Source organism: Ceratosolen solmsi, unplaced genomic scaffold (assembly GCF_000503995.2).
Source record: "Ceratosolen solmsi marchali unplaced genomic scaffold, CerSol_1.0 scaffold39, whole genome shotgun sequence".
Taxonomy (NCBI): domain Eukaryota; kingdom Metazoa; phylum Arthropoda; class Insecta; order Hymenoptera; family Agaonidae; genus Ceratosolen; species Ceratosolen solmsi.
In genome coordinates, this window is record NW_011948433.1 from 3025845 (window position 1) to 3097287 (window position 71443).

Consider the following 71443-nt stretch of genomic DNA (forward strand, 5'->3'; position numbering starts at 1 on the left):
TGATATTTTTAGTTCCAAAAATTATTATTTAATGTTTCTTAATTATATTTGTTGGATAATTTTATAAACGATTTTATTTATTTTAAGAATAAATTTTATTAAAAATGTCGAATTTCTTCTTCTATATTATTTATCATAATATAATAAAACAATCCTAAATTAAGTTTTTATACGTAAATTAAATTTTAATACGATGAATTGTTCCCACATAATGGCAAAATGCATAATATTTTACTTCAATCGTTATTTATAAGGGAGGGGAGCTTGAAGATGCTCGAGACTATATGAAGAACATTCGCAGAACTTTACCTTCACTATTTTCTACTTCCAACAAGTTCGTAGTTGTATTTGCCGCTCCAATAAAACACTCAAAATTCAAATGGTCTTATTTGGTAAAGTATTTTTTTTTTTTTTTATAAATTTTTATATATTTATTGGAACATATTTATAGATTTGAAACGTATGAAATATCTTGTTTTATATATAGTTTTTAATAATAAATATTTCGACTACAATAAATTTAAATAGCTGCATTAGTTATAAAATTAAATATTAATTATTTTAATTTGTATATTATAATTAAATTTTTACGTAAAATTGTGCATATTTTAAATTATTGATAATCAACTGATCGGCTATACTTTCTTAAGTACCTTAAAAAAATAAGAACTTTTATACATCAATAGTATTGTGATTTGTTCGAAATAACTTCATGAAATAATACATGATTATAATACACTATACAACTTAATAAATGCGTTAGTGAATGCATTGGTCACAGAAGTTTATGCGCCCATGTGTTTGTATTATGCGCTAATTAGTATTTATGTTCAAAATATTACCGCTTTATACAGCTATTTAAATTAATGCAGTTATACACAACTCTTTCTAATAATCTTTCGGAGGTTGTGGGGCGGGAGGGGGGGTTGGCCTGATATATCTCGCTTAGAAGTAATAGTATTTTAAAAAAAATATCTGAAAATATAATACCTAAGCCATAAATTCAGCAAGACTCTACAATCTGTCTCTTGTGATGAATAAAAACGAAGTAGTACACACTGCTAAAGGCATTAATAGCTAATAATTATAAGCCAATGCTGTTCAAGGCTACAACCAAAGGAACTACAATCATTGCGCTCATCATTTGGTAGTTGTTATTAAGACGTGGCATTGACATTACACTCCAAAATATTACCGCAACAGAAACAAAGGGCAGTGGTGGTGCACTATGTATCATCCCCAACGAATCCCAGCCGCCGCTTGGCTCGGCTATTGGCTAATTGGTACGGCGATCGCGTCAATTCTCGTTAATCCGGATGTCCTAGGCCATAACAGCGCGGCTCGAGCTGTCCTTCCTAATGACTTGGAACTGATGGATCGACGTTCCGGTTTCTCGCACGATCGACGCCGAAGCACCGAGGTTGACTCCACTGCCTACAACATTCGCCGCACAAACGTAAATCTCTTTCGATTGCGGCAGTCATTGCTAAACTCGACGTGAAATTTGAGTTTTAAACTGTAGCTCTTAAGCGAAAAGTGGGTGGCAAGTTTTTATAGTTTGGCTCCATCCATTCATCGATTACGTAAACGGGAAATTAACGATGCATGTACATGCTTCACTCTATTATCAAGTAATTTCGTAATTAATATATTTTATTCCTTTTAATCCATATTGCATTATATTTTTTATAGTCTTGATTTTGAAAATATTTATTAGGCATATTAAATATACAAATATTATTTAGTAAAACTTACGTTCAGAATAAAAATTACAATATTATAATTACAATATATAATGCACAATTATAAAGCATTTTGGAACTTGCTTATTCTCGCTAGTTATTGCCTATTTAGCCCTGTCAAAAATATTTTCAACGTCTTAAAAAAAAAAAAAAAAAAAAAAAAACGAATATTAAAATATTTTCAGGATATTGGATCATACACCTTTGGATACGACAATGCGAAAGATTCATTGGGAAATGAGTACTTCAGATTTGAGCAAAGGTTCACCAATGGTACAGTGATTGGAGAATATGGATTTACTGATTATTTAAACTCGGTAATTGTAATTGTAAATTATACAGCCGATAAAAATGGCTACAGGTAAGGTATATAGGTATTAATAACAAATTTATTTGAAAACAAATATTTTTTGTTGACTATTTATTAATTTTAGGCCAATCGTGAATATTCGTCGATTTCAACATTTTTTATAATCTAGCTATCAACAACCATTGCAGTATTGTTATGGTATTTAAGCCTTGAAGCAGATTTTCATTTTTATATTTTCTTAATTTGTTATAAGCTTAATTATTGACGAGCAACTTTTATTTTTTTATTTTTTAAAAATCTATTAAAAATTAAAAATTCTATTGTAAAAATTTATTATTTATTAATTAATTTTTTGTCCTGATATATTATATTCATCTCACTTAGAATATACAACAACATATATTAAAACGATAAAGAATAAAATTAAGCACAATACCTTTATTAAACTGAAATGGATTTTTTCTAAATATATCCTAGTATTAGTCTCTTTTTCATTTATCTGATAAAACTTTTATTAAGCACGTGAACATATTTTAGAATATAAGATTACTCTTACAAAAAAGAATAATTGTGTCTGTAACGTCATTAACATTCTACGAGAATACCAAGTTCTACGAGATTTTTAACAATACACATTCATGACTATATAATATACAATAATGCACTGTTTAAGCTCACTTCACGTTGCAAACACAACGATAAAAATCAACGGTATTACAACAAGTTTTTCCAGCTGAATAATAAAACTCTTCATTTAAGTGGCCATATGTATATGCATGCTCATTGCTTGATCATTGGTTAAGAAAAATAAATATGTAAATTCACTGGACGGGTGCACCTGTAAAATTCAGAAAAAAAAACTGCCAGATAATACGAGAATGTTGAATGTTACACTGTGCAGGTTTATAGCATTGCGTATTACACTGTTATTTGGTTTATCTACATATTTATCAATCATTAAACAGAAGAAATGTACATTTTCTTTTTTACATTAATAATATATTTGATAAAAAAAAAAAAAAAAAAAAAAAATCGGGTTACATATTTTTGTAAAATATTACGCCAAATAATATTGATAATTTTTTTTACTTATAATTAGTTTAAATGTTTTACTACTTTACATAGTTATAAGAAATTTTTATTATCAATTTTTTCAATTATAATGCAAATATAATTTGGTATTAGACAATTCCGATAAAATAATTGAAAATGTGCATTGCCTTCAAGCTTTAATAACTAATATTTTATATTGAAATAAAAAATTATACTACTCAATTATCGTATAATTATATTATATTATTTCGGCATGATGCACACTTTTAAATTTTGACTAAGGATTGCAAATTTCTGACCATAAAAATTCTTCTAATGCATTCCGATGATTTATAATATATTTAAATTTATACCTACAGTATGGAATTATCGAACTATATTAAAAATATATCGTCTGTCAATGCTATAATATGAAACTACTTATTAGTTATTAAATTTTATCGTGTTCAATCAATTTATTTTTAAGTATGGATTAATACATTTACAATATTGTTTTTTAATTTTCTTATGTATTTATAACTATTTTTAATTTTTACTTAAACTTTTAACAACTACTTGAAAATATAATAATAAAAACGTTTTTAATCAACTATTTGGATCAATATCAACTCTTTGGAATAAAATTTTTAATTTTGAAAAAAAATAATACTATTCATAAAAATTTTGAATTTTTTCAACATTTCATATGTGATATTACTCATACTGAATATATTATATTAAATTTATATTTTATTTGAAAGATTTAAAAAAAAAAAAAAAAAAAAAAAAAATTAATGCAGGGATTATGTAATTTCGTTGATCATTTTAACATACGATATTGTTACCCGATATGCGTAATCATCAAGCAAAAACTTTGCAATACAATATTTAATCGAATCTTAATATTATAAATTTACATTCAAAAAGTGTAAAAGAAAATTAATTTTTATTGTGCCCAAAATCACTTTACACACACAAATGTAATATAGAATAATTTTCTTCAATTTAATATAAACTCCATCCAATACTACAAAAGCATCGCTTTCTTTGTTACTGTATAAAATTATCCAACTTATATTTAATTATGTTTTTTATCAAGTTCAAGTTTTCGCTGATTTGGTTTGGAACATCAAAATAAACATTCAGAACACATTTTCAAAGATGTCAATAGCGAACAACAAACAAATCACTCTACATCGATGGACCATCGCAAATACGATTTATAACTATTCCAACGACATAGTTCGTTCAGAATTTGTGAATTGATAAAAAAATTAATTTCTTAGTGTATAAGGAGACATGAAAAAGAAAGCATTTTTCAAAAAAACTATCTGACATTTTCATATTTATTTTAAAGATTTGTGCAATGAATTTTACAATTTGTTATTATGATAAAATTAATTATTATTTTCTATGTAAAATATAAATATCGTAAAGATCAAAACATTGATTTGGTTTATAAAAATTATTTCAAATATTTTCTTTAATGTATTAATATTCTAATTTATATTACAAACACTTTTAATTATAATTACATAATTAGCTTTTATTACTTACCTTATACTGCTCTATGTTTAATTGACTCTAATTAATTTAGACATGGAAATTATGAATTTTCCTAACAAAAACATTCAACATTACTGAAAAAATTGTATTAAGTATACTTTGCAAAAACAATTCTTAAAATTTAGTCAGTAATTTACGTTTAATTATTAACTTTTTTTCTTATTTACAATGCAATTATAGTTAAAATTTCACTGGAAATCTAATCAATATAAAATGAGAAAATTGTTTTAAATTATTAAATAGTTCGTAATTTTAGGACGCGGAATAGTGGTATCAACAGTATTAGCTGTTGTGAGAGAGAACATTATTACTTAACAAGCAAAATTCCATATCAACAGATCTAAAGATGAATTCAACTGAATCTAAAGATTATGTAGAAGAAAATTACAGACAATTTATATTCAACAAAATGTATTAATTAAATGCGTAGATGGAAAGTTATAGTGTTTGCCAATGCTCTATTAAAAGAGACCAACACAAGTCCATCCAACTTTGAAAAATCTCTTTTATGTATAAATGGACATATTTTGTGTCACATCATGCGTAATACGATTCATCATTCAACCATATTAAGTTACTTTCAAACTATCAATAACTATTTATCTCATTATTGTATAGTAAAATAACCATTATATGAATAACGGCCCGAAATTTACTTCAACTTTGTAATTTCCATTTATAATTTACCGGTTTAGATATACAAATGTCATATTATACATAGAAATACAATCTCAACAATCGACGAATTTTGGCCAAACTGTGATGTTATGAACATGAAACCAATGTGGCAAAACCTAATTCCACACTTTTAATATAAGCAGCAACGGTACAATGTCAAGTATTATGCAAACACGATTGCCGCCTCCTGCATAAATATCATCTCACTTTATGATATTGATATAAGCAATGATACGAATTTCATTAATGTCTGTGACAACTCCAAGCACGAATTCAATCACGACGAGTCTGAATAGGAAACCATTTCCTGGTAAAATTATTCCATAAAATTATTGCTTTTTATGATAAAAATTTTATTTATGTTAAAAATATTAATGTTAAAAAGCATACACTTGTCATAAATTTCAATGGATTGCAAATCATAGATTAGCACTACTACTTATTTCCAACAAACTTTCCTAAGTACATTTATTATTGACGCCTTTAAATCTTTAATCTCTAAGTAACATACGAACAAAATGTGTCCACACAAATTCCACAAAGTATTACTGATATTAATGTTGATAATCTGATAGAAAATTAAAATAAAACGTACTAAATAATTATCATATATACAAGACAGTTTTGTACATATAGGAAACGCTTATGTTAAATAAAAAAAAATTGTAAAAAATGTGTATGAATAGATAGTAAAACGCGTAAAAATAATATACAGTGTACACCAACCAAAGCATAAAAAGCAGATATGACGAAAGCTCTAAGATTTTCTCAATTATGATATAATATATAATATGATATAATAGTTATATATAATTAGTTAATATAATTAGTCCAATTGTAAAAAAAAAAAAAAAAAAAAAAAAAAAAAAAAAATCTTTTTAAAACAATGTCTACCGGTAAGTCCTATGATAGGGCCTAAGGATAATTTATTTTGTATGGTTTATGATAGAATTGACACATTATTTAAAATCTTTATTCGCTATCTTTATTAATATTCGATAATAAAGAGCATTACCGACAACCAATTCAGCGCCTTGTAATCAAGGTCATTAATTACCGATACAACACAGGGACAATGGAATTAGTTTGAAAAATACCATATAACACATTAAAAAACACTTTGGCAAATGTTATTTAAAAAACGTTTTAAAAAATTTCAGCATAATCGATGAAAACAATTGTAAATGATTGTACTCTGACATATTTAATAATTCGATAAAAATGAAAGTTCAAGAGTTTTTAAATTAAAAAAGCAAGATATATATTGAAACTTATGTAATGTAGAGGGTTTAAGGCTAAATAATTCGACAGGAATCACGTACGATCCCAATACAAAACCAGACTTTCACCACCAATATTGCTTTTGTACCCTTGGACTGCGATACATCCAAGGATGTTAACAATATACGCTCAACGGATAATGGTTACATTAATCGAGGAGACGACGTAGTGGTCTGGGTTGCTAGTCTGGACACTGGAGCCTTATGCCATTAGGATTCAGGTCAATTTGGCACTTAACATATTCTTCTAATTTTTTGGAAAATTCGAATTTTGGAAAAAATTGTTAAGAGTAGCATTGCACTTGGTATCTTAAAAGAAATTTACTCCAAATAATGCAAAAGTACAAGTAGCAAAAATTTATTGTTTAAAATAAATTCCAGCAATATTTCTTTATAACTAAATTGATCTATTATTGTTATTACAAGACTTATTATTATCACATAGTTTAACACATTCGACTCTGGATGAAATCACCAATTTAAAGAATGGTTTCACAATTAATTAAAAACTACAAAAGTATTGTACATTTTTTAAATATACTCTGTTTTATAAAAATAGAAAACTGAATAGATTTTTTTAAAATCTTAAGACCAAAAATGTAAAAGCACGCGCATACATATTTTGTAAAAACGAGTACATAAAATTTAAACATATATCTATATATGTATAGGTCATCGACAGCATCGACAACAAGTCTCTCCGCTCATTGACATAACTGGTCCAATAAATTTCTTGCACACTTTTGAGAAACCAAGAGAAATCTTCCTCATTGGCGATTGTGCTATACCCCACGACGAATTTCTTAACCGAATAATGTCTGGATATAAAACTTTAAACATCAATGTTCGATACATTGACTTACGAGGTATGATCCCCTTTCTTTCATAATACTAGGCACATTTATATAAGACACGCAGTTGAAAACTTTTAATTATTAATACATTTAAAATTCCCTGTTGTTAACAAAACAAAAGATTTTAATAGGGCTTGCATTGCAAAATTCTAATCCGTTACATTCTTTCGTGAGAAAAAAATTGATAACCAATTGCTTAGAAAATGTAATTGACATCCATATACAGGAACATTGATAGAAATTTTGTATTATTTAGAGGATAAGTATAAAATATATAAATACAATGAATTACGAACTGCATTATTTATAAACTAGTCATGGCGGGAGGGCGTGCGTACGCCTTGGGAATGAAACCGTATTTTCTCGTTTTCGGTGCATACGCCCAAAGCCATCCGTCGACGGTTTGATTGCCTAGATCCGCGTAAATCCAATCGGCTCGTCTTACGGATAAATCGTCCGGCGCCTGCGCCTTATAGTCATAAAGTACAACTAATTCGGTACCGGTCGTCTCATCCCGGAAGTCCCTCGTATCCTTTTGTTGTAACTGTTCGTTACCCATTGCATTCCCGTTGCCTGCACCTGCAATACAAGGCATTCGTATGCGTCACTGTGAGAAAACGCATGATAATTGATTTAAAAATAATTTTTGTTTGTCATTTTTAATTACATTTTATTTATTAAACTCCTTAAATATGTAGTCCATTTAAATTATTAATTTTATTTGCCAAAAAAATATGTAATTTTAAAAACGGTAAATTGTATTTAAAAAAATACCTTCTAAATTCTGATACGTTTAAATATTATGGGATATTTTATGGTTTTTTCATAATACAAAACCATTAGATAGATATATAAGAAAAACAAAAAAATTAGAATAATTCAAAGATGAACAAAAATTATTTTGTAAAAATTTAAGGAAATTTTAATTTATTTATTTCTGTTATAGACATAATTTCTTTATGTCTTTTTAATTTCAACATATTTGATCAAAGATGATGTAACATTGTTTTAATACATTGAGTTAAACCAAATCATGTACTATACTACACTGGTATGTGTAATAATGAAGACATAACATATACATGATATATTCCTTGTGCATAATACAGAGAAAAAAGTTTCATCGCTAAAGTATTCTAAAAGTTTAATGAAATCTACCTAAATTATGGGTTTCTCCAGAAATTGAGGTGGTTGTCGTTGTCGTTGTTGTTCCAGTAGTTGTGTATGAGTGAAGCACATGGCCTGGATACACAAAACCAGATGGCACAAAGCCTTCGTTACCGTCGCAGTGTCTTAGTACCCAGAACCAATCTGGATCATCTCGATTCAGTACCGTAACAAATTCTCCTCTCTCTACGCTTACATCATTTTCATCTCTAGCCACAAATGTGTACAGAACAATATACCTTCCAGCTGATGGATCCTTAAAAACAAAGAAAATAAAATACAATGTATGCATGTAAAAATTATATTTTGGTTTTTAAAAGTAATCAAGATATATCTAACTTTGAAGAATGGATGAACGTCAGGCTGGGACTGCGTGGTTTGAATTGAATTCTGGGATTGAGAAATTGACTGGTTCACATTTATATCAGCGGTTGTAATATTTCGAGCGTAACTTTCACAATCGGAAGCTGAACCAGTATCTGTTTGCTGATTATCCAGACCTTGAGATCTCCCAGAGCTAAGGAGATCTCCATCATCCATTGAACGAGGTAATTTTTTCTTTACGTTATTTATAAGCGCCAATGTTGTCTCTGCCAATTGAGATGTGTAAGGAGCACAATACGAATGAGGAACAAAACCCTCCATTCTGGTATCAGCAGCAATGACATATACCCAATCATTTTCTCTATATAGCACATTCACCACCTTCGAAATATTTGATTATAATTAAAATGCGTAACTTGTATGTAATAATACTTGAGACTCTTATCGATAAGAATTTCAGTACTATAACAATTAAATGTGCAAAATATTAATGTAATTTACCTGGCCTCTCTTAACTTGAAGTTCATCATCGACACATGGAGTAAAATCGTGTATAATGACCATTTTACTGTCAGGAGAAAGTCCATTTTCTTTTTCAATGCCCACTCTTACAAGTGTTTCAATACTAGCGCTTCCAGTAATACGACCCGGTGGTAATGGCACTCTATTGGATAAGCCCATACCAGGTCCACCCAGGCCATCCTTTTCCAAAGTAAAATTGTGCGCTCCCACTGTACATAATTTCATAAAAATTCTAATTAACACTACAATAAGTATTATTTTACTGAATCAAAATAAATTTTTAGACTGTTTATTATTATTATCATCATCATTATTATTAATAATAATATTTATTTGCTTTCTTTCGATAAGTATTAAAGGTTTTTAGTTGCATTAATTTAGATATAATGCAAACTTGTATTAGAATTTGAATTAAACCATTCCAATTACCTATGTTGCATTAAAAAAAATTAGTAAATAATTGCTTATTTATATATATATATATATATATATATATATATATATATATATATATATTAAAATAATGGCCTGACATTGGATAATTTTGAATACATTATTAGAACATTGCTGGGACACAATTAATCTTTCTCAGATTTGTGAATTTCTCATCTAAATTTCGGCTTTTTCTACTTGGGTTATCGTTAATTCGACGGTCGTTTTATTGAATTGCAAAGAAAATAACGACAAAGCAAAATCCACGAATAGTGACAAGTCGGACAATGCTCAACAGGTGGTAATTTCAGTGCTCAACGTCCTAACGACGAGCGCACACTGGCGAATGGGCCGTGAGGGGGAGAGGGTCGATGCGACGAGGGATTTATGAGGGAAGGGGCGTGTATAAATCACGCATCGATTGCCGTATTATCGAAAAATAAAAAAAGGCACGTAAAGCTGTGTTAAAAATGGAAACGTTCAATAAGACATTCGCCAATCTCAAAAGTATAAAAGAGAACAGGCAGGGCGATTCCCCCCCTCCCCCACTCGCGCCTCACCAACGACACACACACTCCACATCCGCTCAGCACTCACGTTTCTTTTTTTTGCCACGGCGTATGCGCACCGGGCAGAGGAAAGCCATCCTTCCTCCTTGCCTTGGCTCCGCAAAATCTCCCCTATGATTGCTGACCCTTCTCGGCGCTGCACCACAGCGATCCCATGCACGCGCACTACATTTCGCTAACCACTGGACGGACGGTAAGCCGTCCCTTTACTGCTTCAAAATGGACATACTAGCGGCTGTACCGTTGCCCCGCTGCTCCAGCTCCCCAAGCACCACCAAGAGAACGTACTCGATGCACGCGAGGGCCCGATGATACACACACGCGACGCGGCCCCAGACGAAATATCGCCATTCGCCGCCGCCAGTCGATGTCGCGGACCTCTTCTTCCTCCTCTGACACCGCTACCGCCGCAGCCACCGTAGCCACCGCAGCCACCACAGCCACCACTGTCGCCGCCGTCGCCACCACCTCCGCCGCTCGCTCGCTCGTTCGTTCGTTCGCCCCCACCCCCGCCAAGGCAGTCACCCGGCCGCCGCCGTGACGTGGGACCGGCGACGAGCCAAAAAAAACTGAAGTCGCGGAGGTTGCCCGAAGTCGAAGTGCGAGTGTGCGGTTGGTCGGGCGGCACAGAGTGCCGCTTAGGCGCCATCCAATCACCACCGCCGCCGCTGCCGCCACCACCGCGCACAAACTCGTTTCGCTGGATGCCCCCGCGGTGTCTCCTGGCGGCCGCCGGTATCTCACGGAGATGGCCCGGAACCGAGTCCCCGGGGCGCTGTCGATCTCTAAATCGAGAGTGGACCCCCACTAAGCTCCCCGACTCCGATTCGATCTTTTGCCAGATTAGAGGGCACGTTGAATCGGGAAAGATCGCCATCACCGCCCGGATCCCGACCCGTCCGCGGCCGAGATACAATAGAACCTAGGGGCCGTTAAAACTAATTTTTAAACACTATAGAATTAATTGTTCGATCTTTAATCGAACCCCAAACGAACAATTTCCCGAGTATTTTTACCACTTTCTTACGGCAATGTTCATTACTGACTGATTATTGATTATTTAACGACCTCTTGACGATAATAGACTCTTAAGACTTATACTTAGCGTCCCATTATCGCATATTTATTAGCCGAGTTTGGCATTCTGTATTAATAAAATTATTCTTGTGATTATTGTCGTTGTTGTGATCGTTGTTGCGTTTAGTAATAACTGTTTTCGTATTAGACAATATTAGCGCAACGTTATAAATTACTTTTTGTCACGTGAACTTAATATCCCATCCGAAAGAAATTTATTTTTACAATTGAAGAAGAAGAATTGTTACAATTGCTTATGAAATTGCACTCAATTATCATAAACAATAATAACGATGCCATTAAGATAATAAATTTACTATTTAATATTTCGTTATCTAATTTTTTCATTTTTGGGAGGCCAAAAATTAATTATGAAAATTAGTAGAAAGGGGCCAAAATGACAAAGTAACGAATTAAAAAATATATTAGCATAAATTAACTAAAATCGAAATGCTTGCAGCACCTGCATATATTATAGATAAAAATCTTATATGCTTGTTAAGATGATGTGAGTGTGTGTGTACATGTGCACTGCGATCATAAAATGCAAAGGTGCAAATGTGTGTCGTAGCGCAACATAAGCTGAATTATATTGGCGTTGAAGCGCCGAATGAGGTAAATTATTTGCCCATTACTTTTTATCATTTTCATCTTGCTAATTACGGTTCATTCAAATAGTCCGAAATATTCAAAAAGTTGTAATTTTATTGGAAAGACAATGGAGAAAAAAAAACACTTGCTCTTCCTGAAATTGATTTTGAATTGTTATGAAACGCACTAAATATATTATTTTACCAGATATAATCAAATAATATAAACACCATAACATTATATTGACAAAAAGCAGAGTTACTCATTTCATGCTAAAATATATATTAAGATCGTTATAAACTCAACGTTATTGCGATGTGACTCTAATATACCTTAATAGATATAATTTGTCGAAAAAAAAAATTAAATAATTTGCTGTTAATTATAAATGTCGGTAATTGTAATTCATTCAAAACTTTGAACAAAGACTGTTTACAATTTCTTGTATACAAATAAAATTTTTTTATATATTATTGTAATTTCATTAAAACTTTTAACAAACATTTTCTGGAATCTTTTTCTATCGATCAAATTTTTTGTAAATATATCAAATTTTTTTTTATACATTATTATCAGTTGTTATTTATCAATTTCATAAAATTTATTTATGTAAAACTATACATTGAATTTTACATATTTTACATATTTTACATTTCATCGATGGATTCTTTTACGAGTGGAAGTCTTTCAAGATACAAAACTAATTCACAATGTTTTGTATAAGGAAACATATCAACAGGAATGGCCTTAATAGGCACTAGAGGTTCACCGAAATATTGCTTTGAATTCGGTCTTGCTAAATCGACAAGATTCTTTATAGCAGCATTAGGATTACAAGAAATATAAACTAACTTATTCAATTGTTTGATTTTACGTAGTGCAACTAATGCTTTTTGATCTGTAAAATAAATGCAAAGAAATATAATTTGTTAAAATTTGCGTGAAAATTCAGTGCATAATACTAAAATTCGTAATCAATTTATTCTTACGCAATCCAGCTCTTGGTGGATCAACAATTGCAACGACATTTGATTTTTTTGTTCTATTTATTACGGGCAACAAGATATCTTCTGCTTTACCAACAAAAAACTCACAATTGCTTACATTATTCTTTGTAGCATTTACTTTTGCATCTTCGATTGCATTCGGTACCATCTCTATACCAAAGACTTCTTCGCAATGCTATAAATATTCAAATTTAGATGAACGCAATAAATATGATATTTAATACTATCGAATTAATTGACACCGATTAATTTACTTTTGCAAAAATAAGTCCAATTGTTCCTGTGCCGCAGCAAACATCGAGTAAAGCTGTGTCAGTAGTAGGCTTCATTAAATCAATAGCTGTCTTATACAATTCTTCAGCGCATAAGCTATTTATTTGAAAAAATGCTTCTGGAGAAATTCTAAATGTCATACCAAGCAACGCTTCCTCTATATAAGGAAGTCCACTAACGTGTTCAATTATACCACCACCTTCTCCACCAGCGGCTCTATAATAAATTTTATTCGGTATTTATCGTTAATATTATAATCTAAAAATTATAAATATTTTTTAAAATTTTACTTTTTTTCGATCGTTTGAAAATACAAGGATGTAACACGAGCTATTGAATTACTATCTTGTTCAAAAAACTGTTTCAATTCTAACTGCAATTTCTTTTTATCTTCGCCTGTCATATTTTGAGGATGTATACCAATTATTAACATTAAGTGATCTAATCGCGTTGTTCGAGCGCTGACTTGCCTCCAATAGCCACTATGTGTTATTGGATTAAACACATCTAATTCTGAATTATGAATAAATTTTTCCAATATCTATAAAAAATATCGATGATAAAATTTACATAGATGAAATAGTAAAATTTTAAGTTGCATACTTTTATGGCTATTTTCATTCTTTTAGGAATGTGGCACAGATGATCAATGGGTCCTACAGCTATCGATCCAGCAGCATAACTCGAAAGCCTAAATCCAATCATTTTTTGTTTTCCAGTTACATCTATGCCTATCAAAAATTAATTTATAGTTACATAACGTTTTAAATTGTTAATAAAATAGAATTATATGATGTTTTACCAACGGTGAATTCACACTTATTTCTATACCCCTCTATAACATTAGAATGAACAATTTTTCCTAATTTACATGGTAAACCATCATTGTCTTCCTTTTGTTTATTTAGCCAGCCGGCAAGATCTTTATTAACTTTTAAAATTTGTTTGCCCATTTTATCGATAATATTTTTCATTTCATTCTGTTTAAATTCTAACTGAAAAGATTAATAAAGAACTAATATATAAAGATTATAACATACACAGTGATTTACAAATAAGTATTACAAAAGGTAGATATTACTTGTTCATCGTATGGCATATTCCAAAGAGGAATTGTGTTAGATTTTATTTGATCTTCTGGTAAAATAGATTCCAAATTTGCACCAATTTTCATTTTTTTAGAACATTCGTCATTCTTTTCAAGCTTTCTTTTCATGTAGGGATCTGGAGCTGGATTTGCAACCTAATCGATGGATAAAAAATTTTTTATCTTTTGATTTATAACCAAAATTTATATAATATGAAAATTAAAAGTAAATATTTTTACATGAGCTGTTAATTGTGCATGTTTCCATTTTATACCATTAAGTACACTAATGGCTTTGTCTCGACATTCATTGTTTCGAAAACAAACGTACGCCCAACCACTACCTTTTCTTGGTGGTTTAATTTTGTTGGCATTTAAACAAAGCTTTTCATTTAAAAATTTCTTTAATTCACCAATTCCATAATATTTGGGTAAGCCTCTAATTTCTACTTTAAATTTTTCTGTGGTATAACAATCCCTCTCCAAATACGCATAAAGATCCTCCTTAGTTGTTTCATGTCCTTGTTTCGTCTCTTTATTTACTTCATTTACTGAATTTTCTTGAGATTCATCAGCTTCTGCACTCATCCTCAGTTGGTCATTACTTGCTTCACTCAACTTAATATCACTTTAAAAAATAATACAAATACATAAATGTTTAACCTTAAAAGATTACTATAGAAAATATAGAAAATATGTACGAACATAAAAACATACGTATATAGAAAAATATACTATAAAGTTAAAAATGTTTTATAAAAGCTACAATGAATTTGCATTGGATAATTAACATTCAACGGTTTACTAATAATTATATATACATATATATATATATATAAACGCATTAAATCGTAATTGCAATTTAAATATAAACAAATATCTCTAATTACAATTATATTATGCGCGATATTCAAATACTGTAGACTTAGCGGGTATTTGAAATCTTAAAGTTTAGGCTGAAAGAATCTTGTAATTCTTTTAATTTTAAGTATGTAATAAATAATCTTGCGCTTAATGAGATAATGTCAAATAGCCACTGTAATATGCTGAAATATCGCATCCTAATACAAGTAACGGCTATAATTGAAAGTAAATATCAGCTTTTTTCAATTGTTATTTCGTGTAAAGGTTCGATTTCCAGTTACTAACGATAAAATCGTGTTTATTTAATTTTCACCAAAACATTCTTTTATTCTTCCGTACGTAAATGATATTAAATATGTGTGTGCGTGCGTGTGTGCGTGTGTGTGTGTGCGCGCGCGTGTGTGTGTGTGTGAATTGTAATTATAATGAACAACAGATTTGACTATCCATTGATAATTTCATAATCTCTAATATATGGAATTAAATAAGAATTTAGATTGTTTTCAAGTTAGTACTATAACTAGAAGTATAACATAACAAAAAACATTAACTTTCAAATATAAAAATAACAAGACGCGGCAGCCTTATAAGACGAGTAGAAAAAAAATATACGTTATCTATTACATGTAATACATTGTATTGTTAGTTTTTAAATAATTTGATATTGAATCAATGAATTATATAACGTAACGAAAGCGAAAAGGGTGTAAAACAATCATAATATACATATATATATATATATATATATATATATATTCGTAATTGCAATTTAAATATAAACAAATATCTCTAATTACATGGGCAAAGGATGTTGCATATACTGTGATAAAAACAAAAACATAATGCACACAATTTGCAATTATGGGATATAGTCGTAATTTCCGTTTGAGTTTTACATAAAAGAAGGGAAAAAGTACGTATGTAGCATATTGATATATAATAAAATTATAAGCCCATATCGCGCTACTGAAATCGTTATATTTGCTTAATGTCTATATGGATTACCTGATTTTAGGGTTTAATTGATCAACCACCAATTTTAACTCCACCTACAGAGTACAAACCAAACTCAAGTTTCAAAGGTCCTATCCTAAATGAGCAGTCGTGTTGGGTTGTCCAGAGTTTCTTTGATTGCCGCTGCCGCTGCTCGCTTCTCGCCACAATTTATAAATTCAAAGTGCTCTTGTTTTGCGTTTTGAGGCTATTCTACAATAACTTATTTTCTATAATTTTGTGAGTAAATGCCATACTGTTAGCTTACACTATTTGTCATCTCATTATTATTCAAGCCATTTATAATTTGTTGTGTTTATCTTAGGATGGGAGGGAAGAATCATCTACGATGAAATTTGGATAACATGCTACGTTATAATATGTAATGTACTTGTTGGCTTCTCATGAATGGCGCGACGCGATCGGCATCGCGGGGAACTTTATACAGTGAAGTTTGAAAAACTATGTTGATCGCGTTTTCTCATTGTATGCTTCCCATCTCCCGGACGTAAACATTTTCAAATTTAACAGCCGATTGAAGGTAAATTGTACAATCTGTAAAGCAGTGAGTCCGCATATAAACCGCCTCCTTTGGGGCAAGTCCCCGCTTTATTTTGTTGTGGCCCGCGACTGCAGTGTTCGGAGTGTATCAAGGGCCAACGATGGAGTTGAATAAGAAAAAAAGTAAAGATCAGAAGGAGTATCCATCTAAGAAATTAATGGATTTCACGGATGTCACTATTCTCGATACACCGCAACCTCAAGCCTCCTCGACGGTCGACCGGCGATCCTTGTATGTTTTATAAAATATGCTTTTTAAAAAAAGATTGTTTTTAATGTTTATTTTATTTTATAAATTATAAAGATATTTTGCTCTTCTATTTCGTCGATAAAAAAAAAAATAATGAAAAAAAAAAATTTTTTTATTTTTAGATTGCAAGGAAAGCCGCGCAAGTCGTATATTGACGAACAAAACACTAAGCATCGACAATTAAATTTTGATCATAGCAATGTTACACGGTGTACTGATGAGTCTTCATTGGGCATCATTCAAAATATTTCATCGTGTAATTTTTTTAAAAATATACTTTATTATGTTATTTTATATTTTATTGTTTTGTAAGAAAATAATAATTTTGACGATAATTCTTTTATAGTATTAAATGACAACAGTCTTGACGAATTGAAAAGTAAAAGGGATTGTTTAGAACGTGAGCGTGAGCTTGCTCGTAAAGTATTAAAGAAATGTAGTGACTCTACAAATGCAGTTTCATCGAGTACGTATAGTATTTCTTAGCTTCCATTACAAGCTGAGATTATCAATATAATTATATATAAAATTCATTTTTAGAACCTGACAAAGAAAATAATTTTAATTCCTCTAATATGCAAAAGGTAACTAGCCTTTCTAATTATCTTTTTAATATGAAAAATTCACAATCTCAACATCCTAATAAAATACAAAGTCAAAAACAATCGGATGATAATGATAATAAATCAACAGGGACCACTAGTGTAAGTATTTAGAAGTAAATATTTTTTCAAAATCTTTAGATAACATAACATGCATTCTTTTACATATATTATTATATTAAATGTTTAATCTAGCGTCCTCAATTATTTATTGAAATTCGTTTTTTCTTAAAATTTTTTAAAGTAATTATATTTCTCTGGTATTGTTAGATTATCTTTGAGCCAACTGAGATCACTGCTCGTTCTTCAGAATTTAATAAGGCGACTGATAAGAGCGAAACGTTTCAACAGCAAAATTTTAGCGGCATCAGTTATAATAGTAATGTAGCAGAAGTGATGGCACAATTTGGAGATGAGGAATTTATGTCGGGTTCAAAAGTTGGTAATCAAATACTAGCTGATGAAATATCTTGGAGAAAGAATAAGCTTGCTTCCATGCCAATTAATGCAAACGATAAAGAACGCTTGGATCTTTCTTGTTTCTCAGGAATTATAGGTGATATTGATTTGACATTAGATGGCGGTAGAATTTCTGTAGGTGAATTTTTTAAAAGAAAATGTGGTGGTACGGGCCACTTATCGACTCCAAGTGTTTCCGATAGACCAAGTTTTGGATTTGATATAAAAAGTCCACAACGACAAGGGAAGTCACGACCACTAGTCGATGAAACTATAGTAACCGAAGGTTGATATTTTTATCTTTATTTATTTATTGATACGAATCTATAAATATGTGTATAAATTACCTTATTATAAATAATTATGTACGAAATGCAAAGGTTTTTATTAAAAAATTTAGATCGGTAATTTGTAGATTTACAAATTCTTATCGTATATAAATCTTCCAATTCATGGATTAATAAAAACTCTTTAAATGTAGATAACAAATTAAAAACAAAAAAAAAAAACAAAACAACAAAAGTTAATTGAATAAGAATGTGATGTACAAGTACTTTAAACAAGTAATATTTTATATTAAATATACATATAGAGAAAGAAAAGATTAATAGTGAAGTATATATAAATTTTTATGTATAACGTTAATTCTTCTAATGTCAAAAAAAATTGTATATACTATAGAGTATTTTATAATAGCGACATTCGATATTATTCTATGAAAGTTAATAGACATTTAAAAAGACTAATATTTATTTTATATTTACATCGTTCAGGTGATAAGGAAAGTAATAGTGCAGATTGTACTAAAGAACCGAGTACCATAAGTCTGAGTGCTATTGCTCAGATTTTGCAGGATGTAGACTCCGCAACTCCTCGAAAATTAGTCGATCAAATTCTGGATGCTAATAAAAAAAAACGAAAACAAAAAAAAGTAAGTAATAAGTGTGCTAGTGATACGTATACACTTTTATCAACAAATAGGGCGTCGCTACCAGTTTCTACAAAAACAACTCCTATTAAAAACAAATCCGAAAAGAATATAGTACAAAGTAAAATTGGAAACAAATTATCCTTGGACAGTAAAAGTATTGAGATAGATGAAAAAAAATTGAATAAATTATTAAGTCAAGCAAATTTACTTGATCCGAAATTACGAAAGTTATTAGAAATGAGCGTTGAAGATCTTTTAAAAGATGAGACATTGATACCTAAGCACACTGAAAACAAAACTATTGACCAATTATCTAATCACAATAATCAACAATCAGGTATATGCACAATATATTAGATTAATTGCGAGGCACAAAGCCTAATTTAGGAAAGTGAAATGCTATCTTTTAAAAATATTTTGTATTTTATATTTTAAATAGGATTGAATATAAGTGTTCCACGTGCGGAATCTTCTGCGATGCCTCTGTCAAGGCAACTATCGCAGTTGTCAAATAGTCAAAATAATTTTAGTAATTCCACTTCTATCAATAATGAATCGAGTTTAATCCATGATATAGGACCATCAGACATAAGTGATCCGACATTTATCAAAATTAATTCAGAATCAAAAGAGGATATTTTTACAGATTCATTAATTAAGAATCAATCTTTTGACACAAGTAATCTATAAATTTCAACAGAATTATTACATTGTGCATTGATGCATATTATTCTAATAAATATTTTTTTACAGGAAAAGTACAAATAGGTAAAAAAACTCAAGAACTCTGTACTTGTTTAGTTGGTATATATAAAGAAGCAGATTTTGAATTGTATAATGGAACTGATCGGTGGATTTTATCCAGTTTAAAGCTTGACCAAATCCAAGGGGAAAAAGATAATATTAATCTTGACTTACCTGTTAATGATATTTTAATTGAACCAGATGCACAAAAGTCTTTTAAAGTACTTAAGTTCAAAAATTATTTGTATATTACTGTTAATTTTCAATTCTAATAATTTTTTCATTTTATTATTCAGATTGGTGTAACAATGCCTCGTATGGGAAAATTAACCATTGCTTTTTTTCATATACCATGTTGTGATATGGTAACTAGGACAAACTGGTATATGAAACATTTAATGTGCTTTGTACCAGAAGAACCAAATATCAAAATATCTGTACCTTCTGAAGATAATGTTTTAAATTTTCAAATGATTACAGAAGACAAATGTAATAGCTTACCTATTACTATTGAAAATCGAAATACCATAGAAGTACCTGTTTTATTACGTTTAAGTCAAGTAAATTCTTTATCTAATTCAATTTCTAAATAAACCATTTTAGAAGTAATTTTGAATTTATAATGTTATCAGTTATTTTAATTTACGATTTATTAAATTAGAAGAAAAAATATTTGCGTTACAGCAACTAATTAATTTAATTTCTTTGATTTTTATATATACTTGATGTTAAAATTAGTGAATCGAAGTAATTTTTTATGACACACACACACGCGCGCGCACGCAACGCACACACACACATAAAATATTTTTAATTTTGTGAATGTTTTGATTTTCATTTTTTGATTACGTTATTAATTTTATATTATTTCAAGTATGGTTTTTTTATTTCATATTTTATACATGACTAATGAAATATTTGCCTTTGAACAGCATAAACCACAATTATTTACTTTCGGCGATTGTTTTGATGATACCATTTGCTCAGTAGCAAATCAAAGGGAAGCGATACATTTCACACTTAAACCTAGACAACCAGTGAAAGTAAATATTGATTTTAAAGGAATGTCACTTCAGTCTTTTGGAGGTGAGCTATTAAATTATTTATTATCATCCAGAAATAAAAATAAATGTATAAATTAAAAATAATGATATATTAATAAGAATTAATATATATATGTGTTTGTGTGTCTGTGTGTATGTGTATAGAAAAGGCTTTGCAAAAAGGTGTACATAATGCTGAGGCAAAGTTGACACTATCAATTTGTTTTAAAGAAAACGAAGAACATTTTATTAAAGAACTACCTTTAATAGGCTCGATTGGATCTTGTAAACTTGACATACTCGATACTCAATTTCCATTAATTCTTCAACCTAGAATAGGTAAAATAGTAAATCTTAAAAATTCAGGCAGTATTATGGTATCAGCATCTGCAGATATAGTGCAATCAAAAGAAAATCAACTAGAATGTAGAGATTTTTTTATATGTCCTAATAATATTGTACTTAACGGAGGTGAAAAGTTAGCATTACAAATTTCTTATAAACCCGAAAATAATAAGACTGATATTGAAAGGTATGAAAATACTTGTAAAATATGTATTTCTTTCAGATACCATTAAAATCATTCTATACTATTGAAATGTTTTAGGAATGCTATGATCAGAATTACAGTAGGAAATAAGTTGTCTTTTTATCCTATTATCGGAGAAAAAATTATGGAAATCGAGCAATTATCTGCTGATAGTTTCCATCTACAACGTGCAGAAACTCCACAATACTTAAGATCCGTTAGTTCACCAACGTCTCCACACAGTCTAATATTTAACAGGTATTTAATGAGTATTTTAAATAAAAGTAAAGATAAACGCAAATTTTATATCCATTTTAAAATATCAACTTATAAATAATTAAAATGTTTAAAAAATATACATTAAATCCATCCAATTATTTATTAGCCTTTTAATCATAATCCATTATCACTATTTTGAACTGTTTAATATTTTAATGAAGGCGATTAATAAACATTTATTTACTATATTATATTATTAGTCTTAGTAAAGTTTTTCTTCTTAAAAACGATTTCCACATCAGAAATTTACTTAATTTACAATATAAATTGTTTTTATTTACTTTAAAAACATACTTTTATTGACTTTATTATTATGTCGATATACTAATATTGATTACTTTTACTTTTTTTTATTAATTGTACTTTTTGAGAGTATATACTCAAGTCAAATGGGAAATATAAAATTATTAATAATTATTGTAACAATTATACATTGTAGATCCGGTACTTCGGGACGAAATTCACCAGGGAGTACAGTATCTGGTGGAAATGCATCTGAAACTGTTATACCTATACGAGCAACGCATACAGCTGTTGTATGGGGTAGTGTTAAAGCTGGAAAATCGGATACTAAACAACTCACCATTCGCAATACTAGTAATAATAAAATTAAACTTTTTGTTACTATTAAAACAAAGGATCAAAGTTTTAAGGTATGATGATTAATAATTGTACTGTAAATACATGTTTATTATATTAAATTTGTTTCCACGTATATTTAGTTTCTCAAAGACAGACATACAGTATCATCTTCAATGACATTAACTCTTCAAGGTACAGAAAGTAGAACTCTGTCTGTTATTTTTACACCAAACTTACCAAAAGCTGCTGCTGGAAAAATAATTTTTTCACATTATAGTTCTGTACGTGAAAGTCGTCAAGTTTCTGGCCTTGTAAAAGTAGTAAGTTACAGCAATAAATAAAACTATGGAGCAGATAAAGTACGATTAAAAAAAAAAGAAGTTTATGTTTGTTAATGATTTTATTATAAATTTTAGGTTCAATTATTTGGTTATGGTGGGTGTGGAAAAATTCAAATATCTCAAGCTGTAAAAGATACCAGTGGTCAAATGTGGCTGTCTCTTGGAAAATTAAATTCAGAAGGAATTCTTCATGCAAAAATTAAATTACATAATACAGGAGACTTATCGTGTTTTGCGAAAGTGAAACTTATTCCAAAAGGTTAGTATTTTCTGTTAAAAATGAAGTAGAAATAAATAAATGTTAATTATTCTTCAGCTTTGTACCCATCCGTATTATCAAGTTGGCATATAGAGCCAACTGAATTATTACTAAGCCCAAATCAAATTCAATGGGTCACATTGGATTTTCGTCCCAGGAAAGATGATCTTATAATAATTCACCAAACGGGAGTTATTCATGTAGGAACGTTAAAAATAACACATGGTGATGAACCAACTAGATTACGAGTAAGAAGGTAAATAGTTACAATTTTAACATTAATGGATATAATTAAAAGAAATTAATTAACAACTTGTATTTATGCCAGACTGTATAAAAAATTAAAAGATAGCGGACAATTTCATGATAAAATAGACGAGAATACTGATGAATTTAGAGATGTTATTCAGCCAATATGTAAAGCTTTCCCTGGAGAAGTATTTACGCAAGATTTGAAGTTAATAGGCGATTCAGTGGTATACCATCACAAATAAATTAAATATACTTGATGAAATTTATTTTAAATTATTAAGGACACTTATTTTATATTTATAGCAAAATCTGGGTGATTTGTGTAAAGGAATCATTCAAAATGAAATCAAATTAACGATAGAAACGCAAGCTGATGAAACGATATCTATGCTTCAAGATAATATGGATGATTCGCAGGCATTTTATTCATTGTGTAGCGATCACAACAGTGAATCTCATTTTGGAGCAGAAAGTTTTTTACCTACTAATTGAAATAATGAATTAGTGCCTTACAAATAGATTTAAACACTAAAAACATTCTTGCCTTTTACAAGATATACCTGAAGTATAAACATAAAATTGTATAAATAAACTATTGCACGATGTTTATATATAAATAGAAATGTAAATTTTTATTATTTTATACATATTTACACAATTTTAATATTTTTAACAGTTCAGTCGAGTTTTATTACTTAATATAGCAGTATTAATGTAAAATATTGAATAGTTTTTAATAAACAGTATTGAATGAAAATGAGTCTTTAATTTGAATATTTGAAGTAATTGTGAACTCCGAATTGTACATCTTTGCCAATTTTTGTATTACTCTAATTATATTATGAACATCATCTATACCGGAATGGCATTTTCCATGAAATTCCATATTTAAATGTTTCAACATATCTTTTAAACTGCGTGGATAATAGTCTGTTTTTGCGCAAAATGCCGTTTTTATATTAATCCATTGATTAAAATAATAAGGTATTTCAATGTTACTTAGTTTACATTGTTCTGGAAGCATAACTCTCAAATCCCAATCGCCACATGTTACGAAAGCACTGTTTTCTTTTTCATTAAAATAGTTTCCCTTTTCCAACCACTGACAAAACTCTGAAAAAACAACTGGAAAATGTTGCTCGTTCTCTACAGTTTGTTGCATAATTCCTGTTAGATCGGTACAAAAATATGAGATTTTAGGATGTACTTGTGGCTTAACATATTTATGAAAAGCATTTGTTACTTTCCAAGTTTTAGTAGAAAGAACAATACATGGAAATTCAATGATTTCTTGAGGTGATAAAATTTTATCTTCGACACACGTTGCTTCAAAGTCTAAAACTAATAGATTTTCAAACGTTTTTATCTCCTTCTTTATAGGCGATAACTTCTTGTAGAATCCCATTAAAGCTCGATGTGCCATAACTAAATGTTTGTAATAAAAACAACTTTAGACTTTTATTATAATCTATTGAAAATTATAGGCCGATAAAATGATACCGCATAAGGTTATAAATTACATGGTAGTCTTTACTCTACAATATTCAATATTAATTAACATTTGTTTGCATTAATGGTTTGGACCATTATAGTAGCTTTATTTATAATTTAATTTACTTACTATTTAATTGAATAAATAATGATTTACTAAAGTATTTTATGACCGTATATAAAGTTATATAAAGTACAATAATGACTTTTACTCTAATCACTTTTTATAAGTCCAATATGTACAATACGAATTAAAAACTGAAAATCTAAAAATACACTAAATAATAAATTTTTATGCTTAGGCTATTTTACTTGGTTATCATTTCTCCGCATTCAAAACCCGAATCAAGCCAAAACTTCAGAAATTATAGATGCGTAGTCACTTGGTGTACCTTTAAATATATTCAAACAAACGATTTCTAATAACTTATAATAGCGATAATAGCAATACTAATAACAACAACAACAACAACAACAACAATAATAATAATAATAATAATAATAATAATAATAATAATAATAATAATAATAATAAGTAATAATGATAATAAGGTGCTTTAATTATAATTTTATATAACCTATTAAAATTAATATATTTATATTGATAAATATATGTACCATGGCTACCAAAGATCGAGAGTTGCATTCGAAAGCTTTTATCGATTAATTCTTTTAATGTGCAAAGTAACTTTAAAATAATAATTTAACATTTAGAGTTAAAATAAATGCCCAGGATTCAATTAAATTTTTACAATATTTACGTAATTAGTTATATATTAGGTATATATTGTAACATTCAGAGATTGAAAATAAACGATTATTTGGAGCCGCCGTACATGTAAATAATTGTTAAAATTGGAATTTGAAACAGTCATATCGATTATGGATTTGGTAACCGATCGCGGACCTTACTTTGCCATATTTAATATTTCTATAAAAGCAAATGAATTGGTCGGTTTAATCGTAAGTACGTGGACCGGAGTAACCGAATTTTACTTTGGCTATTGTTTATTGCTAGTCGATATTGATAAACTACTGATTAATGAAGGCGTTGTGACCATTGAGTGTGCCGCTTTTTAATTGCAATATAATTATTTCAATTGATAATCTGTATTTACCTTTTGAAATTCAAGCCCTTAAAAATCATATTTCCTATTTTAAAATTGTTTATCACTGCGGATCAGTGTAAGTGAGACAAGTGTGCTCGAATTGATAAAACGATCGACGATTTAAATTATTGGCATATCATATTTACTGGCAAACGAAATATTATCCCTTAGACGCGAATTCATAATAATACGTTTTTTTCGCACTAACCGGCGTGATGTAAATAAAAATATAAAATAGTAAACAATAACCGTGGATCAACTAGCGACACATAACAATGCTATTGCCCCAATTTGCTTGAAATTGCATAATGAAATTCGATTTCGCGCTACGCGTTCTTAGATTCCGACTCACAATATGTTTGTTATTTATGATCGTCGCGCCACGATGTAAGTGACTTATATACATATTACAAATTTTCTTCTACCCAAGGATCTACAACAGACTGCCTAACTTATTTCGCCACAAAAATTAGGAAATCTGTAGTTAATCTGTAAGGTATAAGGTATATATATATATATATATATATATTTTTTATTTAATAATATTCATTTAATAATATAAATGATCAAGGATAGCGTAATACACAAACATTCATTGTTGCCGAAAAATATATATGTTCGCACCAGAAATCGTAAGGCTTTATTATTTAATGTTCGGTGGTTATAATATTGGTACTAATGAAATGTCGTGTTCGTGTCGAGCTTTTAATTCCGAAATTCGTTTCATAATATAACACTTGAAGATGCCTATAAAAAAAAGATTTAAATTTTGACTCTTTTTTGAATTCATTGAGATTCGTGATATGTTTAAAAATGGAATGACACGCAGCAGAAGCATTTTACGTCATTGCGTCATTTTTGTAAAATTAATTTGTCAGTAAAGTGTAATAGCAGACAACTGTATAACCTTCAACGAAACTACAGGTACCCCACAATTTGGAAAAAAGCATTCGTTTACTATAGACCATTATTATTAAGTATTTTCCCTCCGATGTTTTATTTAATTACAATCATCAATGCTATGAAATTTCAAAATACGTTTTTTGTTTATTGTTAAGCATAATATCGAATTTCTTTCATCTTATTGTGCCTCTATGTGATGTGTATGATGTAACGTTTTAACACTTTTTTCTTGTCTAGCTATAATGGTATCTACTCCGACATGGACGGAGGAAGAAATTGGAAAAAAATGGGACCGATGTGTTACGAGCGCATTAGTAAAACTTGGTAACTATAATAACCATTAATGACAGTTCTATTGATATCAATATAAATGACCGATCAATCATTAAATCGACCTTACTATACTGATTTCAGGGGCTGGTACTTTTGTTGGATCTATTATTTCACTGCTTTTTATTAGGAGTAAGTCACGACTGTTTCTTATTCATTTTTATTAATTTTACGGTTATAATTTTCCTTTTAATTGCAATATGAGTCAATTTTATTTTATTTTAATTTGTGGTAATTTATTGTTGGTTTATTATTACTTTTTATTAGGTTATCGATTCAATGTGTTTCCTTGTTTTTTTTTTTAAATCAAATCAACAGAATGAACATTTAAACAAAATGACATTAATTATTATATGCATTAAATTAAACAAGAGGCATTTTGTAAATAAGAAAGACCATTTACATTGATATACTTTTATAATATTGACAATTGATTTTCTAAAAATATTTTAATATCCATTGTAAAATATCATATTGAATATAATTAATTATCTTATTCTGTATTTATTGACTTAATAATGTTATATTAAATTATTAATCATTTTCATTGTTATTGATGCGCATTAATATTGTATTAAGCTGAGTTGTGTGTTACATATTTATATTTGTAATATTGATTAAGGTATTTACTCCAAATATAATAAAAGTAGATGAGAAGCTTGGTAAATAAAATGCTTTTAACAAAGAAACGTATACGAGTTATATCGTAGCCGCTTCGATTTACAAATGTAAATTATAAAGTTTTTGCTTAATTTTACCAAACCTTAGTATGTAAATTGTATTTATCGATTAAAAAGCGATCTTCTAAATTGATCGATGAATTCCAAATGGTAAAATCGATGCATTTTTTCAGGAAAATGGCCCATTGTAACAGGAGCCGGTTTTGGCTTAGGATCAGCATACACGACTTGTCATAAAGAAATTAACGATACAATTACAAAGAAGAATTAGTTTTTACAATCTGTTCATCATAGATAAAGCTACATAATATTAGGTTAAAATCATTAAACTGGGTTGACATAAAAGTAAGAGTTAAATTTATGAATTGCAGTTATTTCTCTTCAAATTCAGTGATTCATCGAGATGTAGCTGTAAACAAAGGAATAAAGATAACTTATGCAATGCTACGCAAAAAGACGTGTTTTTCTATAGACCCATAGCGGAATAAATGAATTAAATACAGTTATTTCATTAGTTTACTTATAAAAAACAAACCAAGTCATAGTTATTAATTATAAAGTACTAGTCAGGCAAATCATTTCTTGACAAGATACAACAATCAAACGTAAAAATTTGCTGGTATCATTTAATTTCTATCACTTAATGTGCTAAAAAAATCAATATTGAATAAATTGTAAATTTTAATGGGTAAAAAAAGATTGAATGTATTTGGTATATCACAATAAAGTTATAAGTTTATTATAATTTTAAAAATATTTATTAATTTATTGAATTTTGCCTAGTTCACATTATCTACAGTTTTGGTTTTATTAGTATTGAAACATTTTTTTACAATGAAAGTATCAATTAGGATATGCAGTCACGTTGGATCAAGAAAGATTCATACAGACAAATAACGAGAGGGAGAGAGCACTGCGCACATTTTTATCCAACACTCTCAATTTAAGCGCCTGCAGCGATGTTTCTCGTAGCCGCCACGAATCGCTTCGATACCGGTTATCTTTCTCTTTGAGCCTTCTATTTTCCCACACTCTTCTCCGAGTCCGTATTCTCTTTCGTCAACATCACAGTTATGGAAAGTCTCGCGAATTCGATGGGACATAGGAATACGTATCGTAGTGAGAATTAACGAATAGTAGACGTTCGATGTGTGAATTCGATGTGTGTAGCACGTGGTGTGGGTCGATGAAGTCGGAAAGGCTTTCGCTATCGTTTTTGCGAAGGAGATTTACTTGCTTCGTTTGATTTTAACAAAATCCGGAGAACTGTTTTATATTAGTTTGTGATCCAGTTTGCCAAATCACCATATCAATTTTAATCGACCAAGTGCCAATTAATAATTCAACTTAATTATTATCAATTATTTAAGGCCCACGGATAGCACATCGCATTATCGATTGTAATTAAATTTTCATTAGATTAATTTACTACGTTTATAAGAATACGCACATTTTCATACATAATAACATTTGTAATTATTATTGTTAGCACTATGAATTGCTAAGAAAAATGTTAAACGTTTAAATTATAGCTTTATTGGTTGAAGAAATTAAATGTAGGTAATAAATGTTTTTCTCTCGATCTTGACTTTCCATTTTCTTTTCTTCTTTTCTTCGTTTATTCTCAATACGTTTATTCATTAGTAATTTTAAAGCTTTATTGATTCCAGTCCGATTGCTATCATATAAGAATGTATTGTAATCAAAATTAATAGAGACTAATCTGAATAAAAGTCTTCAATCTTAATAAGAAATTTGTATTATTTAAGACAAGATCTTTAAACAGACTCATTTAAACAAATAATATTGCTTACTTCTGTAATGAACATCTGTTATATAAATATATAAGGGTTATATTCATATATAATCGGTTATATAAATATCGGTTTTCACCTCCGCACTAATTATCTTAATTGTAATTGAATACATGATAATTTTGTAATTCGTAAAATAGAATGTCAAAATCATAGCCAATGGCCTTTGAATGTTTTTTGTTTTCAAGGTACTTTAACAAATTAAATTATTATAAGTTTTCGTGGATTATGTTTGTTTGACAATTATTCATAGTTTTCTTTAAATCAATCTTGTAATACAGAATATGTTTTCAATTATTAGCTTGTATTTGGTATAATGAAGGGAAATTAGGATAAATATCAATAAGTTTTGTTTTACGATTTATTACTTTACGTCAGTTTAACAGTTTCCGTTCTACACCTGAAAGACTTCCTTCGATCACGACAGAATACAGTAACAGGGATTTTTTTGGTCACGTGGTACGAAAAACGCTGACGTCATAAAGATAATCATAACATCCAGTGTAAATAAAGGGCGCCAAATAAAAATACGAATTTTCTAATTCAACTTTACCTTCATTCTTTATCATTAATTTATTGCAAATTGAAATATACTCGTATTATAAAATTATCTTATAATGCAATATTAATATTTGATGTTTTTTAAGTTTAAAAATAAACACTGACACTGCACGCAATAGGGCACCATTGAAAATATATTTATACTGCTGATAATAATATTTAGAAATTTATTTATTCATTTATTTCGTAATTACAAAACAATATTATAAATAAATTTATTTCCAGTCGTGAAAAGGATATTTATTATTATATGTATAAAAAAGTTTCTTTATAAATTATTAATTGGCATTTATAATAATCAACGTATGTATTATATATATATATATATATATATATATATATATAAACAAAAAATTAATAAATATAAAGTTATAAATATAGTAATAGATCAACTTGGAATTATACTGTTCAATGCCATGTCTCGTAACTGAATACTGTAATAGAATCTAGATAATTGGCTAAAAATCCGATCTAAAAGATACCGTAATATTCAGCATAAAGGTTTAAGTTTGAAAACTAATAATTTAATTTTGTTATATTAATTAATAATGAATAAAACATATAAATACATTATGCAACCTGAATTTCAATTACATATATGCTCATTTGTTTTTAAATTTAGTATTTTCGGTATACGGTATATAAAAATGCTTCGTTCTAAAATTGTCTCTTAAATTTAATAATGTTTTAAATAATATTTCAAAGTTTTTTATTTATATCTTATTTAGAGGAATATTATTATCAAAATTTACAACATAGCCTTACCTTTGACTAAACAGAAAATATGCGGAGTGAAAAAATCGCTTATTCAACTCTAAAATAACCTGTAGGCTTTATCACATTTCTTCGATAATATAATTTCTGTTTACAAAGAATTGTTATAAAATGGAATGCGAAATCTAAAAGCGCAAGCTTTGATAAATATTTTATGAAATCTAAAAATAATTAATACGATTACATTTTTTTTCGATTACTTAATTCATGTCAACACATTGGTTTTTAAACATTTTAGAATAACTAAATGCGTATTAAGTAATTACATTTTCATAGTAATATATCTTCTCAATGCAATTATACTAAAGTAATTTGGCTCTTGAATTTCAAACGATAGACTGATCGTTAAAATGTATTGACAGAATGATAGGATATAGTTATCCCTGTCTCTATCATATTCATTATCATTGTTTAAAAATATCCTAAATATCGCACAAAATTTCGCTGTTTAAACGTAAAATATATGCTTAACCGTTCGGTTATAACGAAAGACCTTGTTGCAGTTATATTAAAATTTTCTGGCCCCTTAAATATTTATTTTACTAATTTTCATTTAGACATTAGACATTTGACAGAGCTATGGGTTTAGAAGAATACAAAGAAGTTGTAGCCACTTGCGCTATGGTTTCGACGATGGGTCACATGCTTTCTGGAACGTGCGTATAGATTAAATTAATTACAAATTACTTAATTCATCTAAATTATAATCATAATTATAATATGATATTTTTAAGTTAATAATATTGCTTGCTTAATTATATTCCAGTAAATTGTATATTTTATAACCAATTTCGCATAGGTTGATCTGCAAGGACATTTATAAAAAAGGAACATCCAAGGGATTTGATGCAATGCCATTCATCGGTGGTATTGGAATGTTAGTTTTGTCAATATGTTTATTAATTTATTATTGTATTTTATCGTGCCAATATAATCTAATCGTCAATTTAATTATAAAAATTCTTCATATTAACAGATGTTAGGAGTTTATTTTTTACACAATTGAAAAACACTTACTCTTTCATTTATAGGTGTATCATGATGCTGCAATATGCGTTAATTGTTAAAGATCCTATTATGATAAATATCAATCTATTCGGTATACTTACAAATGCTGTATATATGGCCATATACTATTTATATTCACCTGAAAAGGTATCACTTGATTTATGTCATTTTATATATCAAACAACTCTATTAAATTCTGCAATCTAATCATATGAATTTTCACTTATACAATGGGCTTATTTTATTATATTTCTAGATGAATACACTATCGGCATTAGCTAAAGCAACTGCTTTCGTTTCTCTCGTTTTAGGATATGCTCAAATAGAGAGTAAAGAGCACATTGAATTTCGATATGGAGTTCTAATCACTGCTTTATTCTTAATTTTAGTTGGATCCCCGCTAATGCATTTAGTAAGGCATTTACGTACATACGAACATGTTCTTTTATTTTGAAAAATTGGCACTTAATAAATATATGTGTTTTTAAAGGGCACAATCATTCAAACGAAAAGTACAGAAATTCTTCCATTCCCACTTATTTTTATGGGGACACTGGTTTCCTTCCAATGGCTTATTTATGGTTTTATATTAAATGACAATTTTGTTATGGTAAGTTATTTATTTATTATTATTATTATTATTATTATTATTATTTGTTATATATGTATACATATAAAAATGATTTAAATTCAATTTTAGAAATTTGTATTTATAGTTTCAGAATGGCGTTAGTTTTACTTTGTCTTTGATACAGTTGTCTTTGTTTGCCATCTACCCTTCGACTCCAATCGATAACAAAGAAAAATCAAAAATTAAGTGAAACGAAAATTCTCATTTTGAATTTATCAGTTACGTTTTTATTAATGGACAATAACAATTTTTATCGTTATATTGATAATAAATTTGAGGAATGTTAAGGAGGCAATGTTATATTATATTAACTAATTATACAAAGCAAATAATACAAGAAAAGTATAATTTATTACAAAAATTTAAATCAAAGTGTATTGCAATTCAAGAGTATCAAATAATATATTTCCATTGAATTACATAATAAATATTTTGTAATTGCAGTTTGTAACTTTTATAATTTTTATTACCTTGACATACATAACATTAAATTAATTGTTAGCGTTTACTTATTTTTAAATTGAAGCACTGAATTCTATTACATATATATAAAAAATAACATTGAAAGTAATTATATTTATTTTTAATCGCCCTTCTGTCTTTGTATTCTTAAATTCAATAATATGCAACATATGAAAATATAGTGTAATAAATACTAATTTTACTTGTAAGAATATATGTATTGTTCCATGACATAGGTTCGATAACTTATAAAATTTCTATTTTTAATATAATTGAAGAATATAATAATGAAATATTTATACAGTTTCAGTTAAATAAATCAAAGAATATTTTTTTTTTTTTATAATTGATTTAACAATGCCAACTGGATTATGAAATTTAGAAACAATATATTTTTTATAAAAATACTTTTATTAAAAATGTAATGAAAATTTGTTCATACATTTCAAAATACTAGAGTTATATATTAATTATTTAAAATATTCAATAAATTATTTATACATAACTACATTCTTTTTACATTATGTAATTTAATATTATATATATATATATATATATATATATATATATATATATATATATATGTATATATATATTTATTTATTTAAATATATAGTCAAGAAAGTATAATAATTTTGTGAATAATTTACTTATAAACAATAAATTTTTTACAACTAAAAAAATTGTGAAAAATCACGTTTTAAACACTTTTCACGAAACATAGTCTCTTTATTAAGTCATTTAAGATTAATTTCATATTTATAGAGCATGATTAAGAAAAATAAATTGCGCATATAAATTACAATGATATTATTGTCATGTACATTGTTATAGTTTGCCTAATAGAACTTTTTTGATCGATGAACTTATCAAACCGTATATCTAATTAAAAAAATGTAATAGATAATTTAGCAAATAAGACAGAAAATGTAATGAATAAAAAAATATTTTCTTATCAAACTTTTGGAAGTCTGTGATTCTCCGCCCCTCCTGTACTGTTTAAATAAATTAAAATGTGATTACTTAAATTGACGATAGATGATTAAACTTAATAATTAATATTATCGAGTTCATGGTAAATGTTAAACGATAAATCGATATCGCAAAATCAGCCTATAGAAGAAACCAAATAACATAAATTAGATCATCTGTAAACTTGAGAAATTGAACGTATAGGTTTGTTCAATTCTTAATAATTTTATGCATCGGTGTAATAATCTTATATTAACTATTGGAATTAAATATAAATTCCATGTTGAAAATAGAATTAGTCGGAAAAATTATCGGACTATATACGATAATTAAAGTAACTATTTAAATGCAACGCTAAAAAATATATAAATATACATCTTATATAATGAAAAATGATAATAAATTATTGACTTCTGAATGTGACATTATTTTTATCAATGATACGCAGCCAAAGAATGTAGAAAATTAAATTGCAGCTACAAAAATCTTCAAAAATAAATTCTACTTATACTTTATATTTTATTATCAAAATAGTTTACAACACTAGTCACATTAAAATATATAACATAAGCATGTAATTAATATCAAATGTATATTTATCAAATTGAAAATCAATAATACATAATCAGAAAATATTAATGGAATTATGAAATTTATGTAGTGTAAAAAGCATATTTGTTATATTCATTATAATAATACTCTTTACTCGCAAAAATATTTTTATAGAATTCATTTTTAAAAATTAAATATTGCAAAAAAATGCATTTAAGTTGATAGCAATTTAATTATAAAGTTTTAAAGGAATTGATAGTTATTTCAGAGTAAAAAATTTTTTTATAACGGTGTAAAAATAATTTAAGCGTTAATCATACCTGCGAAGAAGTTAAAATTCTTAAATAATAGATAAATAAGAAATAGAAATAAATGTCTGCCTATAACCATTAATTGTAAAATATCTTAAGCATAACTTGATTAAATAATACTATAAAAAATTTTTCAAACAATGCAATACATTTATCTATAAGATTTTGACAATAATAAATTTATAATAATTTAAAAATACAACTTAGTATCAAATCACTCATTTTTAAATAAAATTTGTTAAGTAAATTTGAACCATAAATATTTAACTGGATGTCATTAAAATTGACTAGTAAGTTATTTTAAATTGGAGTTTATTATGGCCTTAAACTTAATTCACAGACCAATTGATAATACAATGATTATTTTATATCTCGAATTATTATTTGCAGTATCGTATATTATACTATTATAAAGGGCATCTTTCAATTTTCGTTATATATTAAAACGTTATTATTTTAAAAGAGGATAATATTTAAATTACAAAAATTACCCTTCAACATGCAATGATTAATTTACTTTTATTTTTATATAGTTAATAAAATAGCCTATTTATATAAATATTTTCTGTTGCAATAATTTGAAATTTATAAATGAAACATAAAATTTAATAAGTAATCTGTATAAACAATTACTTTATCCGTTAAAAAATATATAGAATATGTAATGTTATTCTCATTACATTTATTGTTAAATCAATGTTCTTGCATTTGTGAGAGCTGCTGAGTATTTGAATTCCTAGTTAAATGATAATAATTAATCATTTTTAAACTATTATTGCTGAATTAATACAACCCCCTTTTTTTGTCTTGTCAAATATGATGAAGTAAGTAGTGAGAATCAAAATAAATCAAATAAAAAAAATTTCCGTAGCACAATATAAGTAATATTGTTAACTTTAAACATACTTGGATGTGTTGCAATCATGATCGAGGCAATAAGTAAGCCATACATGCGGATATATTGTTTGTTTATTGATGCCAGTCATCACGCATAACACAAATACGTATATTTATTTTTATCAATAAATCGAGTATATTTAATTAAATCAGTTTATACATATATTTTACGATAGATATTTTCTAAGAAACATCTTTAATTAATTATTGCATCGTTATGAAATCCCACAACAAATAGTTGGTTAATAGCGGTATATTTTTTCTATATAATATTACCGTTAAAAATACGTTATTTTACTTCATTACGAATTATTGTATACAAATTCAACGTATTTCATAAAAATTATATTTAAATTTACTACTTTATAGTCAATATTTTTCATATAGAGATTATTAAAACAAAATTTATTTAAAATTTAAAATTTGCTATTATTGATTCATAAATGAAAGATAATTGTAGCTGTGTAATAATACTGTAATACATTCTAATAAAAATTGCAATGAATAATATTTTTTGTTTAATTATGAAACATTTGATAATATTAGAAAACACAAGATTATTATTTGTCCAGCTATTGAAGCTTATTATTATTTTGTTTTGTTTTTTTTTTTTTTCACCTTACGTTGAATTTGATCGGCCAAAATGATAATAAAAAAAAAAAAACAAAAAAAAAACCGTCTTCATAACCAGTTAACTTCGATATTTTGTTGTTGTTTTTTGTTTTTTTTGCAAATAATCGTAACTGAATTTTAATAAACAATACTTAACCTTTTACCCCACATTTTTATGAATCTCATCATCTTATTATAACCATTATCTATTAATCTTTAAATCCTTTCATCTATCTATTTTGATAATTTTTATTAATAAATTTGTTAAAATATTTTTATAAACAAGCAATGCTTACCTTCGTCTCACTCCAATTGTAGAGTGTGCCGACCTTAACTTGTGACGGATGTGATTTATTATAAAATATTTTGGCGCGCTTAGTACTTGCTTATTTTGTTGGGACTTTGAAATCGTATCGTATTAATCTAATATTAATATTTAAAGAACAATGGTTAGTAAAATAACTGTTGCGAAACGCATTGGAGGGCAGCATTTAGGTCAAAATTTGAATAATGAAATTATTTTAATTGGTGAGATCAAAAAGGTGATTGATTTTATATTTATAGTTTATAACCTATAATTCTTATTTTCGTGAGGTTTTCGATTTTGTTTAAAATGAAATTATTTATTTGAACATATGAGAAAAATGTATATATGTCTGCTTACTATAAATTTAAGGAAATCTATCGAATGTTAAAAAATTTCGAGTTATTTTTATCTATAGATAGTGGAAGTATTGAAAATAAAAACAACTATTAAAATTTTTCAAGTCAATTTATATCGTTAGTACCTTTTCAATGATTAAATAGTTTATTAATATATTTAACATCTCAAATAGGTTAGTTCAAGCGGAAAGGGCATAGAATTGTTAACAACCGATAATGTCACAGTTAACGTAAGTTTGCCAGAGCCAATTGATGGGATTGCCGAAGGTTTAATCGAAGTTTATGGAACTGCGCTATCAAAATCAACTGTTTCGTGTAAAAAATACATAATATTTCAGCCAGAAATGACAGAGAATTTTGGTAATAATATATTATACATTATTAACTATTATTTTTATAATATAAATATTTTTATGTGTTTTTTTTTTTTTTATTTTTTTTTCAGAATCTGCTACATACAATGCATTCCTCTCAATTTTGCATGTAATTGGTGATAAAAAGTGGAAAATTAATTCAGATGAAAGTCCATATTAAATATTAAGCTATTTTTTTAAATATTTAAGATTTAGTTAAGTAATTTAATATACATTTATAAGAAGTATTTTAATTAAAATAAAAAATTAAAAAAAAGGTTTATAATAATAAGACTTATTTCTCAAAACAGTTACAATTGATTAAAATATATTTTATACAACTCCTACACCTATTTTACAAGATGCATCTAAAGAGAAGCATCGGCATGTACAAGAGGTCACTGGACATTCGGAATGTTGTCTGTAAAAATTTTAGATAAAATTTTAATAAAAATTGCATCGATATAACATAAATATAAAAAGATAAAAGTAATGCCTAATATTTAGTATACTTATATTTAGTATACTTATATTATATATATATATAGAAACCAGTGTGTTATGTGATTGGCATGGCCACCGTGCCTGCAGGTTTGACACCACGTAAACCAATTACTAAATTCTGTTAATTTATAATCTTCTTCGTTTCTACTTGGAGTCCCAGATGTTACTGGTAAGCCACTTACAGTTCCCATATGCATCAGACATATAGCACATCTTGGTAAGGGTTTTCGACAACTTGGACAAGCCGACATCTTATAACGGCAAAATTTTAATATTTCTAATATTTTCATTTTTAATTATTTACTACAATTTCATTCTTACCTTCAATTTATTTGATGTGCTTACTAATCTTCCAAATGGTCCTCTCGCTCGACTTAATCCCTGAATAAGGGTCGATATACTTTTTCCACAAAAATTACATGAAATGTACATTTGTTGCGGTGGTTTTTCATTCGCCGATGCTCTCATGGCTATATCAAAATGAGCCCTTTGAGTCCACATTTTCCAAGCATCCAACAGTCCTCTATAACTAAATTTTAAAATATGTAGAATTTCTTGTCAATTATTGTCATAGAGATTTACCTTTCAATCCAAATTTGCACTTGACTTTCTTGCAGCAATTTTGGTGATAAAGCTCTTATTGCGATTAGACTACAACTTTGTACGTCGCCAGTAATTTCTAAATGTCTATTAAGTAACTGAATACCTTCTAAGCTTGCTCCTGCACATTTTAAATGTTATTTAAAAAATATACTTTCATTATGATATTAATGTTATATATTGACAGTTCGTTTATTTTACCAGTAAGTAAGAATCCCGCAAGATTTCCTTCGTCACATAATTTCTGAGTTAATTTTTTTAAATATTCGTATAATTTACTATCGGATAAAAACATTAATGCAAATGCTACTCGATCCTCTACGGCCATGCCATTTTCATTCTATAAATTAATACTTCGTTTCAGAACTTATTATTTGTAAATTAATAATATATTTAAAATTTTTACAACTTACCAATACATTTTCATAAGAGTCATTGTCGGCTGTTAGGAAGGCAAAAGTAGCTCGTAGATAAGGGTCTGATAGCTGAGATCTTGATTTCAAACATAACTCTCGCCACATACTATTTTTATCTTCTGAAAATCCAGATAATGCCATTGCCACGATATTCAAATTTGTTAATAAAGACATTTTACTGGCACCCCTGTTTAAAATTTCTATTGCTTGTCGTAAGCATAAATTAAAGACAGATATTGCTGTTGCTCTCGGATATGCCCCTTCTCTCTCTAATCTTTCTAAAAACAAATTATTATACGGTGCATTTGTATCTTTCTCAAATCGCCAGCCACACAATTGCAATGCCTTGTCACGATCTGGGGATCTAATTAATTTCATAATAATGCAAAAGATAAAAGCAATATTTTTAAATAGAATTTTTAATTGCCATTTAAATTAATATCATTAGCTACCTGTATGTTTTAGCTGTATGGTTTGAACCAATATCTGTCCAAGGTCGATGTACAACATCGGACTTTGTGAAACTACCGTTTGAATTTTGTCCATCAATCTTCAAAACCGTTCTAAGCAAATAATGTTTCGAAAATTTAATTACTCTACTGATACCTCGATATAATAAATTACAATATACCTGACACCAGGATGTTTATTGTCTGGGCTAGGTATTGTTCCATCTTCTACCAAAGAACGACTGAGATATAACCATTGCCATAAATTTTTCAATGTTTCATCTTCAGCGAGTTCACCATTTTGAGATAATTCTGGCTGCGACATAAATTAAAAACAAATTTAAGGCATACTTTAAATGCTGAAAAACGTTATTTATAATTACCAGTAAACCATATTCTGCTAAAGCTCGACTTTTCGTCGATATTGAAATATCGTTTAAAGCTTTATAAATACTATCGTTATTACAAATATACTTAAAAGACTTGGAAGCATGATTCCACACAAGATGAGACCTAGTCGACCAATTTAAAGTTATTCTTTCATACACAGTATAATCGGTTAAACCTAAGACAACCAAATAACTTAATCATATTTTGGTACATTAAAGAATTTGAAAGTTACATTAAAAATTATTTTTACAATAGTTTTACATTCAAATTATCCATATTTCCATAATTATAGCGTCATAAAATAAATAAGTAAATAAGGAGCAACGTAAATTTTATTAATAAACAATCATATAATATGTTACTATTTACTTACCTTGCTGAGAGATAGCTAACAATCTATTTACATGAGTAGGATGCCATGAGAAACTTGTAGGATTAGACCACGGAGGTGCAATTGTTCTCTCCAGTGCTCCTGGCTCTGTATCTTCTCCACCAATACCATGATGCTGAATGTCATGAAGATATAAGGATCCTAAAGAACATTAAGTACAATATGAAAAAAAATGTTTAAGTTGTAATATATCTTTATGACAATGAAATACCAGAATCTTTTTGTAATGAGCCCAATAGATTATGTCGAGTAGGACACCACAAGACTTTAGTAACTTGACGCGTTTGAGACAGTGTAAGGACTGGTTTCTCAAAATAACGCGTATCCCAAATAGTAATCTGATTATCAACGTGTGAGACAAGATGATAATTGTTATGAGGATTTACTGCTACGCTGTATACAGCCTTTGTAGGCGTTGAATTTATTATCTTTACTGGGTCTAAGCAATACGTTGAAAATATGTTAAAAATTTATTGTAAAGTAAAAACTTATTAAAGGATTTTTACCTCTAAAGTCAATAATTTTCAATTGTTTATTATTAACTCCAGCAATTAAACACTTTGGCTCGTTATTAAACCAAGCTAATGAATGTATTGTTTCAGAAACACCAGCTTCGGCTAGTGGTTTTATTGATTCTGTTTGACTAGCATTATAATGATGTACTCGATCTGTATTTAGTGGACTTTTTAAGATATCCCATAATAATAAGGATTGGTCTGTACGATATTTATCTAAGCCACAAACTAATAAGTTAAAATCGACTGGATTCCAAGCAACAGCATTACATTGCCGAGCATGTTTAGGAACTAAAATGTACATAAAATTATTAGCGATATAATTAAATTAAATGTTCTTCTATTGTCTACTGTAAAATGATATACCAAGTTCCTTTCCAGTTAAGCCTAAAGAATCAAAAGCAGTTGGACCGAATGTAGTTAATACTACTTTGCCATTCGCTTGTCCGACAGCTAATAATATATCGGGGTCTGAAAGAGGATAAATGTCAATACATTTGACATAATGATGACTCGTATTTGTTGCCAGAAGATGCGTAACAGTTGTATCCGACACCTTGGTACCTAAATAATAGACGGTATTGTTAACGTACAGCCAAAATATTAAATATCAATGCTAGATTGTAGATAAACTCACAAGAAGATCTAACAATATCCTTAATTTCAGCAATTTCATAAAGACATATTTCAGTTCCCCAAGTGATAAATTTATTTGAATGTACTGGAGACCACTGTACTTCCAATTTAACGCTATTCATTTTCGTTAACTTAATTGAAATTCATTCATAACGAATTCAAAACTTATTTGAATTACATTATTTATATATTATTTATTTAAGAACAATTTTTGTAAATTAATTAAACGTTCCATTTCTTAATGCATATTTGATTCTTGGAATTTTCTACACGCTTTTATTTGTACTAAAATTTATAAACATTACGAATATAGCGCCTAATGTTGGTAAACGACAAGAAAATCAACTAAATGTATAATTACGCATTTCAAATGTTGGTAATGGAGATTTCTGCTCTAAAATTTCAGATAATTTTTATGTGTTGCATGCAATTTTTATGTGCGATGTAATTTTTTTATTTTATTATTATAATAAAATTATTTCTGTTACATTCTTATAAAATTGCATATTAATCTACGCTATTAATCTACATAATAAAAAGTAATAAGTAAGCAGGAAATTATATTTTTATTAAAATATTTTTAATATAATAGGCATTTAATAAAAAATACTAGATAAATGTTGAAAGGCCTACAGATAAATTTGAATATTTATAGGTATATAGGAATAGTAGTTACTTAATTTATTTTTTACTTAATTAGTTTACTTTTTAATTAAGAACAAATTGAACTAATTTATCTAAGATTATGATCATTAATAATAAAATTAATTCACTGCAAAAATAAAATTATTTTACATATTTAAATAATTAATCTAGCGATTAATGTGAGCTTCATTTGTAATTAAAATATTGATCCTATGATGCCAAAGATTTCGGAATATTTAATAACAATAACTACTGCATATAATGTAGGTACTTCCTAAAAATGTAAAAGAAAAAGAAAAGACTTACAAAAAATAATATTTAAATTGCTTCATCAGTTTATAAATAATTTATATGTTAAATAAAATATAATCTTAGAATCAAGAAATATATATGATCGTTGATAAGCATAAAATCAGTTACTACATTATTTTTTGTATTTTATCTAAAAAAAAGTTCAATTCAATAAAATCTAAATTATGCCACGCGTAGAAAGTATATCTTAATATTTTGAAATTAAAATTTTAATGTTTTAAAAGTAATACCTCTTCACTGCTTAAATAATCTAAATATATTGAATGAATTATTTCAGAAAAACGTGTATTAATTATAAGAATAATTTTTTGTTGTTTAAGGTGTATTTGATAATTATTCGAATAAAACTGAAAATAATTGAAAGATATGTTTGTCACATTTCATATATATTAACATTGGACAAGAAATATAAAAACAATAAATATAACATACAGTAATAAGAAACAATTCTATTACTGATATTGATATATGTAAAATAAATAATTTTTATATATTAATAATTTTTTCAATAAATATTGGTATTAATAAGTATTATAATATGAAATTTCACTTTACAATAAATACTTGAGTAATAAGGTTAAAAAAAAATTAACTATTGAATAAATATAATTTTGTCAATAGTAATAATAATTGTAAATTATAGTCCTTCTTGTAATTACATAATTTTTTTTTTAATATATCAATAACATTATAAGCATCAATGAAAATCAAATCAAATGCAAATACAGATTAGAAAAAGAAATATTGTAAAGTTTTATTCGTAAAATTTTATGTATCTGATAATTTTTATTTATATAATTATCTTGATAATCTCAATTATAAAAACATCGTTAAACAAAACAAATGATTATTAAATAAGTTTTTTAATTTATCAATATTATATAGAATAATAATTTCGTTAATGTTAATAGTTAAATCTGCAACTAACGAATTAGATGAATGTAAAATCTAAGAATAAAATCACTTTGATAATGAAATAATTTCGTGTGTTTTTTGATTAATTTAACAATAAATAAAATATTTTTTTTTTTAACTATATTGTTGTCTATTTTTAACTATATTGAAAGTCATTTAAACGTAGATGATTTAAACGAAGATAAAAACAATTTTTCTTAATGTTTCACTAAAGTTCTTCCAAATATATGTAGATAATAATGTCATAATAACCACATGCGTTTATACTGAATACATTGTTATTAAAAATATTACAATTTTGAATATTTATTATATTCTCTAATTTATGAAGTCAATATTAATCCTTAAACACTTTCCTATCTTATTAATATGGCTTGAAAGGATCAAAAATAAAATATATATAAATAAAAATAATTAAATTAAATAATTTATAGTCAACATCGTTAGCAGAAAGTGAAATCTATCAAAAATAGCTATCCGTAACAACTATGTATAAAAAAATTATTAATATTTTAGAAAATAATTTTAAATTATTGAATCAAATTAGTGTAATATTAAAAAAATAATAATAATAAATGTATAAATTGTATGTCATATTTTTACCTAATATACAGTATAATATTTAAATATTCGATATAAAAAATAAATATTTATTAATAAAAAGTTCTTCAAAATAATATATATAAAATAAAACGTCTATTCCATTTATCGAATATTAACATTTTATAAATTTTTGAATTTATACATTAATCAATATTATAATCAATATTTATTTTATTTAATAACAATGTATCCACGTAAAGTTGTATCTCAAAATAGTAATTACAGTATCAAACATCTACTAAATTTTATAGAAACAATGCCATATAATTGAACAATATTTATTATTAGTCGGACTATTTAATAAAAATTGAAGTGAAAAAATTATTTTTATAATTTGAAAGAATATTTTGTTATTGGCTTGTAATAAACGCTTTAAATTACTCTTATATTTATCTGTAATTTGACAATTTTAATAAGTACAATCTCATAAAAATATTTTCAACGCGGTTTAAAATTGAGTTCTATGTATATATTGGCACGACAATATAATTTTTTTACCATACAATGTAATGATAATTACATATCTGTCCGTCTTTGTATTATTTCTACCAAATATTAATTAAAATTATTAAGATTTTTATATCATTACATTTTTTTATTAAAACAATAATATTTTATGTAAATTTATTATTTTTTCAAATCTACCATATTATCACTAGTAAAAAGTTACCTAATGAATTTATGTAACTGTCACATAAATTTTTTATGTAGTATACATAAATATTATAAATATTGATTTAATTAACATTCTGTTTAATATTAAATTATTGAAAAATTATTTATAATGTGTATATATATATATATATATATATATATATATATATATATATATATATTACTAATTATTCCTCATCAACTTCCATAATACAATAAAATATTAAAAACTAAAATATTTAATATATATTCAATACTAATTAAGTTATAAATCTTGGTTTAAATTATATATAACTTAAAGCATTTAAATTGACATTAGTTTATATTCATACAAATTTGGAATTATCTAGAAATTAAGATTAATCAAACTTCATAGAAGTAAAAAGTTCTAATTGCTCGAAAAAGTAGTATTGTTAAAGTAATTATTTAATAAATATTAATAAACTAAAATTTTGTAGGTTAAAGATTCAAATCACAATTTAATAAATCAATGAGTTTTAATTTGATTGGGCATTTAATGTTGAATCACTAATAATTGAACAATAAATTAAATATGATTAATTTAATAAAAAATTTTAATATTAATATTACCAATAAATGTTATAAATTTTACTTTAATATTTACATATAAATTAAATGTTAATATTATACTTTACTTTTTCTAGCAAAATTAGTTTTCAGTTAATTATTTCTTAATTCATATTTAAATAAACGGATAATTAAAGATAAATAAATGGATATTTATTTGACATTGTAAATTTAAATAACTTCAATACATAAATCCATCAAAGATAATCTCTCAATAAAATTTTGCTTTAAAATAAATAACTACAGTGTTTTGATAATTAATCTCTACTTTTTCCTTGTATATAATTATTGAAATCATTTAATGCTTCAATTATTTTGACACAATAAATATAATATTATACTGTTTATTATATCATAACATGTATAGTTCCTTCATGTTGCAATATTTGTAATGAAAAAACTAGTTGTTAACAAATATTTTAATATGATTAAAAAAACTTTATATTATATTATTGTATTTAAAAAATTGTATTTTTTTTTTTTTTTTTTGGAAAAAATTGGACTGAATAAGCCTTAGAAATATACTTTTAAATATATTACTCGTAGATCATACATATAAAATTTCATTAAAACAAAATGTAAACATTTTGCACAAAAGAAATATAACGACGATAGTGGCAATCGTATGAATAAGAAGAGTTTCAGTAGCTTAGGACTAAGTCGGAAAATTAAATAAAATACGTAAAATCTGTTTATGATGATAATGAAATATAAATCATGAATTATAATTTCATCTCTTACAAAAGTAATTTTTTAAACAAAAAGAAAATTATCTCCGTAGATACACAAATATTTTCCGAGAATTAGAACAACCAATCACTCAAATATCTACAAACTCAAATCTCTACTTGAAATCGAATATTTAATTGTCTAATTCATACTTTAATTCGCTATAAATCGAGATTTTTATGAAAATAACTGAATCTTATAATTAATAATTTTAAATATTTTGCTTCATAAGTGGAAAGATTTAATTCAATCAGATCAAATTCTTCTTCCATTGAATCGTTCAAGAAATTATTGAATTTTTCATTTAGTAATGATATATTAATTATAAGCCTTGATATTATAAGCATACACACATCAAGCATTGTATTCATAAATGTATTACATTTTTTATTTGTTCTGTCTGACTTATAAGAATTATAGAATTTCATTTAAGAGAACAATCTTTTTGTAGTCACGTGGATATCAGAAGGAATGTTTTTGTGAATAAGGTGGAATTCAATGTAATCTTACATTAGATATTTTTTATTTATAACAGTTAGAGTTTAATTATGAGAGACTAACAATCAGCAGACAATATTTAATGTTTTATTTCATGTTGTATTTATAATTTTCAATTCTTATATAATATTAAAATTATCCTTACGTGATTTCTTTTTGTCAATTAAGAACGGTAAGTATTACATATTCCTTATATATTCGAATTGTACAGATTCAATAGAAAAAAAAAATTGTTATCGATTTAAGTTATAAATGTTATTAAAATTAATATTGACATGTATTAGATGTGTGAGTATTGAAAACTTTGAAATATTATCTTTGAAATAAACCACAATAGTAATATATATATATATATATATATATATATATGTATTATTTTCAATCAATTCAATAAATGTAACTTTCATATTAATTTAATATGTTATATTAAAAATTACTAGCAAAAATATTAGTTATGACAAAACTGCATATTAATAACTTCAAAGTTAATTTAATAATAATGTCGGTATTTTTATAGTATTTATTATTACAACAATTAAAAATTTATTATATTAATTAATTATTAAGTATCGAGTAGTTGTTAAGCAATAATAAGTGTAACAGTACTATTTATTGTTATATTAAAAAAATTAATGTTACTAAACATATTCTAATTATAATTATGAAAATTAATACCAGTCTTACGTTACAATTGAATTTGGTAATATTATTACAAGAAAAAATTAATCATTCTCACAAAATTAATGCGAATAACTGCTATCAATCCAACAGATATAAATTAATATTTTTAATAAAAAAAAATTTAAGATAATAATTATTTTTATTATATTTAAATGTATAAAAATAAAAATTGTTATGAATTTTTATGAAGAGCATATTATTATTAATAGTCAATCCAAATAACACATGAAAAATTAAAATATTTATTAAAACATAATTTTGTAGTTTTAAATACTGCTAATAGATTTAATTATTTTCATATTGACAATTATAATATTACTATCATTATTATTTATTAAATATACATCTAATATATTCTGTATGTAATACAAATTATTTACATAATAATTTTTTCTTTGTTAAAAATCCTTAATATTATATATTTTTTAAAATAATTTCATGTAAATTAAACAAATATTAACAATAAATAAATGAAAATATATCTTTTAAAAAATTGAATTTGAATCTCCAGTAACCAAATAGATTTACTAAATATATATATTTTTTTAATTAATATTTTTTATTTACGCTAATTTTACCATATGAGTGGTACAATAAAATAAATCAATGGCATTATTTTTTTAATAATTATTCTTATTTAATGAAACTTAGTAAAAGAATAATCTATAAAAATAATCCTAGTAAGTTGTTTAATATATTTTTTAAGTTTTATTTCAAATTTTCATATACCTTTCAATTTAAAATAAACTATTTTAAAAACAAATTTATTTAAAATGTAAATTTAAAATTGCCAACATATAAAACATAAAAATACATATAAAGGATACGTTATCTTGAGAAATTTGCGAGGATAGATATTTTAAGAAATTACGCAAATATTAAGGATGCAATGTACGAAAATATTATTTCACAATATTTCAAATGTGAACGATAATTATACATAAAAATATTCATCAACATATGAATGGAAATATTAGTACATTGTAATTCATTGAATATCAAAATTATAATATCATGTATTTAATAAACTGGCATATATTTTTCAATTGATATAAAAAGCAGATAATCAAGACTCAAATTTTTATTCTAAAATATTCGTACAAATTAATTAGATTGCATTCCGACTAATTTATGTCATTCATATATATATATATATATATATAAATCACAAGTCCGTTACATTCATATTTTTTATAAACGAAAACAACTAGGCTTTAATAAAATTATAATTTCATCTCGTATTTTTGTTATTAAATCTAATAATTTTAAATCATAATAAAAATTTAGAAAATAAATATAATATATTATTTCCAGAAAAATTTGTTAGCAAATATCTAATAAAGATATTGTTGTTCTATTGATATACACATAATATAAAATCATAAATCTTATGTTAACTTTATAAATTAACAATTTCAAATATTTATTATCGATTGAAAAATATGTTTTAGCATAGAAGTAAAGAAAAACTATTAAAAATATGTATTATAAGAGAAAATCTACATATAAATTATTTTTTTTATAATTTGAAATAATTCCAATCAGTCTTCAACTAATGTAAAATAGTGTGAAAATGTATATTCTTTAATAATACAAAGTTATACAATAAATTCTAGGCCAAAAGACTCGCTAATACTTGCATTAATTTTTTTTGTATTATATCGTAGATCTGTAGATTTACGGTTAAAATACTTTAATACGTTGGCAAATATACAAATGCATTCTAAGATTGACGCAACTACATTTTAAATCAAAATAAACCAAAACTTGCTTTTTTTTTAAATTTCGAAATATTTCTACAAATATTCAATTTCTTATCCTTTAGATTTCTATAACTTTTATATTAAAGTAATCGAAAAATGATCGATAATATATATATATTTATAATTATTTCCTGAAATAGTATGCATGGAATAATATGCAAATACGTACTTAATTTTAAAAAATTTATTTAATAATTAATTATAAATAAATAAAGAGTGCAATTAAAAATAACCAATGTAAATATGTTGTGAATTTTTGATTTCTTAAATTATTTGCTAATACTTTCTAATAATTTCCGGATAATTATCTGTTTTATACTTCATACCGTCATTAAAATCATATTTTTTATTAAAAAATTTAATGAAATTCAATCAATGTAATATATATATATATATATATATATATATATATATATATATATTTATATGTAGATTATGGGTAAATATAATAAATACTAGTTAGCATGTAAATTCCAAGAAAATATTTTAACTTATTTCATTTGGAATTTTTAAATATTACTTATATAAGGTCACTGTATAATACTTTATAATAACTATAATGTAAATAATATAGTTTAAAATCCTTTATTTAATAATTGTTCCTTCTATTGCAAATTCTATAATTATTTATTAACATTTTTATAAGAATTACGAAAATTTATAACAAAAGCAGACAATATACGTATACAATATAAAATAACGGTTTATAACAAATTTTTTACGTAATATTAAATAATGTATTAATATAGTAAGGCAAAATTTTATAATTTATAACTGTATTTTTTTTTTTTTTTTTTTTTAAAATTATTTATTTGTATTTATCAAATTGATTATTACATTACAATTGCTAATTTTAAGAATATAATCTTTATTTGTTTGAATTTTATAATTTAGCCTTACCTATTTAAAAAATATTTACAAACAATCAACGAAGTTTTAATTATTCGTCTATTTAATAATATATTGCAATAAATCAGTATTATTTAACCGATCTTATCAACTTAAAATGTTTCATTTAATCCTTTATTGCAAAAAAAAGTTTTATCATATGCGCATTACCGTTTAAAAATAAAATTATAAATTCAGTAACCATTCCCAGAAAGGTAAATAGAAACTTGGAAGTAGTATAGATTTGATATTTGCAGGGGTCTAAAAAAAGATATCTGCAGATACAAGTAAGGACTCGTAAACAAAAATTAAACATTCTAATCTAATGTAATACCGATGATATATTGACTGCCAAAGGCAAGACAAATGTATGAAATATATTTGAGTTCATCTCTAATCTCGTTAGCAAGAAGTAAACTCATCTTATCTGATGAATGAACATACAAAAGAAAGAAACCAATTTTTATGTCACTTATATGTCTGACAAACTATTTACGATACAAAACAAAGAATACGCTGAAGACATCAGACTGATTTCTTTTGCTGCTTAAGCAAATATTTTTCACGCTTGTTTATTCGTGAGATTTCAAAAATTTTGTTTTATATTATATACAAAGTACATACAAAGTATTGACCTTTGAAACGATCACATAATTTCGTTAAATACTGTAGTAAAGTTTTTTTTTTTTTACTTCCACGATTGTATTGAAAATTCGGATTCAAAACATTTTTATGAATTTTTCTCACAATTATGCTGGTACATTTTGCAGCTAATGAACAAAATATCATTTCTGCACTTGTGTTTTATTGAAAATATTTTGCTTATGTTTGTAATAAACATTTTGGTACAGAATGTTTATGCCGAAAATACCTCGCATTGAACAGGCACATAATTCGATAACATTTTTGAACATTAAATTTTGTGCATTAAATTAAATGGCTGCTAATTTCATATAAAATTATATTTACAATAAACTAGTGTTTACAGCAGCTAAATGCATAAAAGTTAAAAATGATCAAAACATTGTAAGAATATAAATTCTTAATTAATAAAGGAATAGATTTACGTATATAAATATATGTGTAAGTAAATAAATATAATATACTCCTTGAAATATTTATATTGTTAAGTACATAGACATTTATATGGGCGAAAATTTATTTTCAAATGGAAATTTTTGAATAATATGAAATATTCTTAATTTATTAAATCATAAAATTATAAAATTAATTTTTCTCCATGCTCGTAAATGAAGAATATTGATATTTTCAAAGTTGATAATAAATTATTAAGATTTTATTAGCATTGAATAGTATAAACAGTATATGAATAGTATAAATAGTATAAACTTAGGGAATTGAACACGTACTGTATAATTAGTATTTTATTAAATAAACTAAATTTTCTGACAAAATATTATTTTGCAAATTTAAAAAAAAAATAATAAAAGAGGCAATGAGTTTCATAGAATGTTGAATTGACTCTCATTCTTCACTTACTAAGGCTTACTAAATAATTTTTTCTTCACTTACTAAATAATTGCTTTATATTGCAGTACAGTGTTCTTAACAATGTTCATAAGTACAATTAGAAGCTTTAAAATTAAATCTCAAATTCATACTCACAACCAATTACAGCAAAGAGAATAAGAATTTATGATTAATATAATATATATTTAATTCATGGTAATAAATATAGAATATTAACGTATAATAATATGAATAATCGTAAAAACAAAATGAGTCAATTGTTTAGCTACATTTCCATTAAATCGTCATTAAATTATCTTATCAGCTATATTATGTTTACATATTTTCAGAGCAAAATTTAAAAACTATATACAGGACAAATCTTTACGAACGTTATCCTTTCTAATGCGATGTAGATAGAATAGCAGGTAAAAGAGAAAAGGGTGAGAGTACCAGGAGATCCATTGAGTAAAATTAAACACCAGATGTAAACACCATTTCAGCAAGTAAGTAATTCAAGCAATTGAGAATAATTCTTGATCATTAAATTTCAACATAATCTACAACAATTTCTAAATACCAAAAATTCTAATTGTAAACAAATACGTGCCCTTATAATGACTTAAGGCATTCATAAAACTGCATGTTTAAGATTTTCAATAATGATTAATAATAATAATAATAATAATAATATTATTATTATTATTATTATTAATCATTATTGAAAATCTTAAATTATTATTATTAGGATTATTATCGTTATATATTTTTCGAAAACTTGAACTTGAAATTTTTTTATTTTCTTCTAATTTATCATTGAATATAAGAAAAAAATCTGAAAAATGCGAATAAAAACTGTATGTAAAATAAATGTGATACAGATTCAGAAAAATATTTCTTTAACATAGCTAATTTATATCCTTATGTTTACCAATGTAATTTATGAAAGATATTAAAAACATTAAAAAAAAAAAAAAAAAAAAAAAAAAAAAAAAATAATTCAATTGGTTCAAATTTTTGTATATTTCGAGATTAAAATTGATCACGCATTTAAAATAATTTATAATACATTAATTTTTTTTTATATATTTGCACATGTACATTATCTGCTTCTTTGATTGGCATGTTTAATAAAAATTTTCAAATTAATAAAAGAAAAGAAATGAACGAAATGGCAAAATAATATTTAGAAAATAAAACAAATAGTTTTTAGCCATTTTTATTTCAAATTAATAATTTGAGGTTTAAAATGATAAAATTATATAAAGGTTCGTATCACTACAGTTTATTTAAAATTTTATTTAAAAGCAAAAATATATGTATTACGAATGGATGGTGGATAATTATAATAATAGCATCAGGACTCATTTATAGTTACTGAATGATTTAAAAAAAAAGAAAAGAAAAAAAAAAGAAAAAAAAAACAATCAACAACAACATATTTTGAAAGACAAAAGATTTTATTTATTTATTTGTCGAAGAAGGAGAAACATAAACTACCGATTTCTTTCAATTCAAGCATAATAAAAATAGATCTACGTATTATAAATATCTATTTGTGAGAAAGCCTTTACGATATTATTAACATGATTTCATCTATTATAAATAAATTCATCATCCAACATTATTCATTTTATTCATTATTTTAGAGTCTTCGTACTCATAATTAAAATTTTAAGGCTTCAATGATAAGACTATAATAAGTATTTAATAAAATTTTTAAAAATTTATGTGATTACGTGACGCATTCTATGTTTTTTATTCGAAAGTTCTAAGCAGGTTTGCTTTGCGATAGTATAAGGAGCGGTTGCGTCAATCTTAACATGCGTTTCTATGATCGAGCATCATATAAATATAACTCAAGTTTAACCGTACATTCGTAGATCTATTTTTTTGTAAATACAAAAAGCAAAAATGGAAATATTAATGATTCACACAAACTGATTAAGTTTTGTTTTACAGATTCTTTGTGGTGAAAAAGCGGTTTTATAATGATTCGTACCGCTTGGAGATTGATTGGTATTATCGACGATGGTGACTCGATGGCAATTACATATTTTCTTTATTCCTGATAGAAAAAAAAAAAAAAAAAAAAAACATACTCCAACGAATAGTACATTTTTCACATTATAACCTGAAGTTTTAATTTTAATAAAAGGTCTTACTTTATTATACAATCTAATTGTTTTTATATAAATGGCTACGTTTTTAAACGTAAATCATTGTTGTATATAATTTTACCGCTTATACATAGAAATGATATCTTATGCGATTGATTTTACTAGATATTTATATCTCTAATATAAATATTTACATAGTTTATTACTATTTGCATTGATTAGTTATTGAAATTTGGAATAAGCAATATTTTTTTGTTGCGTCACAGACAAGCTCAAATTCACGTGTTCACATCTATACTTCATTCGTTAAAAAAATACGAAATATTGAATTTTGAATTTGAACAAAATTCTTTTTATAACAATAGATACTCTATTAAAATAGGTAAATTAAAATTATTTTTCAATATATATTTCACAGCATGCCCTTACTGTATTGTTGCTGTCTAATTGTATACCATTTATTATAATAATAATAATCAGATAGACGAACAATGAGAAAATGAATAAATATCTAACTATTTCATATCCGCAATCCCATCCATTTCCTATTGTAATAAACAAGATTTACTCACACCTCTTGTGTTTTTGATAAGAATATTGGCTTTTTTTTAATAAGCTATCGATAAGGATAAAGTAATAATGCTACAAGAGTAGCGTTTGGAACAAGTGAGGAGCAGCTATTTGCAACGGAAAGCTACAGCGAGAACAAACAAGACAGACAGAGAAACCTTCATTGCGATTGTATTAAAGGAATCTCGTCGCGCACACCTGATCATCTCTACCCCGTGTGCATTAGTTGGTGATCAGGCGCGAAAATTTTCCAGACGACAACTCCGCGGTCCAATAGGCCGTTATCTCCCAACCCCCGGCTGCACTATTAGCGCGGCATTCGACGAGGGGACAAGGTCGGCTGTTTCTCTCTCTTTCTCTCTCTCTCTCTCTCTCTCTCTCTCTCTCTCTCTCTCATTCGAACAAAAGTAGATAAGTGCGCGGGTGCCGTCGGCACCTGACTCTCGACTTATCGGCGTGGGGATCAGCCAAAAAGCCACGAAATCGTAACGCCGCTGCTCCATTCCTTGCAGGAGTCTCGCGACGCGCGGACAAACTCATCTCCGGTGCAGTTCCGCTGCGCTGCGCCCAGGCGATCGCCGATCCTTCGACAGCTACGACTCGCCCGCTCCTCCTTCTCCTTCTCCTCCCATTCCTCGGCCAGCCCAGGCCAGTCCAATCGCCTCCTCCTCCTCCTCCTCCTCCTCCTCCTCCTACTGACCCCTTCCTGCCCCGGAGACGGAGCGCGCACGAGGAACGAAAATCAGTGACGAGGGACGTTTTTCGGCTCGCGCGCTTTTCCGACGCGACGAGTAGCGCTGCCCACACCGGACGCACCGGACGCTCGCGCCACCTTCGCCTCGCGACACCGTGCTGCAGGACATGCGATGAAATCGCCTAAGAAACATGACGGCAAGTATGTGTGTGCGTGTACGCGACAGGGCGAGCGACCTTGCGAATGTCAGGCTGACTTTATTTGCACAATTACGCAGGACTTTTCGACGTTCCTGACCGTGTAACCGCGTTCCTAAACGATCTGTCATTTCGCCCGATGTCCCGATTTTCCGCTTCCATTATTAATCGTACGCGGATCTACGTTCGCGCGCTCGTGCTCTTACGCACGAGTTGTGAACGAGATTAGAGATTTGTGACGTTGTCGTGATGATGATTGTTGTTGTTTATTGTTTAAAGGTAATGACCAAAAGTCTGAGTGCGAGGAAGGACCAGTGGATTTCGAGCGGGCGATCCTACTCACAGGTAAATTTACTCTAGCAACTCTTTCTATCTCTCTCTCTCTCTCTATCTATCTATCTATCTCTCTCTCTATCTCTCTCTTTGCGTGTGCGTGCGCGTGTGTGTTACGATAGCTGGACACCCAACGATCCCAGTTATTATTGGCTCTTATTTTCATGGATGCCCTGTGTACAATTTATTACGCTTTTAATAAGAACGTATAAACCGTTTTAAAAAAAAAGTTATATATAACACCTGACTTTGCGAATTACTTTTTTGCCTCCCATGCTGTTATTCAATTGTTGTTACGATAGTTCATATTATTATTATACTTTTACTCACAGACGTTTAAATATAATTTTTTATGATAATCAAATAGCTCCAACTTGTATTTCCAAAAATTTTAGTTTAACGCCAGGGAAAATTGCCTTTGATAATTCATTGCTAATATTCATAGTCGTCGAATCATTTTGCTTTCTTTTTTTTTTTTTTTTTTTTTTTTTTATTTTATAAATTGTAAATTCTCGATAGAAATCTTGAACCAACATGTTACATATAGTGCGTTTACGAATGAAAAATTTTGTTCTCATAAAGATCAGCAATAAAATTCCAATTAGCTAAACATTTTGCCCACCTATTAGGTAGGATTTGCATGGTGTAATAAGTGTTTAAAACTAATTACACGAGCCATCATTATTAGCTATACTTAATAATAATAATCATAAATAAAGTTTCTGTAATTATTATATGATTCTATACAGCATTACTTTTTCTTCTTTTTTTTCTTTTTTCTTTTAAAGTTTAATAGAAAAAACTTATCTATTAACCTTGTTTAATCTACGTGCGAATAATTTTCATTCAACATTTTACAAATTATTCGCGTATCAGGATGCATATGTCGCGAATGACATTCCAATAAAATAAAATTTTAGTAAGTTAAATACGATGTTGGTCATTGATCATTCAGGATTATCATGTTTATTTTTAAAAAGTAGAATTTTCAATTTTCTCACATAAATGATTATGTACTAATGAATTTTGCGTAAAATACAATGATTTTACATAATCTACGGACTACATATTCGATCATTTACTTATTACTGGAATATTTTGTTATAAATAAAGAATGTTCGCTTACTATAATTATAATGCAATTTGAAATAAGCTTCTTATTTATTGTGGTTACAAAATTAACTATAAATAAAGTATTTTATTATCAAATAATTATGTTAAAAGCACATTTATAAATTTATAAATAAGCCTCGTAATCAATTTAAGTATAAGATTGAATTTAATTTTAATTCCAGCAGTCGAAAGTATCTTTATAAAATCTTGAGATGTGGATAAAACTTTAATGTCCGTTGATTATATTTCTGTAATCGGTCGTATTTTGCAAGCTACCTTTTAAATACATATACAATGGTATATATATACCGTAATGGCAATCTTCATTATCTCTTCGCATTTGCTTCTGATGTGTGCGCGCGCGTGCGTGCGTGCGTGTGTGTGTACGCGTGCGCGCAAATTTGCAAATGGCAGAACAAAATATTTTAAAAATGCTTAAGCCACTTCAACAATATTAACAATATTATCCATCGACATTCGACTTTCATGGTAATTAAAATAAGGATAATAAGAATTCGAGAATTGCTTTTGCAAATAGCATATGACGCAGAACAGCGTCGTTTCTCTAAATCGAAATCGGTGAAAAAACAAAAATTGACAACTCCCGACCTACGCCATCAATATTCTATATTCACGTGTTCCTCTAGGCAATGGGAAATTCAATTACTTGGTCCTGCTGACGTTGCTGCCCGTATGTTGGGCCAACTTCTATGCCTCGACATCGATATCCTACGTCCTGCCGTCGGCGGAATGCGAGCTCAAACTTAGTATGCTCGACAAGGGTCTGCTCAACTCCATGTCTTTTGCAGGTAAGCCGAGACGTCGTCGCTATTATGCACGTTACCAAGACTTTTAGCGAGCAAATAGTGAAATAAACAGACGTTTGACGAAGACATTCGCGAGAAGGATTTATGAGCCAATTGTGTGTTTGCGGGATCTGACGCTTTTATTTAACGTTTTATATTTTATAGCTCTTATACGTTCTTGTTCTCTTCGGTTTCTATTCAATAAGTACTTTAAATAGTAAAAGTCTTTTATCTTCAATTTTTTTTTTTTTAACACTTTTCCTGTCCTGTCATAGATTAAACATTTATTTATTTTTTAAATATATTACAAACTTAAAAAATTATACACGCACACTTATTTTATCCACGATTCCTTCTTTCAGTGCCCTTTCGTCGATTATTTTTCAAATTTGTTTTTTTACGCAATTGTAAATTGTTATTTGTTAAGATTATATTATATGTACCGCTTTGAATAATTATAACATACTTTTGTGTTGTTTTTTATTTTTTTTGCTTGTTTCTATTATTGTTCAATATTTCGATTTTGAATTGGGCTCTGCATTTTACGTAGCTTACAAGCTTAATATTTTATTATAAAAATTATGCGAGCTTGCAGAAACTAGCGTGAAAAATCTTAATCTAAGTTTTATGAAATACATAGTGATATGGAATATCAATTGCAATATTAACATTAAAAAATAAATGCAATAATTAGAAAAGAGATTACGTAACAAATTTTGTTGACTTAAGTGCTATTAAACATTTGATTTATAGATATATATTCTGATAAATCATAAATGAAAGAACTTGATATGCAGAATAATTTTATTAGCGTTTGTAGAAATCGTCATTGGCAATTAAAAGAAAATTTTTGTTAACAAAATCGATAAATTATATACATTATCGTATTAAACAAAGTTTTGATTTTAATCTATTAGTGTTTCACGACTGTCCGAAATTCCAGTTTGGAACGAATCAGCTTGGCACTCAACATACGGTAAATTCTAGTCAGACGTAAAAGAAATCCATAAAAATAATTACGTAAATTGCTTTGTTACGCCGCATGAAGTCTTAAATTTTTCGAATACCAATCAGACGATTCGAATTAAGAATTACTCTTTACCTTCTTAATCAATAAGTATTGAGATTCTTGTGATTATTGTTACTGTTAACATTATTATTATCATTATTATCATTATTATTATCATTATTATCATTATTATTATCATTATCATCATCATTATCATCATCATCATCATCATTATTATTATTGTTGTTGTTGTTGTTGTTGTTCTCCTTGTTATTGTTAACATCATTATCATCATTATTATCATTATTATCATTATTACTGAATCGAGAAATAAAAGAATATATATTATTTACAAATAGACAAAGAAAGAAATATCTTTGCTGCACTTTTTATAATGTCATAAGAAAACAAAAAATTCTGAAACATGTCTTATTATATCAGAATAAACGGTAATCAACTGACGCATGTAAGCGTGTCATTGTACCGAACAATGTTTGAATTTCTTTTTAAACTATTCAACAATAACGATTAACAAAATGATGAAAAACATATTCCATCAGTTTATTTTCAATTTATGCATTAATGTATCATCTTGACATTTAATAAAATTTATCTACTAATATAATCAAGGCATGTAATATCACATTTCATTAATTTAACAAATATAATAATTATATTATTATTAACAATTATTTCGATATAAATTTTAATTATTTTTATATAATAGCCAATAGTACAGAACATGTAAATATATAAAAATATTAAGTATATTGTAAGAAAATTTTAAATCTCTACACATTGATACATTTAATGAGCATTTTAATTAATTGTCATATTTAGTTCTTCATTCTACATAATCAAGATATATTTTCTTTAAATTACAAATGATAACCAATATTAGGAATAAGAAAAACACAGTAAGATATAAATATTATATAAAGATTTCATAAGATTTTTTATTTAAATTCTTATTTAAACGTTATTTATTAGTTGTGATCTAACGTTGAAGATAAACGTTCTAAATTCAAAAAACTTTTCAATAATATTACATTTTTCTATCATTGAAATTTAAAGCTAAATTCAATCATGTAAATTAATATTAAATGTACAAATACTATTATCTTTAAATATTTATTATGCATTTATTGTACTGTTAAGTCCCATTATCAACGGACATTAAAGGATGCAAGATTATTATTACGTATTCGTTTAAAATGTAAAGAAATTTACATTTAATTATTATTTATTCATTCATATTATTTACGATCATAGTTAAGATAAAGAGAAATTGGTGATATTATTAATGAAAATTAATACATTGGGTATTTTTATCGTATAGCGCTTAAACATTTCGTGCATGAACTCGGATTTCATATATTGAAAATTATGAATAAATAATGGAAGGCTAAATTAGTCATAAAATATTTGTATAAAATACATAATTACAATTAATTTTCAGGTATGATTATAACGTCATTTGTATGGGGTTTTATTGTGGATGCATTTGGTCGCAGAAAAATCATGGTATACGGTTATCTTTGTACTGCCATTTGTACTTTAGCCACTAGTTTTAGTCCTGCGTCTTGGCAGTTGATCCTCTTCAAATTCGTGGACGGTATTGTGTAAGTATTTATCATTTTATACAGACATTTTGCACTTTGCATTGAAATTTGCAATTCGAAGTTTTTACAAATGCTTAATTATTTTATCAGTATATCCGGTCCATACGTTGCCTTACAATCGTACATGGCTGAGATCCATAGCGAACATCTCAGATCTCAAATGTACATGTGGATGGGTATGTTTTTTGCTCTCGGCAACATCTCCCTATCGTGTAAGTAAATGTCACGTTTTAACGATAATTTGTTGACTTAATTGACGTTGTTTTTTTGTTAAACATAATGAAACATGTTTAATGGTACTTGCTAAGTTGTACATTTTTCGCACTTAAGCGTGTTTTTTATTTAAAAATCTGTGAGACATATACGCGAATAATTATAAATAGCTCTTATAATTATCCAATATTTTATGTTGTTTCTGTATACAGTTTTACTATGCACTGGTACTATTATTAAACAAAAACAAAGCAAAACAAAAAAAAAACAAAAAAAAAAAACAAAAAAAAAACAGAAAAAAAATGAAAAATTCGAATAAAAAATGTAAATGTTTTATGCCAATGTTATTGCCTATTGAAAAAATAATTATAATTTAATCATGGACGTTCAATGCTAATTTTTTCTTCTTTATATTTAAAATAAACATATATTTCTCATAAGTCTAATACGTATTGCCCACGCCGTATTATGCATTAAATTAAATAAATGTAATTACTTACGATTTAATCCATAATACAATACATTTACCATTTAATTTTAGAATTTTCTTTTTGTTTTTTTGTTTTTGTTTTATTTTTTTTGTTCGGATATTGCAGGTCTAGCTTGGTTAATTATTCCTCACAAATGGCAATGGAGCATCATCGACGGGTGGATCGAACTTACATCGTGGAGGTTATTTCTTGCTTTTTGTACGATACCAGGTTTGCTTGCGAGCTTCGCTTTGTACTTTTTACCAGAAAGTCCGCGATTTCTCATTGCCAAAAAACGTCATGACGATGCACTCGGGGTCTTTAAAAAGATCTACGCAATTAACACTGGAAAAAATCCAGATACTTACCCTGTGAGTTGATTTTAAACATTTGTATCCGACGTACTATTAATAGAGTATAGACGTTAATTGTTACGAGTCGATTCTGTAATTAGAATTTATTCATTTTCATTTAATTGTACAACACGTTAATAATAGCTTTCATATTTTTAAGTGAAATATATGGCAAATCAGATTTATATTTATTGAGCTTAACGCATTATGCAATGAAAATCATAATTGTAATAAGTTGCTACCGACCACACCAGTCATAAAATGTTTGATGTTACCTTTAACCATTTAAACATTTACAAGTTTGTTATTTAATGTAGGTTAAGTATCTCGAAGAAGAGGAATCGATAAAAATATCGGGAATTAGCTTTAAGCAAACTCTTATCGGTAGTCTTAAGCAAATACAACCAATTTTTCTACCACCAAATGCTGTTACTCTCGTATTAACAGCTTTCATACAATGCGGAGCGACAATAGGGTAAGTCTTATTATTATTATAATAAAATATTACAATATTAAACTATCTTATAATTAATTTGAGTTCCAATATCAAAAAAATTTCTATTCAAATAAAGTAACGCAAGAAGCGGAAAGTTGCCCCACTTTATATCAGCATAATGCAACGTAAATTCTGATTGAAATCTTATATGTTGTAGTATTTTTTCAGCAGTTGTATCCTCACCGATACTAAAGATTTTTGAAACAGAAAAATAAAAAAGCTTACAATGAAACGGTATGCTCGACTAAAATATAGATTAAGCGTCTGTTCTTACTCCTAATCATATTCCTTCATGTCATTTTTTATAATAGTAAACTCTAAAACAGGTCAAATACTTTGAGGCTTTGGATGCCTATGCTTTTTTCAATGATTGAAACCTATGACCATTTACATGCAGATGGACCAACCACTAGCATGTGCAATAAGATCGATGAGGTGATATTTAAGAACGTCACAGTTATGCAAAACGAAACGTCCGGCGATATTCCTGAATGTACAGAAGTAAGAAGTTTGGCTAAATATTAGTGTCTCTCTCTCTCTCTCTCTCTCTCTCTCTCTCTCTCTCTCTCTCTCTCTTCCTATTTCTTTTTTCTTTTTTTCTTTTTCCTCTTTATGGAATAACACGAGTGACAAAGACATAACTATTGGCTCAAATTTTAATATTTCAATATGCTTTTAAAGAGACAATAAGTACTTTAATGCAACAAAAGTATTTTGTACAAAAAATAAAACAGTTTATATGTACATAATTATAGAGCGGTTAAAGGCACACATTTACATGTAATAAAAATTTAATACTATCAATTTATAAATAATACAATGTTTACAATTTTTAATTAACATCAAACATAGCTATGCCAATAGTTTAAAGTACTAACGATCAACTACTCTAATTAATATTAATATTTAATTCATATTTAGAATGTGGTCAATGCAACTGTGTATATCAATTCAATTGTGATCTCGGTTGCATCATTTATAGGATACCTGATTGCCAAAAATCTAGTCAATAAAATCAGCAAGAAGATTTTAATGGGTAAGCGCTCACCTTAAGCATAATCCTTACACCATAATACTTTTAAATATCTCGCTCCCCAATTAAATTATTATTAATATATATATATATATATATGTGTGTGTGTGTGTGTGCGTGTGTGTATGTAAATAAATTTTCAGTCGTATGCTTCATCGGGGCTAGTGCTTGCTGTGGTATTCTGTATTGGGCGGAAGATTCTAATGGAATCCTCGCTATATCGTCGGTATTCGTGGCGCTATCGAGTATCGGTGGGACAATTGTAAATAACGTTGTTGTTGATACGTTCCCCACGGCTTTAAGGTAAACTTTCTCCACATTTGTCGATATTTCATATGCATTTTAATACATCGCATTTGATACGGATTTTAAATACTATCCAATATATTAACTACTGCTGAATAATAAAATTAATATTGATCAAGATTTATAATAACAAATAGATCCTTTGCGTATTGGTATATAATGTTAAAATTACTGTATACGATATGATTATTATTATTATAATCAAAGGATAATGTTATGCAAGACTTTCAATAATCTATGTGTATTAATTATATCTAAAAGACTATTTATATGTTTGTTTTTCTTTTGAAATATCTTCAACTATATCGAATAATTATAATAAGTCTATTTACATTTTTCAGAACTATGGCTCTTAGTGTGACGATGGTTGTAGGCCGCATGGGGGCTGTTGTTGGAAATTTATTATTTCCCGTCCTGTTCACTCTGGACTGTTTAGGTCCTTTTATTATGATAGGATCTGTTTGCTTAAGTAAGCTATTTCAACTATTATATTTTTGTTTTAAGACGTTAAGTGTAACGGAATTATTTAATTAAATACTTTCGCGTGAAATAAGAAAACGTTACATCGCGTAAGCAACATTAAATTGCAGTCGTAGCTCTACTGCCTTTATGATCCTATAATTTTTAATAATTATTTTACACATTTATTCAAGCAATACCGAAGATATTTTCATACATAATATTTATGCAGTGATAATCGAATCTATTGTATTTTATGGGGACATATAAAATCTGCTATAATTATTGCAGAGAACTTAATTTAAATTTATTTTATTTTAGTTTGAGACAATTTTCATTATTTGGAAATGTTTTAATTTTAAATTAAACTATAGCGTATCTTATAAATTTCTTGTATTATCTTTAAAATAGTTCTCCATCTCCATCGTATATAGAATCTTAAACTAAATGATAATTTGTCCGTGCTTCTCTTATATTTTATACAAATATTTGTTTATAATTCTGTCATAAAATTAGATTTGTAGATAATGCTCAACTTAATAATAAATTTCCATAATCAAGCTCGGCATTTTTAAATAATTAAACATTTATTATTAAACTTGATATGTTATTCAATTTTTAGGTATTATTAATTTAGAAAATGACGAAAATTATTATTTACGAAGGAATGGTCGTTCAAGTTTCAATATTTATAAAAAACGTTTTTTTTTATCACAATAAATCAACGTACTGTTTTTAAAAATTTTAAAATATAATGTAACATAAGATATACAAGTGAACAATATAAAGTACAAAAAAAGGAAAGTATTTTCGATTCTAATGTGAGATGAAACAATAAAACGAATGAATGTTCTTAACGAGGAAAACATAGGCAAATTGATAAATAAATTATACATATCACTTTTAGCGCAAACACTTTTACCCCACTATTTACAATATTTTATAACTTTATCGTATAAATAAATAAATATAATTTAATTTCGAACTATTAATCGGTGATCCATTTATTTATTTATTTTTTTTAAATTTTATTACCGATTAATCTGATAATACTAATTGAGCGATCTCGTAATCTCTCTCTCTCTCTCTCTCTCTCTCTCTCACACACACACACACACAAACGCGCGCGCGCGCGCGCGCGTATATATTAAAGAAATTGATAAATATTACTTCAATAACAATATTGTACTATATAATTTAAAATTTAACATTTAATATTCGACTTTATAGTCACAAGTCCTAGCATAAAATTAATATTAAAATCGTTTAAAAGCATAAGGATTTATTTGAATTATTATTGCAAATATTAATATATTCTTCTCGTTGTAATTTTCATTGGTAACGCTAATTGTTCTACACATATTTTAATTTTAATTTAAAAATTATTATTCTTTTTAATGATATGCCTAAAAAATATTTAATATTAGATGAAATTATTTATAAGCATAATATATATATCCGTTAAACTATAAATATACTTTTTATTTCAAAGTTGTATGCCAGCAAAATATACATTCTCAAGAACATTACTAGTTGGAAATTAATGAACGATCTAATTTTTATTTCAGTGTGTGCAACGTTAGTGTTGGTTTTACCACGGGAAAAGTTATAACTGGAAAAATGAGTCACTTTAAAACCGACAATCAAAGAACAATCACTTAGATTTAAGAAATGAACATTACACGTTATTGAAAAGAGTGTATTTTGCGAATATTTTTTTACGAAAGCGTATTTTTCGTGCGATATTTTGTATATTTTTCGTTAAACTGTTAATAATTTTATTGAAAAATTTGTTTTTTTTACAGAGTGTGTATGAAAATTCAATATATTCAATATTAAGGATAAATCTAGCGTTAAAATTAGAACAGAATATTGACTATGTGTATTTATTATTGTTAGGAAACTCGTGAGCACGCTTAATTAAGTTTAAGAAATGATCGCCATTATGAATACCCGATTGTGATAATGATTTCTTAGTACCTTAAGTACATTATTGAATGAGATTTCTCATTGTAAATAACATGTACAGCATTAAAAAAAAAAATTTGTAAACATGTTTATAATTTACACACATTTTTCATATGAATGAATCTCTAGTTTATTTAACTTTCGTTAATGATAATAAGCAGTATTCTTGGGATTTAATACATATAGTTTTATTAGTTTTATATACAAATGTGCACGTTCGCTCATTTATAAGCCCATATGAACCGTACATTTTCTTACGATAGAACGTTTTCTTATTAAGTGTAGTATTGAATATTGCCATAAATATTAATTATTCTTACTATTTCAATTTAATCTAAATTATAAGCAACATAATTAAGAAAAGCATCCTTGGTTTCTGTATTCAAACCATTTGTGCACATCAGAATTCATAGCACAATAAGAATAATAATATAACGTAATTTCCTCGAATGATATTATTTTTCATTCTTAGCGTTTTTCGTATTAAAATAAAAGTCCTTAAACTCCTATTAAATATAAAATATAAAATATTTTGTACTTATTCTTAATAATAAATGCAATTTTTCTAATGGAGTATGTTTTTTTTAAGTATGTAACAACTATGGTCTCGTGACAAATGAGTTGGCAATCGGGGTCAAAGTTGAAACTGATTATTACATTAAAAGATACATAGAGCAGCAAAATAATGTTCTTGAAGATGCTGAGTTTTACAAATGTACGTGCTGCTTACGACATTTTGAAGTAACGGTCGAAAAGAGGAGGTAATGATAAAGATTATAAGTTATGGGCTATAGATATAAACGCTTTCCACTTCTACCAATCTCTGTAGTGCCCTGTTGCCTTCCAACTCGACTTCTCTTGACATGGAGAAAGCACTTCTTTATACACGTAGTAAATTAGTTTTGTTGTATTTATAAGTTGTAATTGAAAGTGACCGAGAATCATAATTGGGGTAAGATTACAAATACCTGTAATTCTTTTGTTTATCATGCTGCAGGAAAATATAAAGCACGATTACGAATTAAAAAATATTATTAATTTTACTTCGATCGAATTTCTACAAAAAATATCTTTTAACATTATTGATCTATTATTAAAGAGTGTGACAAATTATATTTAAATATTAGTGCATCATGATTCGATAAATGATTTAGTAGTTGAAAAATAATGTTCTTGCAGCTCCTTACTGTCGCCTCTACTTTTAAGTTTACTACATTATAGTTCGTGAAAATATATTCTTTAACATTAAAAAAATATTAAACAATTCGTATGCTTTATAATTTTTCTACTCCATAATAACAATAATTAGATTAATAGTATAAATAAGTGAACAATTAGATATCAGACGGTAATATGAAATGTGATTAAATTTTTGTTTACGTATATTTATATGCAAATTATAATTCTTTTCTAATATCCGAGAGGCTTGGAACAACCATTACTTATATATAATAAGTTCAACATTAATATTTGAAATACTTAATACTTGGATTACTTGTTGATAATTTATCCATTTCATCGCAATATTTCCAAATTTCTAATGTAAAACAATGTTCTTTAAGATATATTTTTTTTAATAATTTGTTATAATAATAATGCAAAGTAAGTGAATGGAAAATTATGTTCTCAATTTTGTCATAAGGAAAATTTGAACAATAATAACATCTTTACACTTTGAATTTTAATATTATTTAATAATATATCATCTAAATTAGAGCCTAGACGTCTACTTAGATAATGCAATAAAATGTTAATTTATGTGATAAAAGAAAAAAAAAACAAAGCCAGGTTTTCCCTCATAGTAGTTTAACGAGTTATTAACTTAATTATTGCTAAATGTTTATATGAAACTTAAAAATTATTACTAGATTTTCATTACTTCTAATCTCATAATGCAATTATAAATAAAAGTTTTTTTTTTTTAAATATTAATTTAAATTTAAATTTAATTTAATTTTTAATACTATATTTAATTTCAATATTGTCTAATGAAAATCTACGAGATATGTATTTGATGTTGCAACGGGTATTATACATATTTCAATAAATATAGATTTTATATATTAAAATACATATTATAATATACATAAAATGGATAAATGCCATTTACATAATTATCACTTATCATTGCTTATGATTTTAAATATTTACGTACATTATCGAGTAAACATAAGCTTTTATATTTATGCAATGATATACATAGGCGAAATCTTCTTGAAGCTTATGTTATCATTTTCAATGAATATAAATATCGTTTATTTGATATCAAATGCATTTAGCTGAGCGAGGGAAAGTATTTTCTGCAGTATTGTAAATTTTATAAATTCATACTTTTATCAATCATGTTGTTTAGGAATGAAATTATTATTAATGAGCAGCGGTAATCGTGTGCCTTAACAAGCTGTCCAATTAATATAATATGAAAATTTATAAATTAATTGAAACTTTAGTAAAAAGTTAGAAAGTGTATATTTAGACTTGAAGCTCAATCACATGGAGTTAAAAATTACACTACAACAATACTACTGTTTTATTAATTTGTTTAGACTTATATTAATTACAGTTTGCATTAATTATTTGGTTATTAATGTTTTTATACGAAAATGAAAAAAAAGATGATGAATTTACTGTGATTTGTGAACATCGTAATGAATTGTAAAATAAAATATAAACGTTATTGTAGTGAAATCATTGTGGAACGGCATTCGATTTCTGTGTTGAAGTCACTTTTTTAAAGAATTTTCTGCGATCGTATAAAATTTGATAAATTCGATGAGTCAAATTAGATATGAAAACGTAAATTTATCTGGAATACATTGTAATTATAACACTCGGTTAATCGCTATTTGAATCGAACAATAGATAAACAAATCTATTTTTTTATGAAATAGTACTTCCTTTATTTTAATTCTGTCATAAGCATTAATTACATTTAATAAAGAGAAATTTAAAATTAATAAAAAAAATTTTAATACCCTTGCGACTAGTATGAATTTATTTTTCATCACCAGCAAAAACAAAAAATACTTGTTATTGTCGTCTTGTTATATCTAACGAATTTCGAAGCAAATAATTTAGATCTTTTAAGTTGCAATTTGGCTTATTTTAATAAAAGTCTCGATATTATTTTATTTATTTATTTTTTTTTTCATGCAATTATTAACCTTATTTAGATATTTATTTAACAAATTATTTATGTAATTTATTTAACGAAGTATGTGCGATGACATTTTGCCCATACTGTATCGAGAAACGCTAAGTTTACAAACAAAAATATTATGCGAGACTTTGTTTAATATATTTATTAAGCGAACCTTGGAATTAATGAGCATCGTTTATCGTTTATATTTCACTCATCACTAATTAATTAATAGATTTACATATTATTTGTAAATTCGCCGGGGTTCCTAAATTCAAGGCCAAATGAAAGAATTCATCAGTTACACGCACGTGACGCCTATTCTATAAATAATCCGACTAATTTAAATATTGTTTGCCAAATATTTACGAGTATTATGTCAAATGCCATTAAAAGTCTGACCAACTAACATCAATAGCTTACGTTAGTGGAATCGATTTCTTTGCAAAATTGTAATAATTATCAAAAAATCCATAAATCACAAGGGAAAAGAAATTTGGCATTAGAGTTTTAGATTTTTTGCAAATTACGTATCTAATTTCCATATTAGGAAAATACATTTTTAATTTAACACGCGCACGCATCCACGAATATTGTCGACCAAACCGGTCATTATCCTAACGGAATAATTAATATTTTTATACAATTTTCAAATTATTTATACGTTATTCTCGATTACGTATTGAAAAAAAATCTCTAATTTCTAATATACCTTTGCAATTTTATCGGATAAACTGCATAAGCTGTGCTACTCGGTAACGTTCCTTTCCATTCGGATAACAAAAAAAAACTCGCTCGAGCTACTGGCAAATAAAAAAAAACCAATCGTTAACCACAATTACCAAGCCTCTGTAAATACGTAATTTATGTGCGCTCGAAGCGCGACTTTAAAGAATAACGGCTTTATCAGCCGATGGTTACTCGCTATTAACAAAAAAAAAAAAAAAAAAAAAAAAAAAAAAAAAAAAAAAAAAAAAAAAAAAAAAAACTAAACTAAACTACAAATTTTGCCACGAGAGCTCTCTACCGTCTCGTCTCTCAAATTCTTCAATTCAATTGATCGATAAACATACGTCTTTCTTCAAAAGTCGGCTTTCGACATTTATCGCTTCGATATGCACTTTTCTATAATCAATAGGTAGATCGAAAGTCAGCGAGGTCGATTTTCGCAAACCAAACATTTTAAGCGTCCCGCCCCCTCTCCACCCACAAAACCAACAACGCAGCATTGGGCTTTGAATTTAGAATTTGGAATATCAACGTAAGCTCACAACGATTCCCTTGCTCATCAACCAATATGTCTCGGCGGCATCCCATTAACATGTCTCAATCATAATAATAATACTATATTTTATCAACGCGCTCATCAATTATTCTTTAACTACGTCATTCGATAAACTTTGTTTCATTGCTGCGCCCTACAACCGGCACAACGATTCAATCTCTCACTCTCTACTCGCGTGACTCCTCGCAATTCGCTCTAAATCGAGTGGAGCTGGGGCTGCCTGTCGTTGGAAAATTCCATCCCTTGGAATTTTAGCGGCGGTAGCACCTCATCGTGAAATGGTCGCGAATAATCAACCCGTCTCGCTCGCTCGCCACCTTCAATTATAAATAACCGGCATGCAGGGGAAACCAGCCAGCCAGCCAGCCAACTAACGAGGCTGCTCCCCTCCATTCCTCCTCCTCCTCCCCCCGCCCCTCCTCCGCCGCGCCGCCGACCAAGTTTTTCGGAATCGGTGAAACACGGCGGACTCCCTGAGAGGACTCGCTCGAGCCGGATTTCGGTTCCCCCGAGTATTACTGCGGCAGCGTCACGCGTCAATCACGTGCTCCGTCGAGCAGTAGCCACTCTCCGATCCTCCCGACCCTCCTCGTCGTCATCCTTGGCTTCTCGCTCGCTTTCTCCGGCCGATACCCTTGCCGATCATGACGATCGCCGCGTATCGCTCGCAGACAAGTCAAATTTAATGGCGCAGGATTTCCCATTTTGGCAGACTCTTTTGGTTGCATGGTAAAAGCCATATAATATGAAGGGCCAAGTACGGGAAAAGTGCCCGGACCGAGGAAAATGTTTTAAGTAGTCAAGAGCCTAACCAACATAAACGACCTCCCGAAATTCCCACGAGACTCGTCGTGGCGCGCGTCTCACGCGTTCCCCACAACCTCCCACGCAAGCCCTCCACAAGGCGCATGCGTATCTCATCCCGTCTCGTCGCTCTCTCTTTCTCTCTCTCTCTCTCTCTCGCTCTCTCACTCCAGTGTAAGCAGCTAGTTCCAGGCGACACATGGGCACTACATCGGCTGCAGTTGTCGTAGAGTCGCCGTTTGTCGGTGTGCGCGTGGAGGTACGTCGTCGAGGTTCGGGTCGTAGACACGGTGAGTCAATTTTGGAGTCGAGGAGCGCAGAGGTGGTTGAGCGGCGGCGGTCACATCCTATTTTATCAACGAGCTTCTCGAATATTCGTCGATATTTACGAGTGGACACTGTTTATCCGCGGACCTGTCACACGACACGGCAGCACCGCGCGACACTCTCATCGGCTCGGCGTCGCGACAGCCAACGCAAAGAGGCGACGCACCGTGGATAATTACCGTAATTTCGACAACTACACAACCACTCGCTCAATGCCACCAGTCGACGATACGCACACGCGCAAAGAGAGCGGCATAATCGCGAGCGGATATACACGGGAACGTAAATGCGCATGAGTGCGCGCGTGTGTCCGGTACGAAGGTCGAGCTGAGCGCCGCTAATTAGCTAATTGGTTCGTCGGCTCTCTTCCCTTCTACTTCCTCAGCTATTTCACGTGCGTTCCGATAAGACTCGGTGGAGAGCGTCGGAGGTACTTCCCGATGGGAGAGTCCTCAGGTATGGGCATTGATAATACCTTGGAACTTCTGTGTGTAAAGTTCCAAAAGATCGAGAGGCTCAAGAAGTCGTATTTCGGTAAGGAGCGATTATTTTTTATTTATAAACGAGGATGTCAGGGTTGCCGACTGTCAGCGCACGCAATTTTCTAAATAAATCATTTCCATTCGCGTAAAATGTAAACAAATGTAGGCGCGCGCGCGAACACACACACACACACACACGCACTCGCATATAAATACATTTATATTTTGTGCACGTATAAATTTGTTTATTTATTTATAGTCCGATTGAATTTAATATACACGCACACCAAGTACATTGCTCATTGTCACATTACAGTTTATCGCTCGTATTCATTGTTTTATTCTTCCTAACTTCAATTACTAAATATCACAGCATGAAAATATTTACATAATAATGCCATTCATATTATTAATAAATATTGCTGAATAATAAAATTTGCTAATTGTAAAACATTAGATATGACTTTTAAAGTATTTTGTTTATCGGTTATCAAATTGATAAATACAAATGGAAAGGCTTAATATTTAAATTAATATAAATTAACAACGATATCGAGATTGCTTTGATAATCATTTCTGTGATATTGTTGTTATTAATGATTAAAATTAACATAATGTAAAGGTGAAAGTTAATCATTTATATGTACTTGGTCGAAAACAGCATATTGTCATTT

The 71443-nt window shown here is 27.6% G+C and overlaps 10 protein-coding genes across 15 annotated transcripts in view; 6 read left to right on the forward strand and 4 right to left on the reverse strand.

Annotated features, from left to right (window-relative positions):
- Nucleotides 1–7216: 7216 nt before the first annotated feature.
- Nucleotides 7217–10901, reverse strand: LOC105364562 (Dachs ligand with SH3s). The gene is made up of 5 exons (XM_011502526.1): nt 10505–10901; nt 9455–9684; nt 8969–9334; nt 8621–8885; nt 7217–8041 (listed from the first exon to the last, which is right to left on the reverse strand). Exons 1-5 carry the CDS (start codon nt 10551–10553, stop codon nt 7767–7769), a joined length of 1185 nt encoding a protein of 394 aa, XP_011500828.1. The 5' UTR covers nt 10554–10901; the 3' UTR covers nt 7217–7766.
- A 1888-nt stretch (nt 10902–12789) lies between these two features.
- On the reverse strand, nt 12790–16463 carry LOC105364564 (tRNA (uracil-5-)-methyltransferase homolog A). 3 transcript variants are annotated; one of them, XM_011502529.1, is made up of 9 exons: nt 16381–16463; nt 14752–15139; nt 14506–14667; nt 14227–14419; nt 14028–14155; nt 13715–13965; nt 13406–13640; nt 13134–13326; nt 12790–13042 (listed from the first exon to the last, which is right to left on the reverse strand). In XM_011502529.1, the coding sequence occupies exons 2-9, from the start codon at nt 15097–15099 to the stop codon at nt 12792–12794; spliced, it is 1761 nt and encodes a 586-aa protein (XP_011500831.1). In that variant the 5' UTR covers nt 15100–15139; nt 16381–16463; the 3' UTR covers nt 12790–12791. The 3 variants fall into 3 exon arrangements, with proteins under 3 accessions (XP_011500831.1, XP_011500830.1, XP_011500832.1); XM_011502528.1 differs by lacking the exon at nt 16381–16463 and adding an exon at nt 15549–15597; XM_011502530.1 differs by lacking the exon at nt 16381–16463 and adding an exon at nt 15229–15298.
- Nucleotides 16464–16718: 255 nt separating this feature from the next.
- On the forward strand, nt 16719–23799 carry spd-2 (spindle defective 2). Its single transcript, XM_011502527.1, has 18 exons — nt 16719–17161; nt 17302–17435; nt 17526–17645; nt 17720–17883; nt 18052–18526; nt 19014–19508; nt 19611–19850; nt 19925–20136; nt 20212–20475; nt 20848–21001; nt 21124–21490; nt 21566–21745; nt 22206–22419; nt 22489–22668; nt 22765–22948; nt 23006–23204; nt 23277–23424; nt 23504–23799. Exons 1-18 carry the CDS (start codon nt 17031–17033, stop codon nt 23690–23692), a joined length of 4050 nt encoding a protein of 1349 aa, XP_011500829.1. The 5' UTR covers nt 16719–17030; the 3' UTR covers nt 23693–23799.
- A 130-nt stretch (nt 23800–23929) lies between these two features.
- On the reverse strand, nt 23930–25049 carry LOC105364565 (ERI1 exoribonuclease 3). Its single transcript, XM_011502531.1, has 2 exons — nt 25004–25049; nt 23930–24625 (listed from the first exon to the last, which is right to left on the reverse strand). Exon 2 carries the CDS (start codon nt 24621–24623, stop codon nt 23934–23936), a length of 690 nt encoding a protein of 229 aa, XP_011500833.1. The 5' UTR covers nt 24624–24625; nt 25004–25049; the 3' UTR covers nt 23930–23933.
- An 806-nt stretch (nt 25050–25855) lies between these two features.
- LOC105364567 (MICOS complex subunit Mic10) lies at nt 25856–28467 on the forward strand. Of its 3 annotated transcripts, none has more exons than XM_011502533.1 (4): nt 25856–26280; nt 26941–27027; nt 27118–27165; nt 27887–28467. In XM_011502533.1, the coding sequence occupies exons 2-4, from the start codon at nt 26946–26948 to the stop codon at nt 27982–27984; spliced, it is 228 nt and encodes a 75-aa protein (XP_011500835.1). In that variant the 5' UTR covers nt 25856–26280; nt 26941–26945; the 3' UTR covers nt 27985–28467. The 3 variants fall into 3 exon arrangements, with proteins under 3 accessions (XP_011500835.1, XP_011500836.1, XP_011500834.1); XM_011502534.1 differs by lacking the exon at nt 25856–26280 and adding an exon at nt 26292–26303; XM_011502532.1 differs by lacking the exon at nt 25856–26280 and adding an exon at nt 26522–26724.
- A 2927-nt stretch (nt 28468–31394) lies between these two features.
- On the forward strand, nt 31395–32729 carry LOC105364568 (sugar transporter SWEET1). Its single transcript, XM_011502535.1, has 6 exons — nt 31395–31518; nt 31662–31739; nt 31894–32017; nt 32127–32282; nt 32361–32480; nt 32587–32729. Exons 1-6 carry the CDS (start codon nt 31442–31444, stop codon nt 32689–32691), a joined length of 660 nt encoding a protein of 219 aa, XP_011500837.1. The 5' UTR covers nt 31395–31441; the 3' UTR covers nt 32692–32729.
- A 3891-nt stretch (nt 32730–36620) lies between these two features.
- LOC105364569 (uncharacterized) lies at nt 36621–37529 on the forward strand. The gene is made up of 3 exons (XM_011502537.1): nt 36621–36849; nt 37144–37330; nt 37416–37529. The coding sequence occupies exons 1-3, from the start codon at nt 36754–36756 to the stop codon at nt 37502–37504; spliced, it is 372 nt and encodes a 123-aa protein (XP_011500839.1). The 5' UTR covers nt 36621–36753; the 3' UTR covers nt 37505–37529.
- Nucleotides 37530–37607: 78 nt separating this feature from the next.
- mio (GATOR complex protein mio) lies at nt 37608–41361 on the reverse strand. Its single transcript, XM_011502538.1, has 14 exons — nt 41226–41361; nt 40955–41152; nt 40580–40879; nt 40285–40512; nt 40056–40214; nt 39676–39857; nt 39475–39608; nt 39296–39406; nt 38841–39207; nt 38629–38767; nt 38410–38548; nt 38149–38356; nt 37873–38078; nt 37608–37747 (listed from the first exon to the last, which is right to left on the reverse strand). The coding sequence occupies exons 1-14, from the start codon at nt 41344–41346 to the stop codon at nt 37657–37659; spliced, it is 2583 nt and encodes an 860-aa protein (XP_011500840.1). The 5' UTR covers nt 41347–41361; the 3' UTR covers nt 37608–37656.
- Nucleotides 41362–54381: 13020 nt separating this feature from the next.
- On the forward strand, nt 54382–64516 carry LOC105364571 (synaptic vesicle glycoprotein 2B). Of its 2 annotated transcripts, none has more exons than XM_011502540.1 (12): nt 54382–54555; nt 54831–54896; nt 56645–56806; nt 59272–59434; nt 59525–59646; nt 60244–60488; nt 60788–60945; nt 61293–61467; nt 61888–62002; nt 62143–62302; nt 62647–62774; nt 64333–64516. In XM_011502540.1, the coding sequence occupies exons 1-12, from the start codon at nt 54546–54548 to the stop codon at nt 64374–64376; spliced, it is 1548 nt and encodes a 515-aa protein (XP_011500842.1). In that variant the 5' UTR covers nt 54382–54545; the 3' UTR covers nt 64377–64516. The 2 variants fall into 2 exon arrangements, with proteins under 2 accessions (XP_011500842.1, XP_011500841.1); XM_011502539.1 differs by having other exon boundaries at nt 54382–54551.
- A 6211-nt stretch (nt 64517–70727) lies between these two features.
- Nucleotides 70728–71443, forward strand: part of LOC105364636 (peroxidase) — a 17105-nt gene continuing 16389 nt past the window's right edge. The window contains exon 1 of the mRNA XM_011502614.1: nt 70728–70821. Within this exon, the coding sequence (XP_011500916.1) occupies nt 70728–70821 (94 nt within the window). The remainder of the gene's footprint in view (nt 70822–71443) is intronic.

Bases quoted from the DNA above. Each gene is read 5' to 3' on its own strand.
- LOC105364565 (XM_011502531.1), bottom strand. From the start codon at position 24,623: ATGGCACATCGAGCTTTAATGGGATTCTACAAGAAGTTATCGCCTATA.
- LOC105364567 (XM_011502533.1), top strand. From the start codon at position 26,946: ATGGTATCTACTCCGACATGGACGGAGGAAGAAATTGGAAAAAAATGG. The intron at 27,028-27,117 runs GTAACTATAATA...TACTGATTTCAG, and splicing joins GAGCGCATTAGTAAAACTTG to GGGCTGGTACTTTTGTTGGA. The intron at 27,166-27,886 runs GTAAGTCACGAC...GCATTTTTTCAG, and splicing joins TTCACTGCTTTTTATTAGGA to GAAAATGGCCCATTGTAACA.
- mio (XM_011502538.1), bottom strand. From the start codon at position 41,346: ATGAATAGCGTTAAATTGGAAGTACAGTGGTCTCCAGTACATTCAAAT. The intron at 41,153-41,225 runs GTGAGTTTATCT...TCTATTATTTAG, and splicing joins GGATATTGTTAGATCTTCTT to GTACCAAGGTGTCGGATACA. The intron at 40,880-40,954 runs GTATATCATTTT...TGTACATTTTAG, and splicing joins CTTAACTGGAAAGGAACTTG to TTCCTAAACATGCTCGGCAA.
- spd-2 (XM_011502527.1), top strand. From the start codon at position 17,031: ATGGAGTTGAATAAGAAAAAAAGTAAAGATCAGAAGGAGTATCCATCT. The intron at 21,002-21,123 runs GTGAGCTATTAA...GTATGTGTATAG, and splicing joins GTCACTTCAGTCTTTTGGAG to AAAAGGCTTTGCAAAAAGGT. The intron at 23,425-23,503 runs GTATACCATCAC...TTATATTTATAG, and splicing joins AGTTAATAGGCGATTCAGTG to CAAAATCTGGGTGATTTGTG.
- LOC105364569 (XM_011502537.1), top strand. From the start codon at position 36,754: ATGGTTAGTAAAATAACTGTTGCGAAACGCATTGGAGGGCAGCATTTA. The intron at 36,850-37,143 runs GTGATTGATTTT...CATCTCAAATAG, and splicing joins TAATTGGTGAGATCAAAAAG to GTTAGTTCAAGCGGAAAGGG. The intron at 37,331-37,415 runs GTAATAATATAT...TTTTTTTTTCAG, and splicing joins AGAAATGACAGAGAATTTTG to AATCTGCTACATACAATGCA.
- LOC105364562 (XM_011502526.1), bottom strand. From the start codon at position 10,553: ATGGCTTTCCTCTGCCCGGTGCGCATACGCCGTGGCAAAAAAAAGAAA. The intron at 9,685-10,504 runs GTGAGTGCTGAG...AATTATGTACAG, and splicing joins CCGTGGCAAAAAAAAGAAAC to TGGGAGCGCACAATTTTACT. The intron at 8,886-8,968 runs GTTAGATATATC...TTTGTTTTTAAG, and splicing joins ACGTTCATCCATTCTTCAAA to GATCCATCAGCTGGAAGGTA.
- LOC105364568 (XM_011502535.1), top strand. From the start codon at position 31,442: ATGGGTTTAGAAGAATACAAAGAAGTTGTAGCCACTTGCGCTATGGTT. The intron at 32,018-32,126 runs GTATCACTTGAT...TTATATTTCTAG, and splicing joins ATTTATATTCACCTGAAAAG to ATGAATACACTATCGGCATT. The intron at 32,283-32,360 runs GTAAGGCATTTA...GTGTTTTTAAAG, and splicing joins GATCCCCGCTAATGCATTTA to GGCACAATCATTCAAACGAA.
- LOC105364571 (XM_011502539.1), top strand. From the start codon at position 54,527: ATGAAATCGCCTAAGAAACATGACG. The intron at 61,468-61,887 runs GTAAGAAGTTTG...ATTCATATTTAG, and splicing joins ATATTCCTGAATGTACAGAA to AATGTGGTCAATGCAACTGT. The intron at 62,303-62,646 runs GTAAACTTTCTC...TACATTTTTCAG, and splicing joins ACGTTCCCCACGGCTTTAAG to AACTATGGCTCTTAGTGTGA.
- LOC105364564 (XM_011502528.1), bottom strand. From the start codon at position 15,571: ATGCGATATTTCAGCATATTACA. The intron at 14,156-14,226 runs GTAAAACATCAT...AATTTTTGATAG, and splicing joins TAAGTGTGAATTCACCGTTG to GCATAGATGTAACTGGAAAA. The intron at 13,966-14,027 runs GTATGCAACTTA...TATTTTTTATAG, and splicing joins GAATGAAAATAGCCATAAAA to ATATTGGAAAAATTTATTCA.